This window comes from Mixophyes fleayi, chromosome 4 (genome assembly GCF_038048845.1).
Source record: "Mixophyes fleayi isolate aMixFle1 chromosome 4, aMixFle1.hap1, whole genome shotgun sequence".
In the NCBI taxonomy this organism is placed as follows: domain Eukaryota; kingdom Metazoa; phylum Chordata; class Amphibia; order Anura; family Limnodynastidae; genus Mixophyes; species Mixophyes fleayi.
In genome coordinates, this window is record NC_134405.1 from 183,415,192 (window position 1) to 183,487,280 (window position 72,089).

Sequence of the window (72,089 nt, forward strand, 5' to 3'; positions counted from 1 at the left end):
ATCCAACAGTGCCTGTGCAGTAGGGCAGTCCCAAAAAATATGCTGTGCTGTTTCCCTTCTGGTGAAACAGCACAGTGGACATAACGGCACAGGTTCCGGGAGTGCATGAATGTCCTGAGAGGCAGACCCCACTGGATAGCCATCCATGCAATGTCTTTGTGTCTATTAGTCAGCTTCTTAGAGGCCACATTCTCCCACACGTGTTTTGTTGTTATAGCAGAGATCCCTGGAATAGACTCTATAATGTCTTTAGCTCTGATGAGCTTGTGGACAGTTTTTGGCTTCCACAAGTCTGGTTTAAGTCCCTCCAGATGGTGCTCCCTCACAAATTGTCCAACATCCAGGTAAAACCAAAGTGTAGTCCAGTTATAAGGGAAGGAGCTGTTGCACTTGTCCCAACCAAGGGTCCTCCAAAGAGGCAGGAGGAAAAAGCGAGACATGGTCTTCCCAGCAAAGCAAATGTTCTTTTCAATAAGAGTTCTGTGGATGCAGTTGCAGACAAAGAAGGCGCGTAGCATGGTGGGGATATCCGGGATCCCTTTCCCACCTTTGAGGGTCTCCTTGTACATGATTGCCCGCTTCACTCTGTCAATGTATTAGCTGTAGAATTACCCCAGTTATCCAAGGAACGGGTGGAGCGATCAAATGAACCATAACTGATTTCATGATCCAAGGACAATTCCATCTTGCACCACTTTTCTTTTCTGCCACTGCTGTGTGCCAATGTGTCCTAGATGTGTGTTTGAGTCATTGTCGCTTAGCATACAGCCAAGTTGCTGCAGTATTGGTCCAAAAGTATATGAAAATAATAATGTTACCTGTGAGGTGGTCAAAACTGACTGCAAATTACTTGAAATTAGTGTTAGTGAGGTTAATAATAATGTAGGATCAAAAAAAATAGCAAAATTATGTGATTTTAGCATATTATAGCAATTTTTCTAAAAAAATCCAGATCCAAAAGCAAAACACGCAAGGGCGGTTTTGGCAAAACCAAAACCCGAAGGTAATCCAGATCCAAAACCAAAATACGGGGGTCAGTGAGCATCTCTAGTAGTAACTAGAAAGTGTGAGATAAATTTGGAGGAATTTTAGTCATTTTTAGACAGTCCAGATGGTCTTGTTTTGATCAACCCTTTCACACCCACACGTCCCAAGTCCAGATGAGGTTTGTTGTGGCATGTCCTAAAAGGACAAAAATGGAGCGATGGTAACAGTAGTACATTTTGCAACAAACTTTTAAGGCTAATAATGCAAAGAGGATTATCTTCCGCACCAGAGTCCATTAATCCATTTTATATAACATATAATATACACAGAATGGCCCAAATAATGAATATTATTATCATATAAAATATACAATGTATTATACAGTGTATATTTTGTATGATAATATTATTCATTGTTATATTTGGCTATACAAATTTTGCATCATACCATTTATATTACTCCTAATAAGAGCCTTATAAAGAGGATTACCTGAGATATACATATACATATATCTGTAGCTACTCATTTACACCACTAAGTTTTATTATTTTGCTTTTAATATATACAATTTTAATTCATACAAATAAAATGTTGTTTTAGTGTGTTTTTTCATTCATCTCATGTGTATGAGCATTATAAACCATTAAGAAAGAATTTTGGAATATACTAATCCTCATTACAATTACTACTGACTACAGATGAGGTGTGCCTTCCCTAGTTAATATTTCTTTCTCTCTACCTTTTTTCCCAGTAAACTTTTGAGGCTAACTAAGGGATTGTAGTTATTTAGGTATGTGATCTTTTGTGTAGAAGACAGAGTGGTGTATTTACTAAACTGCGGGTTTGAAAAAATGGAGATGCTGCCTATAGTAACCAATTAGATTCTAGCAGTCATTCTGTAGAATGCACTAAATAAATGAAAGCTAAAATCTGATTGGTTGCTATAGGCAACATCTCCACTTTTCCAAACCCACAGCTTAGTAAATCTAGCCCATAGGCATAGACTTCAATGTTCAAGATGGTAAAGTTTCAATTCCTAACATATGAGAATTGTGTGTAATTACCATGAAGAAAGGAGAGTAAATTGATAACAGTAATTTTTCTCAGCAAAATCTTATAGTGTACTGCATATGAAGAATGTTTTTTTTTCACGGTCTCATGCTATATATACCAGTATGTTCCCTCTCTGAAAAAGTGTTCTGTAATTTGCATGGTGAATCTATGCTAGTTTGAATACTCTCTAGGTATGTGCGTGATTTATAAATAAACATAATTGCTCATTCTCAATTTATAGTCGTCTTTGGGTGTGGAATTTCTCCACACCTTTCAGCAGGATAACTCTCTGTTCTCAAATGTATGTTTAGAAAAACTGTGTGTTATTCTTGGTCATAGAACTTGTAAGCAAGTCGGGATATTTTATTTTATACATATACTGCAATTTTTACATACTAATTATTGCACTGTGCTTCGATGCAGGTGTCTGAAATACCATTAATCTCTATGGTAATGAAGATTACATTAACTGGTAAGAACACATATTAACGGATTTGAGATGTATGCGCGGAGCATGTCCAAAACAATAGTTTCATCATATGAAGTTCCACTCTGGTCAGTGACTGTTAGAGTGGGATGGTTCTAAAATTGACTGAACCATTGTTTTAGGGGAAGGCAATGAAACCTCACAACATTGGACCAACATTGTCAATTGACAAAAAGTAATTAACTTCAGATTGTTCCAAATAAAATAGTGTATTTTGATTGTGGGATATAGTTTCAATTTAAAAGGATTTTCCTCTAAGCACCATCCCCTTCACAACTTACTCAACTGACAGCTGTAGCGATCTCTTAGCTAAAAGGCTTTGGGTCCCATCTTTTTGGAATTAATAATTGGCACAACTGGGGCAATTTTGCTCTACCTATAAAATCTTCCCAAAATGTTCTTTTTGGATGCTCAAAAAGAAAAAGCACATAAAAGAACATATCACACATATCCAGTTAAAGGGACAGTAACTTAAAAAAAAATTTTATGTTCTTTTTGGTTGTACTGTTATTGTAAACGCAATGTTTTTACAGGGTTTTTTTTTGTAAATTAACCTAACATATTTTTTTTAGGCAGGCAGTGCATTTCTAAGCTTAGAGCCAATATTCCCGTGCTATTCAGACTCTGATACATATTGACACCCCCTTCCCACTCCTCCATGCAGTCTCAGGGGTGCCACATTTTGAGCATAATTAATGACTTACAAGAAGCAGCCTACTCCATTGTTGATAACTAGTGCAGGCTGCTTGTTATAAACTGCTCCTGGCTCTAATGAACCATGGGGTTGTATGAAGGCTGTACTATAGGAGGAGAGGCGGAGAGAACGGCATAAGTCATTTAGTACATAATTGGCAACATTTTAAGATAGCTTCCACTTTGCTAAATGGTAGACGCACCTAAGCACGTCATCATCGTTTATTTGTAAGGTACCAACAAGTTCTGCAGTGCCAAACACTCAGTCTATGAATTTCAACATAAAGCAACTCATGTACCACTGGGACATACCTAGCACTTTCGAAGCCACCTCCCTCTAAATAAAACACCACTGCAATGCCACATTCACTAGTTTTAGGTGGCAGCAGGGTACACCCAGGGGCAAGACTAGTCATATTTTTAGGGAATGTAGTCTGTGTCATTTTAGCAGAGCCCTGTCCCCTCATTCACTCTAATTGGTGGATAGCTGCACCTGGCAGCTGAGAGGCAGAGGATGCTGCCTGCCCACTCTGAATGTGTTTAAGACGCTGTCAGGATTCTCTGCATATCACTCAGCCACCAGGCACATGTATGTAGTGTGCAACCGCAGGCGGGCTGCATCTGCTAGTATCCGCCACTGGACACACCTCCAAATAATCTTGAAATCGGGGGGAAAAAACATCTTGTCATGACAGTGCCAGTCCTCTAGAATCCAGACTCTTGGGTAGTATGACAATACTGATCATGAGATATTAAGTACAGTATTTTTTTGAATTTAAACACGTATTTAAAACAATTATTAACTTCTACAGCCTAGTAAATAAGAATGGCTATGCTTCCAGTATACAGAATAACATGATTAGTACTGTTCAGTTGGTCAGTATTGAAAATCATTGCCATTTTTAGGATCAAACCTTAAAATCCCACGACTGGTCCTGGAAAGTAGGGACCGTTGGCAACTATATAATTGAGGGGCCTATTTATGTACCCAAAAACCATACGAAAACTGCTTTCTCCACATGGCTATTTTTAAGTAAAATGTTAATTTACTAAAAGCCTAAAGCAGGAGATAACGGAGATATTGCCTGCATTAGGCAAATTACCGTATTAACCACAGTCCCCATAATAGTCAAAAGGGACTGCAGTCTGGGTAATTTTCTCAAGTTCTGAAAAGCTTAACTTTTCGTAACCTGCCCCACACAGCGATAGCCATAGAATCCTATGGGGAGAGCATTGCGGTCAGGGCGGGATTAAAGAGGGGGGAACGCGGTGCACGTGTCCAGGGCTACCCTCTCTCAGGGGGCCCCCCGGACCAGGTGTGGCACTTTTTGCTGCCCCCAAATGTCAGAATACAGGGGACAGCACAGGGTTCCGTGTTTAAGTGCTCTGTCAGCACTATAAGCACAAGTAAGCTTTTGTTTTGTTTCTTGAGTCTTCTGGGCTTCCGTAGTTGGGGGAGGGGGGGGTGTTTGTAAGAATGAGTACAGTATATAAATATAGTGTATGTGTGGGCAGTATATATATATTGTGTGTGTGTATGTGTGGACAGTATATATATTGTGTGTGTGGGCAGTATATATTGTGTGTGTGTATGTGTGGGCAGTATATATATTGTGTGTGTGTGCAGTATATATATTTTGTTTCTGTGTGTGGGCAGTATATATATATTGTGTGTGTGTGGGCAGTATATATATTGTGTGTGTGGGCAGTATATATATTTTGTGTGTGTGTGTGGGCAGTATATATATTGTGTGTGTGTGTGGGCAGTATATATATAGTGTGTGTGTACAGTATGCTAATATATATAAGGGAAGGGGGGTCTTAATATAGTGTGGGAGGTAGGCTATTTAATGGTGTAGTGCAGGTGGGGGCTAATTATTTAATAAGTGCTATTTTATTTGTGGGGTGATGGTGGGACAATTTAATTTATTGATGGGGCTATTTAATTTAACATTGGGTCCTATTAATTTAAGGTGAGGTGGTTTGGGGCTATTAATTGGATATGGGACTGATTTTGGGGAGGAGGGCTATTTATTAATTGTAATTATGAATTATTTAATGCCAGTGTAGGAAATGGTTATATTAAACGTAAATGCTATTTAATTTATTGCCAGGCTGTTTGGTGAGGAGGGAAATAAGTTTATTTATTAAATGTGTACAATTTTAATTTAATGTCGGGGCTGCTTGGAGAAAATAGTTCTATTATTAAATGTGAATAGTATTCATTTTATTTAATTTCAAATTTGGGGCTGGTTGCAGGGAGGGAGGCCTAATTATTAAAGGGGCAGGGCGCACGCAGGGGGGTTTCTGCTTCTCCAGAAACCCCTTCCCTCCACTAAAGAAATGCCCTTACATAGCGGCACTGTACTATATAGCAGCCGCGGCACTGTCAAAGAAGCGTCCGCGGCGGTGCTGTATTAGTACAGTGCTGCCGAAACAGAGCTGCTGCTGGGTAGGGGGGTGGGGTTTAGGGCACGCAACTTTATGTACCTGTTTTGTTTTCAAAATAGGGCCCCGACATCTCAGAATCTACACAAGCAGCAACTGAGCTTAAGACACCAGCAGCCACAGGTGGTGAAAAGTGACAAAAGCAGGTAGGAGAGAGCAGGACCATCTTCCAACTGTCCTCAATAAGGTGGGACAGTCCAGAATTTGGGTGACTGTCAGGATTTGGTCTGACTACAAGGACAGTTGGGAGGTATGTCCTACTTCACACTGTTATGCTGTGATGGCAGAGCTGCATGCATCTAACAGTAGTGCACACAGCATTGCCTGTTTATTTGTCTAAAATAAAGACCATATTACACAATAGGGGGCTCCCTGTCTTAAGTGCCCTGGGCCCCCCAGAACCTTAATCCAGCTCTGATTGCGGTAAAGGAATCTTTGGATCATTTATTGGGGTATATTTAAGAAAGCACGGTAGTGCACTATCGTGCACTTACCGTGTAAATTAGGCCAGGATCTGCTCTCCGCAAATTTATTAAAGGTGCATCGCAGCAGATATCATTGATATCTGCTGCTTTGCACTCCTGATCGTTTTTGCGAGCAGTCACCATTCAACAGAATGGTGACTGCTCCTGGCCGCAATCTAACAAGTCCCGAAAAAATATTTTTTTCGGGAACTTGTTGTGTTAATGTAGCTGAAGCTGGCGTACATCATAGGAATTACTTGTAAAAGTTGTGCTCTTCGGTATGTCCAGCTCTGCTCCAGAGAGCAGAGCTGGACAGCGCATGCGCAGGGAGTGATCTTGTGATCCCTCCCTGTCACAGCCTCAAGCTCTCCGGACGGCACATGCGCAGTAGCATGAAGAAGATAAAGTGCACCGAAGAGGAGGAGATCCGGAGCCAGCGCGACCGAAGAGGCAGTGGTGAGTATGTTTTTTTTTATCACAGAAACAGCAGTTTTTCGGAACTGCTGTATCTGTGATCCATTTTTAATAAATTTGAGAAATACATCAATCCTTATCCATACGATAAGGACTGATAAGTATTTCTCGTTTTGTCCGATAAATGATAAATGTGCCCCATTGTTCCTTACTGGTTTACCTTGTAAAGTCTACTTTTTGTATTTTGTGAAAATCTTGTGGCACCCTACAAATAAAATATAATAATAATCCTTCACCATAGCTTACCTGCTCTCCCCTCCAGTTACTATCTCAAAATGTCTCTGTGCGTACGTGACCTTAGGCCAAAGCCACTTTGCAATAGTGACCGGAGAGGAGACAGACAACGGGAGTTTTAAAGTAAGTGAAGTCATTGTCATTGCCGGGACAGCCTCCTATTGGACAAACTGTCCCAGGATGATTTTTTAATAAATGCTTACGAATAATCATGTTATCGTTGCGATGACAGATGAGCATTAATGGGGCAAAACCCCATCAATTTCTATACAGCACCTTAAATCCTTTAAGGCTAATAGTTAGATACAAACTACATTCACTGACAAATACAACAGAAATGCAAATATACAAACCTAACTATAGCTATATTCCTTTGTTTACGTTCAGGGCTGCATCCCTTGCTTTACCAACCAAAAGCAAAATTGTAGACAATGTTCCTCTGATTGTGTAATCGTTCTCAGTGCTTTATTTTCGTTTTGTTAATTTTTCTATCATATTGTACTTTTGCTATAAAATGGCGGAGAGTTTAGCTGTAAGAGAAAGATATTGCTGTGTGCTAATCTGTAGGAAGCAGATGCACAGCATCACTGTGAGAGGGGGCGGGTGGAGAGTTGTTTCTGTATCAATAAAGCTTGTAAAAAAATGGTCACTTTTTCCTGCTGCCGCTGAAAAGGATGATGGGTCTTGTAGTTTCCTTTCCAGTTAGCGGATGATCGTTAGCTGGATGGTAGTCAGAAATACACGGACCGAATCAGGAGGTCAGTATGTATAGTTACCCCTTTCCTGTAGCCCGATCTTGTTACATGCACAGCCATATGGAGGCTTCGAGTGCTCGTTATCCTTCCCAGAACGGCCCAGCTGTGCTTAGTATGTGTCTCGTTCTATCAGTTTGCAGCTAGATCTCCCTGACACATCGCATCTCAGCATATGCTGCTATAGTTTGATCATCCCCGCTTCACTCCTCTTACACCTGGTACGTTCAGTGGTTAATGTGACAATTCTGGGCAAAGTATGGGAAATCACGTTTGTTGTGCTCGTTGTGTTACCACATATGTTACATGGGAACCGTTTAGACGGTGTTGGCGTTTGATTTTTGGGTGGCTTGTGATGATGACCTCCCAGGACATTTACTCTACGTGGATATGGCTCTCCTTGCTGGGGCTGCAGGGGCTTGTGCGCTGTCATAGCTGCTCGGGTCACGGGGGGAGTACATAATTACTATCCATTTTAGTAACCATGAAGAAATAGGAGTGCTGGTACAGGGGAGAAAAGAAACCTAAACTGGTATAATTGTTAGGGGCTAATTAAAGCTACATGATGTGTATGACGAGTTTAATAATCTATTGAAAAAATGTGTCCTGTGTAGAAATATAACTTGCAGGTCTTAAGAGTAAAAGCGTTTACACCATAGTTCTAGGGTCAACGTTGTACAACGTTAAAATCCTGCGTAAGCGTAATATTGTGTTATAGCCTCGAATCATGTTTAAGGCACATACATTTACTGTTAATTTAAAATAACTGCACGTGTCTTGCTATGCAGTTCTCAGTATAGCTACACATGGGATAGTCTTAGTCTTGGAATGTTCAAACCTATTCCATTGTGCTGTTTGTAAACATGTATTATTTACAACTATATATAGGATACATCCAACATTTGTGAGCTATATTGGTGTGCAAATATTCCTCCAAAATACTACTGGAAAACCAATAAGTTTAAACCCACCGGTATGTGCTCATATGCACAGTTGCACAGTATAGTTCAGTTTCGATGGCACATGATATGTGTTCTCTCTGCATTTGTGAGACTAATGGCTCTATTTACTAATTCAGCTCAGTGTACTGCAATTTTATGCATTGCATCATAATGCTGTGATGCATAAAGAATATGGCATTGAATTGTTCCTTACGCAAATGCGATGCTTCTGACTTCTTATTGATCTTCTCATGCACAAGTAATCTATATATAAGGGCATGTGCAGTTCTCTTGTATCATTTCCTCTCTGGCTATATAAATGTTAGTTTATAGGGGACTCTCTCTGCATGATCGCTCCTTAATGCTATCTTGAGATGGAGCCCTTCTGCTCCACGGGAGGTTTCTGTCCTCCCTGAGCTCGCCTTAGGACACCTGCGTTACGGTATGACAGGTGTACCGCCCCAGTCAAAATCCCCACCTGTCACTGTCCTCGAAGCTTGTGAATTGGATAGCTTTACAGTCCACATATTAATATATGGGGTGTGTTCAGGAACTTTAAACAGGTTACGGCTCCTGCGTTGAACCCTTTGTAAATAATGTGATGAGCCTTATGAACAGAGAAAAAACATATCTCGCCTTTCTAAATAGACCCTTTTGGTCTTAGGGACCTATTTATCAAGATTAAACCATGCGGAATCGGCTGTTTCCACATGGTTTAGGTATTTTTAGGATTTGGGCTATTTAACAAAAGCCTAATGTAGAAGCTTAGCGTTTCAGAGCTTGACCCTGATAGCTAACACAATCTGATGATGGCTTTAGCATGTATACAGTCATGGACAAAAGTTTTGAGAATGACACAAATATTATTATTCACAAAGTCTGCTGCCTCAGTTTTTATGATGGCAATTTGCATATACTCCAGAATGTCATGAAGAGTGATCGGATGAATTGCAATTAATTTCAAAGTCCCTCTTTGCCATGACAATGAACTTTATCCCAAAAATACCATTTCCACTGCATTTCAAACCTGCCAAAAAAGAACCAGCTGACATCGGGTCAGTGGTTCTCTCGTTAACACAGGTGAGCGTGTTGACGAGGGCAAGACTGGAGATCACTCTGTCATGCTGATTGAGTTAGAACAACAGACTAGAAGCTTTAAAAGGAGGGTGGTGGTTGAAATAATTTTTCTTCCTCTGTTAATCATGGTTATCTGCGAGGAAACGTGCAGTCATCATTGCTTTGCACAAAAAGGGCTTCACAGGCAAGGATATTGCTGCTAGTAAGATTGCACCTAAATCAACCATTATTATTATTAGTATTTATTTATAGGGCGCCACTAGGTATCCGTAGCGCCGTACACGGACAGACAAACGCGGTACAGGGTGAGACAGCACGGAACAGTTAACAAAAAGCACAGTAACTCGGAAGCTCAAAGTACAGCTAGATGAAAGGTGAGAGGCCCCGGGGGTAGAGAGAGGGGTAGAAGGGCCTCACTGAAGAGACAAGGAGCCGGAGAGCAGAGTTAAGGTGGAGAACAGGAGGAGAGGAGGCCCTGCTCGAAGTAGCGTACAATCTAACCATTTATCTAACCATTTATCGCATCATCAAGAACTTCAAGGAGATAGGTTCAATAGTTGTGAAGAAGGCTTCAGGGCGCCCAAGAACGTCCAGCAAGCGCCAGGACCATCTCCTAAAGTTGATTCAACTGTGGGATTGGGCACCACCAGTGCAGAGCTTGCTCAGCAATGGTAGCAGGCAGGTGTGGTTGCATCTGCATGCACAGTGAGGCAAAGACTTTGTAGGATGGCCTGGTGTGAAGAAGACCAGCAAAGAAGCCCTTCTTTTAAGGAAAAACATCAGGAACAGACTGATATTCTGCAAAAGGTACAGGGATTGGACTGCTGAGGACTGGGGTAAAGCATTTTTCCCTGATGAGTCCCCACTCAGATTGTTTGGGGCATCTGGAAAAAGGCTTGTCCGGAGAAGGAAAGGTGAGCGCTACCATCAGTCCTGTGCCATGCCAACAGTAAAGCATCCTGAGACCATTCATGTGTGGGGTTGCTTCTTGGCCAAGGGAGTGGGGTCACTCACAATTTTGCCTAAGAACACAGCCAGAATAAAGAATGGTACCAAAACATCCTCCAAGAGCAACTTCTCCCAACCATCCAAGAACAGTTTGGTGATGAACAATGCCTTTTCCAGCCTGATGGAGCACCTTGCCATAAGGCAAAAGTGATAACTAAGTGGTTCAGGGATCAAAACATTGAACTTTTGGGTCCATAGCTAGGAAACTCCCCAGACCTTAATCCCATTGAGAACTTGCAGTCAATCCTCAAGAGGTGGGTGGACAAACAAAAACCCACAAATTCTGTTAAACTCCAAGCATTGATTAGGCAAGAATGTGGCCTAGAAGCTGATTGACAGCATGCCAGGGCGAATTGCAGAGGCCTTCAAAAAGAAGGATCAACATTGCAAACATTGACTCTTTGCATAAACTGAGTGTAATTGTCAATAAAAGCCTTTGACACTTATGAAATGCTTGTAATTTTACTTCAGTATGCCATAGCAACATCTGACAAAAAAGTATAAAAACACTGAAGCAGCAAACTTTGTGAAAACCAATACTTGTGTCATTCTCAACTTTTGTCCATGACTGTAGCTCCTAGGTTCACAAACTGTGCACAACGGCACTGTCACAGGGGTGCCGTGGACAGGAAGAAGAAGAAAAAAAACATTATATATTTAAAAAAAAAAAACTAACCAATCCAGCAGCGCTTGGGACCCAGCATCCTCTTCCCTCCTCGCTTCTCACTGAATGCGTCGGGCGTGAAGTCATCACGCCCGACATATTCAGTGAGAGGCGGCAGGAGAGATGATGCTGGCTCCCGGGCGCCGCAGGATTGGAAAGTTTTTTTTGTTTTGTGTTTTTTTTCTTCTTCCTGTCCACGGTGGGATGCAGGGGGGGCGCAGAGTGTGTGGATGCAGGGGGGGCGCAGTGTGTGTGGATGCAGGGGGGGCGCAGAGTGTGTTAGCTGTAAATTGTTCTTTGACAGAAATATAATTGAAAAAAAAAAATATATATAAAAATATTATTTTCCCTTGGATTTATGTGTATTATTTTTGCATACAACTAAATAAGTATTTTGGTCCTGACCTAAATACTTATTATGTTTTTTTGACTACTTCTAAAACGGGACTGCTCGGTAATTATTTTGGAGGGGTGCCTTGAAAAAATTGAGACTCTAAGGGTGCCCCGAACTGCAAAAGTTTGGGAACCACTGCTGTAGCTTATGGGGGGAGCATCGAAGGAGAGGTATCTTCTGATGTCTCCCTGGCAGGATTTATGTTCCTCCCCTCCCTTTTATCACTAATTGTTTTCTGAGCATGTGCCACCATCTTGGTACATAGACTGGGTCAACCTAGAAGTGAAATGATCATGATTGCGATCACTGCTATAGACTCTTTGTTGGGACAGGCTCCTATTGGATCTGCTGTCTGGGATTAATGTTTTTGATAAATTGCAAAGTTAAGTTGCTTCTTATCACTGCAATAAGAAGTGATACTTAACAGGGACAATACGTGAAGGATCATAAATAGACCCCATAACATTTGTCACACATTCCTTACAAACAAGGAATAAGTCTTGTTGGTAATAATACTCTTCAGCTTCCTAAATGGACGCAGCCTAGAAATTCCTGAAACACCACCGCAATTCCAAGATAATCAATACAAACTGATCTAATGAAATAATTGCTGGCGCTTCCACTTGTAATTCACAAAGTCCCAATATCTTGTAGGTAAATGAATCTTCCAATAGCTCAAGTCACTTCAAACACCCACTAGATTCACTTCCAAACTTGAAAACTCTCATTATCGGGTCCACGTGTTAGTATCCAGGTACATACATAGAGGAAGGAAAGCACCATAAACTACATGATTCTTCTGTAAAAAACAACCGTGTGTACCTTATGCAAACAAAATATACTAAATAAAGAAAGCAGTTTTTCACAGAAGCACGTAGTGCATAAGGAGTATGTTTTGTGCATGGTCAAACACTTATATTTAAAATTGATCTAGATAAACCAACCGCCATTCTGTTTCCATCGGGGGAAAATCCCTCCTGACCCAATTTCTCTCTGGATCCACTACTATCCTTCATTTTAGTTAATCGTCGTAACCCTGGATTCCCTTCTCCACTAAAAATTTGTCCAACCCTTTCTTAAACCTATCCATTTATGCTGCCATCACAACCTTCTCTGGCAGGGAATACCATATCTTAACTGCCCTTACTGTAAAGAACCCCTTCCTTTGCTGGTTGTGAAATTTCCTCTCCTCTAACCTTAGGGGATGACCACGTGTCCTGTGTACAGTCCTTGCGGTAAAAAGTTCCCATGAAAGTCCTCTGTATTGACCCTTCATGTATTTGTACATAGTAATCATATCCCTTCAGATGCCTCTTTTCTAAAGTAAACATGCCTAAACTGGCTAACTTTTCCTCCTAACTTAATGACTCCATAGCCTTTATCAATTTTGTAGCCTTTCTATGAAACCTTTTTAGTTCCAAATTGTCTTTTTATAGAGTGGTGTCCAGAACTGTACTCTGTATTCAAGATGAGGTCTTACCAATGATTTAGTGGCAAAATTACACTGTTTTCCCTTGCATCTATGCCCCTTTTTAAACATACCGATACTTTATTAGCCCTTGCAGCTGCTGCTTGACATTGACTATTGAAAAGTCTGCTGTCTACGAGCACTCCCACTTTCCATTATAGATTCCACTAAATGTATCCCATTTCATTAATAGATTGTGTGCTTGTTTTTGATCCCTAAGTGCATAACCTTACATTTTTTATTTTATTTTTTTAAATTAATCATTTTAGCCCCATTTGTATCTCATGCTAATCTCATTCAGTGGTTTGTAGCACTCCCATTGTCTTTTAGCCTTTACATAATTGTTTAATGCAAATAGTCCTCACCTTGTTTTGTTTGTTTTCAATAGGAATTCAATGACTGTGTGTTATTTGTATATTGGAAGTGTTTGGGACAGATGAGTGTCCATGACAACAGATCTCTTGTTCTTACAGCTTTGCTTAATAAAACTGATTTACCTATTGCGAAATAACTACTTCAATCTGAAAGAAAAAGCGTCCCAAGAGTGTATGCCATTGCTTTTGAATCTTGTATTTGTATTGCTATATAAATAGATGATGATGAACTGCTTTGTGGTTATTATATAGGGCTGAATTGTCTTATCTTGGTTGTTTTTATGTCTTAACTTCATTTTTGAAGTTCCCTTGGCTTTTGTCAATGCTAAATTTAATGGCTCTGTGACATGCAATTTCTTCTCACACTCAAATGCAAAATAGTCCCAGATTAGATAATGTACCTTCAGGCAGGCTTTGCAAGATTCCCTTCTGAAACAAACTTGTTAATTTCAAATGATAGAACGCTAACCCCGCCTGTCCTGTGAGAAAACAAGCTTGTAAGCGCTCTTCTCAAACAAAGACTGCCTGAAGGTGTTTCCTAATCTGGGATATTTTGCTTGTAGTTACTGAAGGCTGGAGATAACTTGGTTGCTACTACTTCTAAAGGCAGTACATATAGATATACGCTTTCTTCTCACACTGTCATTTCAATGTATTAAATGTACCTGTGCCCACCTCACTGCCATCACCTTAGGCACTTTGTTGTATATAGAGACCTATCTTTATTGGCCAACAGTACTGGACTGGGCCTACCAGGAATGTTTTGAGGGGCTGTTCTAGATCTTGTAGAGCAGTGTTTTCCAAAACCCAGTCCTCGGGGACCCCTAACAGTGCATGTTTTCCATGTCTCTTTGCTGGAGCACAGGTGTTCGCATTACTGACTGACACATTTTGAAAGATCCACAGGTGGTCTAATTATTTCACTTGTCACCTGGAAACCTGCACTGTTGGGGCTCAATGAGGGCTGGGTTTGGGAAACACTGCTGCAGTGGCGGATCCAGGGGGTGGGCGACCAGGGGCTTGCTACCGACAGCTGCACACTGTGCAGGTCCGTTCAGCAGTGACAGTATGCTGCCCGGCTGCTCTGATTGTGTTTTAAACACAATCAGAGCAGCGGGACAGCACACTTTCACTGCTGAACGGACCTGCACATACTGTGCAGCCGCTGGCAGCCTTAGAACACAGAAAGGGGGCGGGGCCTAAATCGCCCGCGGTAGGACAAATGTCTGGGTCCGCCCCTGCACAGCTGTAGAGTATAAATGTCTCCTTATTTATATACAATCTCTAAAACAAGTGTCTGGAGATAGCAGGAAAGATCAAGATTTTGAAAAAAAAACAACAATAATTGGGGGGGTATTATTTTAAACCAAAGCCCTCACCCCCCATTTTACCCTGGTTAAACATGCTGCCAAGATTATATATATATATATTTCCTTGTCAAAGGAACCTACAGCAGAGCAGTAATACATTAGTATTATGCAGAGAGGTTTCCAGAAAATACAGGTCTTTGAAATGATGAAAATATAAATGGATTAGCAGAGGTGGTCTGCATGGCACTACAGTATGTAACAGCATATAACATGGCACAACAGTATATCAAGGGTGTAAATACTTGCGGCATCACGAACATTTGCAGGCCCTACCTCTGGCCACAAAATTTTAACACGTTTCCCCAGTACGGTCTTTCCATATTTATATCTACGTTCTACTGTTTAAAATTGTTTACAGGTGTAATTTGGGTACACTTTCCTCCTGTAAATTATAAGTGTTGTAGAGTATGACAGAAGCCCCACTTACATCCACAGGTTACTGGAGTGGTGGTACCCTGGATGGATGTGGGTGTGATAAGTTCCACTTTCTTGATGACTAAATGTCTATAAAATTTGATAGAAAGTTGTCTTTTCAACAACCTGCACAAATCTAGTTGTCACATTAACAAGATTCCCTGCTAACCCGAATGAAATCCTATACTGAATGTTCGTATGAATTAATTACCTTGCATTATAAATTTGTTTTTGTTTTTTCCCCACAACAAATAGTGTGAGAAGTTACGATTTCCAGTTAACTTGGAATCTGCATCTCTACTGACCCAGATATTTATTTTCAGAGAATTTATACGGTAAGACATTTCTATGCATTTCCCTATTCAATCCTGGTTTTTATGTTTTTCCTGAAAAATCTATCTAGTAAACAAAAACTGTGCTGTCCTTTATTTATTTATTTTCATTATATTACGCTTTGGACCTGCTTTATCTATTTTAACTTCCTCCTTCCCTGTCTACTTGTGAATTCATAGCAATTTTTGTGCACGCTTTAATGTACAATTGGGTTGTTTAAAGTTCACATGTGCATATTATTCAGAATGTGTAGTGTTCTCCCCTATTTCCTGGGTGCTCCACCATGCTGTTTTTACTTGCCACCTAGCTCTGGGAGTCCCAAGGAGTTCTATTATAATAGGACAAACCATTGTTTATCATATTATAATGAGCACTGCAGCCAGCAGAGTGTTAGACCACTCACCACCATTCTGACCACTCCTCCAGGCAATCAGAGAGGGGTTCAAGAGTCGGGCATGAAAAAACTAATATAAAAAAACCTGACTTAATAATAAGGATAAGAATAATATCTTTTACACTGCCCTCCCCTGGCTACTTCTTAATGCCACCTGGCTTCCAAAATTTTCTGGGGCGAACACTGATGTGCTAATGCCACATATTTAGACGTTGACATGTTTTGTAATCCTCTGTATACTGAAAACACTGATTTCTTGTGAGTGTCGGTGTGGTTTTTATAGAGGAAACAATTGCTTGAGTGGGGTCATCTGAATATACTTACTGGACCTAAGTGTTGTTCATAGCGACACATGATCTTTCATGTGTAAAAGTGCTTGCAAACAGTGTTACGTACTGATTCCTTCTGCTATGTTAGGGGCCACTGTACACGTTTGCAAATCCATTAAAACCAACCCTGTGGTAACAGATATATGTAAGCAAATTAATGTTATGGGCCCAGAAACAGGATGAAAGCCTTTAGTATCCTGTCTTTATGCCATGTAAAAGAAAATCCAATACCGCATAGGCTTTGGGGTATGTTTATTTCATTTACATGAACCAGAAAAAACAATGGGGTGTGATTCATTTTACAGCTAGTTTGTGGTGTTTGTACTGTGTGCAGGATGGAAGTGTCTTGAGTAACGCCGTTATAAAGGTAGCAATAGTAAGTGTATCTTATTGGCAGAACCTTTTGGCGTCTGTAAGGTGTCAGCAGTGTTTGGTATGAATGTCAGTCCACACACCGTCAAACTTCACCAAGTTGTTGGTTTATTTGAACACTTGTAATAATAATAATAATGCAGGTACTCAGTAAAAGCAGCCGTCAGGTAGTACAACAGTCTTATGCAGGTAATGTGTACTGAGCAGTATTCTTCATATACATGTATGCAGGTTGTAAGACTTTTGGTATACTGTATATCCGTGGAGTAACGTTAGTGCTGTAACAGGTCTCTCTTCCACATGAACCTCAGATCACTTGTATGTACTTGTGCCCCCACGCAGCTACGGAAGGAGTCACACTTCGGTTGTGCATACATAGTAGTGCTACGTGGACGGCCACGTCATTGCCCCACTTCCTTTCCCACTAGATCACCAGGGATATAGGAGATGGAGCATAGCGCTCCTTACTAACGTATGTAACCACACACTAAAGCTATTCCTGAATATATGATGTGTATTCTGTATACAAATAAGCTGTCTATCCCAACCAACAGTAGTAAATCATTATGCTAGGTATGACAAACATTGACACTTGTCCAGTATCTGCTTGGTTCCTCATGATTTTTCCATATAAAGAATTTTTTGATTCATTTTCTAATACAATATCAGAATTTGTACTAAGTGAGTTCTCTTTACAGCGCTGTGAGATTAGTGGTGCTATATAAATAGATGATGATTGAAGAAATACAATTTTGTAAAATGTGTTTAGTGTAATGCTAAATATCAGCTGTTGTGGTGTGACATTAATGTATCAAACACACACAAATTCTTAAGGTAGACAAGAGTCAGTACTTGTTAATTATATGGATGCAACTGTAACTCTCCAGTGCCACTTCCACTGATTCCAATCTCCCAATGCCAGGTTCCATACAGTGAATACATTGTCACATCAGTCCTGCAGCAGGAGATTTGAAAGCAGCTTTTCCAATAATCACATCTCTTACGCATCACATTTAGCTTGTACAGACACCACTGTAAGTCTCAAGTTCATGAATAGATTGTATTTCAAAGCTGTTTTGCATCATATCTCCATGACACAGGTATGCTTCAGTGGGAGATTTGTCTGCGGAAGACAATTGAGGAGGACGAAACATTGGAATTTTTCATGGGTACAGATGAGATTAAGTGTTTGTAGGTTTTTCAGACCAAAGCTTCCCCATTCCTCCCAGGATTTGCCCTCTCTCCTTAGTTAGGGAGAAACAAGCATGTAAACTATAAGAGCTCTGTAGAAATTGATGTAGAACATGTGTACAATAGATCATCGTTATGCTTTTCTAGGTTAACCTACTTCCCTGGTACAGAGAAGATAAACATGCCCAACCAGTTCTTATGTAGAAGGAATTTTCCTAAGTGGTTGTGTTAAAAGAAACAAACTGTTAAAACTAACCCCTCATGCGTTGGTTGTTGTGTGTGTTTACAAAAACCCATTCAATCCTTTCAGGATCACCATAGCAGCATAGTCCATTGCATCTGATTTGCAAAAATAAAACTTATTCTATTGTGTATCCATAGTCATGTCCGTTCATGCTTGCATCCGTTTTTGCATGGGATTTTTTATTTTTTTTTCCCATCAGTGCTTGTTTCATTTCAGTGCGTCACCACACCTGACAAAATCTACTGACATCTATGGAAATGCATTGTGTACATGCCCACTAGTGGTTAACATGGTTTAACCAGTGTTGTGTTTTTGTTTTTGTTTGTTTCTTTGTTTTTTTCATTGAATTCTATGGCCCCTTCATTCCTGTAGCCCATTTATTTCAATGGATTTAATGGATTTGTGCACTACTAGTAGGTACTCCATTCAAATGAATAGGCCATAGACCTCAATTGAGGTGCACAGCACTTGCCATTTTCACCCACATTAATAGCGATTCAATTAATTTATGATTATCTCTCAATAAAACAGGGAGTCTCTAGGACTTCCCTTCACCATCAGTCATTAGTTTTACAGCCAGTGTGGGATGAAGCTTGTGATTGGCTGAACAGCTAAGAGTGGTCCCAGTCAAGTATGCCATTGGACTAAAAACTGTAAGAATTTGGATTATGACCAGGTAATAAAATGATGAACAATGATAGTGTGTGTGTGCCTGGGCTGTTTGCTGGTTTACGTTTATATATGTTTGCACTTCAGTCACCTAAGTTTAATGCAATACCAGCAGGCAGTGCTTTTTTTGTAAAAAAAAAAAAAAGGTGCCGGAACTCACGTCTTATTAATCTTTTATGAAAAAAAATAAAAAATTATATATACATACATACATACATACATTTACTCCCTTCCTTGCCCCTCACACACTTGACAATTGTAAAATAAAAATAATAACTCCTACCTCCTCCTGGTTGGCTGGCAAGGCTGCAGTCCAGATGACTGATGGAGTAAACGCAGGATATCTAGAGGGGAGGCCCCATATGTTAATTTAATAAAACAAACATAACAACTGGACATCACTCACCTTTTACACACTGACATGTCCCCTGCTGCGGCTGCCTACCAACTTTTCTCACATATGGCCGCTAGCTATTCTCACCCCTATTCTGCACCCTGTTTTTTTTGTGGCCCTCTCTTTCCACCTCCCTCCTTTTTCTGTAGCCCTCTTTCTGCTCCCCCTTTATTCTGTAGCCCTCTTTCTGCTCCCCCTCTATTCTGTAGCCCTCTTTCTGCTCCCCCTCTATTCTGTAGCCCTCTTTCTGCTCCCCTTCTTTATTCTGTAGCCCTCTTTCTGCTCCCCCTTTATTCTGTAGCCCTCTTTCTGCTCCCCCTTTATTCTGTAGCCCTCTTTCTGCTCCCCCTTTATTCTGTAGCCCTCTTTCTGCTTCCCCTTTATTCTGTAGCCTTCTTTCTGCTCCCCCTTTATTCTGTAGCCTTCTTTCTGCTCCCCCTTTATTCTGTAGCCCTCTTTCTGCTCCCCCTTTATTCTGTAGCCCTCTTTCTGCTCCCCCTTTATTCTGTAGCCCTCTTTCTGCTCCCTCTTTATTCTGTAGCTCTTTCTACTCCCCCTTTATTCTGTAGCCCTCTTTCTGCTCCCCCTCTATTCTGTAGCCCTCTTTCTGCTCCCCCTTTATTCTGTAGCCCTCTTTCTGCTCCCCCTTTATTCTGTAGCCCTCTTTCTGCTCCCCCTTTATTCTGTAGCCTTCTTTCTGCTCCCCCTTTATTCTGTAGCCTTCTTTCTGCTCCCCCTTTATTCTGTAGCCTTCTTTCTGCTCCCCCTTTATGCTGTAGCCTTCTTTCTGCTCCCCCTTTATTCTGTAGCCTTCTTTCTGCTCCCCCTTTATTCTGTAGCCCTCTTTCTGCTCCCCCTCTATTCTGTAGCCCTCTTTCTGCTCCCCCTCTATTCTGTAGCCCTCTTTCTGCTCCCCCTTTATTCTGTAGCCCTCTTTCTGCTCCCCCTTTATTCTGTAGCCTTCTTTCTGCTCCCCCTTTATTCTGTAGCCTTCTTTCTGCTCCCCCTTTATTCTGTAGCCTTCTTTCTGCTCCCCCTTTATTCTGTAGCCTTCTTTCTGCTCCCCCTTTATTCTGTAGCCTTCTTTCTGCTCCCCCTTTATTCTGTAGCCTTCTTTCTGCTCCCCCTTTATTCTGTAGCCTTCTTTCTGCTCCCCCTTTATTCTGTAGCCTTCTTTCTGCTCCCCCTTTATTCTGTAGCCCTCTTTCTGCTCCCCCTTTATTCTGTAGCCCTCTTTCTGCTCCCCCTTTATTCTGTAGCCCTCTTTCTGCTCCCCCTTTATTCTGTAGCCCTCTTTCTGCTCCCCCTTTATTCTGTAGCCCTCTTTCTGCTCCCCCTTTATTCTGTAGCCCTCTTTCTGCTCCCCCTTTATTCTGTAGCCCTCTTTCTGCTCCCCCTTTATTCTGTAGCCCTCTTTCTGCTCGCCCCTCTATTCTGTAGCCCTCTTTCTGCTCGCCCCTCTTTATTCTGTAGCCTTCTTTCTGCTCGCCCCTCTTTATTCTGTAGCCTTCTTTCTGCTCGCCCCTCTTTATTCTGTAGCCTTCTTTCTGCTCGCCCCTCTTTATTCTGTAGCCTTCTTTCTGCTCGCCCCTCTTTATTCTGTAGCCTTCTTTCTGCTCGCCCCTCTTTATTCTGTAGCCTTCTTTCTGCTCGCCCCTCTTTATTCTGTAGCCTTCTTTCTGCTCGCCCCTCTTTATTCTGTAGCCTTCTTTCTGCTCGCCCCTCTTTATTCTGTAGCCTTCTTTCTGCTCGCCCCTCTTTATTCTGTAGCCTTCTTTCTGCTCGCCCTTCTTTATTCTGTAGCCTTCTTTCTGCTCGCCCTTCTTTATTCTGTAGCCTTCTTTCTGCTCGCCCTTCTTTATTCTGTAGCCTTCTTTCTGCTCGCCCTTCTTTATTCTGTAGCCCTCTTTCTGCTCCCCCTTTATTCTGTAGCCCTCTTTCTGCTCCCCCTTTATTCTGTAGCCCTCTTTCTGCTCGCCCCTCTATTCTGTAGCCTTCTTTCTGCTCGCCCCTCTTTATTCTGTAGCCTTCTTTCTGCTCGCCCCTCTTTATTCTGTAGCCTTCTTTCTGCTCGCCCCTCTTTATTCTGTAGCCTTCTTTCTGCTCGCCCCTCTTTATTCTGTAGCCTTCTTTCTGCTCGCCCTTCTTTATTCTGTAGCCTTCTTTCTGCTCGCCCTTCTTTATTCTGTAGCCTTCTTTCTGCTCGCCCCTCTTTATTCTGTAGCCTTCTTTCTGCTCGCCCCTCTTTATTCTGTAGCCTTCTTTCTGCTCGCCCCTCTTTATTCTGTAGCCTTCTTTCTGCTCGCCCCTCTTTATTCTGTAGCCTTCTTTCTGCTCGCCCCTCTTTATTCTGTAGCCTTCTTTCTGCTCGCCCTTCTTTTTTCTGTAGCCTTCTTTCTGCTCGCCCTTCTTTATTCTGTAGCCTTCTTTCTGCTCGCCCTTCTTTATTCTGTAGCCTTCTTTCTGCTCGCCCTTCTTTATTCTGTAGCCTTCTTTCTGCTCGCCCTTCTTTATTCTGTAGCCCTCTTTCTGCTCCCCCTTTATTCTGTAGCCCTCTTTCTGCTCCCCCTTTATTCTGTAGCCCTCTTTCTGCTCGCCCCTCTATTCTGTAGCCCTCTTTCTGCTCGCCCCTCTTTATTCTGTAGCCTTCTTTCTGCTCGCCCTTCTTTATTCTGTAGCCTTCTTTCTGCTCGCCCTTCTTTATTCTGTAGCCTTCTTTCTGCTCGCCCTTCTTTATTCTGTAGCCTTCTTTCTGCTCGCCCTTCTTTATTCTGTAGCCTTCTTTCTGCTCGCCCTTCTTTATTCTGTAGCCTTCTTTCTGCTCGCCCTTCTTTATTCTGTAGCCTTCTTTCTGCTCGCCCTTCTTTATTCTGTAGCCTTCTTTCTGCTCGCCCTTCTTTATTCTGTAGCCTTCTTTCTGCTCGCCCTTCTTTATTCTGTAGCCTTCTTTCTGCTCGCCCTTCTTTATTCTGTAGCCTTCTTTCTGCTCGCCCTTCTTTATTCTGTAGCCTTCTTTCTGCTCGCCCTTCTTTATTCTGTAGCCTTCTTTCTGCTCGCCCTTCTTTATTCTGTAGCCTTCTTTCTGCTCGCCCTTCTTTATTCTGTAGCCTTCTTTCTGCTCGCCCTTCTTTATTCTGTAGCCTTCTTTCTGCTCGCCCTTCTTTATTCTGTAGCCTTCTTTCTGCTCGCCCTTCTTTATTCTGTAGCCTTCTTTCTGCTCGCCCTTCTTTATTCTGTAGCCTTCTTTCTGCTCGCCCTTCTTTATTCTGTAGCCTTCTTTCTGCTCGCCCTTCTTTATTCTGTAGCCTTCTTTCTGCTCGCCCTTCTTTATTCTGTAGCCTTCTTTCTGCTCGCCCTTCTTTATTCTGTAGCCTTCTTTCTGCTCGCCCTTCTTTATTCTGTAGCCTTCTTTCTGCTCGCCCTTCTTTATTCTGTAGCCTTCTTTCTGCTCGCCCTTCTTTATTCTGTAGCCTTCTTTCTGCTCGCCCTTCTTTATTCTGTAGCCTTCTTTCTGCTCGCCCTTCTTTATTCTGTAGCCTTCTTTCTGCTCGCCCTTCTTTATTCTGTAGCCTTCTTTCTGCTCGCCCTTCTTTATTCTGTAGCCTTCTTTCTGCTCGCCCTTCTTTATTCTGTAGCCTTCTTTCTGCTCGCCCTTCTTTATTCTGTAGCCTTCTTTCTGCTCGCCCTTCTTTATTCTGTAGCCTTCTTTCTGCTCGCCCTTCTTTATTCTGTAGCCTTCTTTCTGCTCGCCCTTCTTTATTCTGTAGCCTTCTTTCTGCTCGCCCTTCTTTATTCTGTAGCCTTCTTTCTGCTCGCCCTTCTTTATTCTGTAGCCTTCTTTCTGCTCGCCCCTTCTTTATTCTGTAGCCTTCTTTCTGCTCGCCCCTCTTTATTCTGTAGCCTTCTTTCTGCTCGCCCCTCTTTATTCTGTAGCCTTCTTTCTGCTCGCCCCTCTTTATTCTGTAGCCTTCTTTCTGCTCGCCCCTCTTTATTCTGTAGCCTTCTTTCTGCTCGCCCCTCTTTATTCTGTAGCCTTCTTTCTGCTCGCCCCTCTTTATTCTGTAGCCTTCTTTCTGCTCGCCCCTCTTTATTCTGTAGCCTTCTTTCTGCTCGCCCCTCTTTATTCTGTAGCCTTCTTTCTGCTCGCCCCTCTTTATTCTGTAGCCTTCTTTCTGCTCGCCCCTCTTTATTCTGTAGCCTTCTTTCTGCTCGCCCCTCTTTATTCTGTAGCCTTCTTTCTGCTCGCCCCTCTTTATTCTGTAGCCTTCTTTCTGCTCGCCCCTCTTTATTCTGTAGCCTTCTTTCTGCTCGCCCCTCTTTATTCTGTAGCCTTCTTTCTGCTCGCCCCTCTTTATTCTGTAGCCTTCTTTCTGCTCGCCCCTCTTTATTCTGTAGCCTTCTTTCTGCTCGCCCCTCTTTATTCTGTAGCCTTCTTTCTGCTCGCCCCTCTTTATTCTGTAGCCTTCTTTCTGCTCGCCCCTCTTTATTCTGTAGCCTTCTTTCTGCTCGCCCCTCTTTATTCTGTAGCCTTCTTTCTGCTCGCCCCTCTTTATTCTGTAGCCTTCTTTCTGCTCGCCCCTCTTTATTCTGTAGCCTTCTTTCTGCTCGCCCCTCTTTATTCTGTAGCCTTCTTTCTGCTCGCCCCTCTTTATTCTGTAGCCTTCTTTCTGCTCGCCCCTCTTTATTCTGTAGCCTTCTTTCTGCTCGCCCCTCTTTATTCTGTAGCCTTCTTTCTGCTCGCCCCTCTTTATTCTGTAGCCTTCTTTCTGCTCGCCCCTCTTTATTCTGTAGCCTTCTTTCTGCTCGCCCCTCTTTATTCTGTAGCCTTCTTTCTGCTCGCCCCTCTTTATTCTGTAGCCTTCTTTCTGCTCGCCCCTCTTTATTCTGTAGCCTTCTTTCTGCTCGCCCCTCTTTATTCTGTAGCCTTCTTTCTGCTCGCCCCTCTTTATTCTGTAGCCTTCTTTCTGCTCGCCCCTCTTTATTCTGTAGCCTTCTTTCTGCTCGCCCCTCTTTATTCTGTAGCCTTCTTTCTGCTCGCCCCTCTTTATTCTGTAGCCTTCTTTCTGCTCGCCCCTCTTTATTCTGTAGCCTTCTTTCTGCTCGCCCCTCTTTATTCTGTAGCCTTCTTTCTGCTCGCCCCTCTTTATTCTGTAGCCTTCTTTCTGCTCGCCCCTCTTTATTCTGTAGCCTTCTTTCTGCTCGCCCCTCTTTATTCTGTAGCCTTCTTTCTGCTCGCCCCTCTTTATTCTGTAGCCTTCTTTCTGCTCGCCCCTCTTTATTCTGTAGCCTTCTTTCTGCTCGCCCCTCTTTATTCTGTAGCCTTCTTTCTGCTCGCCCCTCTTTATTCTGTAGCCTTCTTTCTGCTCGCCCCTCTTTATTCTGTAGCCTTCTTTCTGCTCGCCCCTCTTTATTCTGTAGCCTTCTTTCTGCTCGCCCCTCTTTATTCTGTAGCCTTCTTTCTGCTCGCCCCTCTTTATTCTGTAGCCTTCTTTCTGCTCGCCCCTCTTTATTCTGTAGCCTTCTTTCTGCTCGCCCCTCTTTATTCTGTAGCCTTCTTTCTGCTCGCCCCTCTTTATTCTGTAGCCTTCTTTCTGCTCGCCCCTCTTTATTCTGTAGCCTTCTTTCTGCTCGCCCCTCTTTATTCTGTAGCCTTCTTTCTGCTCGCCCCTCTTTATTCTGTAGCCTTCTTTCTGCTCGCCCCTCTTTATTCTGTAGCCTTCTTTCTGCTCGCCCCTCTTTATTCTGTAGCCTTCTTTCTGCTCGCCCCTCTTTATTCTGTAGCCTTCTTTCTGCTCGCCCCTCTTTATTCTGTAGCCTTCTTTCTGCTCGCCCCTCTTTATTCTGTAGCCTTCTTTCTGCTCGCCCCTCTTTATTCTGTAGCCTTCTTTCTGCTCGCCCCTCTTTATTCTGTAGCCTTCTTTCTGCTCGCCCCTCTTTATTCTGTAGCCTTCTTTCTGCTCGCCCCTCTTTATTCTGTAGCCTTCTTTCTGCTCGCCCCTCTTTATTCTGTAGCCTTCTTTCTGCTCGCCCCTCTTTATTCTGTAGCCTTCTTTCTGCTCGCCCCTCTTTATTCTGTAGCCTTCTTTCTGCTCGCCCCTCTTTATTCTGTAGCCTTCTTTCTGCTCGCCCCTCTTTATTCTGTAGCCTTCTTTCTGCTCGCCCCTCTTTATTCTGTAGCCTTCTTTCTGCTCGCCCCTCTTTATTCTGTAGCCTTCTTTCTGCTCGCCCCTCTTTATTCTGTAGCCTTCTTTCTGCTCGCCCCTCTTTATTCTGTAGCCTTCTTTCTGCTCGCCCCTCTTTATTCTGTAGCCTTCTTTCTGCTCGCCCCTCTTTATTCTGTAGCCTTCTTTCTGCTCGCCCCTCTTTATTCTGTAGCCTTCTTTCTGCTCGCCCCTCTTTATTCTGTAGCCTTCTTTCTGCTCGCCCCTCTTTATTCTGTAGCCTTCTTTCTGCTCGCCCCTCTTTATTCTGTAGCCTTCTTTCTGCTCGCCCCTCTTTATTCTGTAGCCTTCTTTCTGCTCGCCCCTCTTTATTCTGTAGCCTTCTTTCTGCTCGCCCCTCTTTATTCTGTAGCCTTCTTTCTGCTCGCCCCTCTTTATTCTGTAGCCTTCTTTCTGCTCGCCCCTCTTTATTCTGTAGCCTTCTTTCTGCTCGCCCCTCTTTATTCTGTAGCCTTCTTTCTGCTCGCCCCTCTTTATTCTGTAGCCTTCTTTCTGCTCGCCCCTCTTTATTCTGTAGCCTTCTTTCTGCTCGCCCCTCTTTATTCTGTAGCCTTCTTTCTGCTCGCCCCTCTTTATTCTGTAGCCTTCTTTCTGCTCGCCCCTCTTTATTCTGTAGCCTTCTTTCTGCTCGCCCCTCTTTATTCTGTAGCCTTCTTTCTGCTCGCCCCTCTTTATTCTGTAGCCTTCTTTCTGCTCGCCCCTCTTTATTCTGTAGCCTTCTTTCTGCTCGCCCCTCTTTATTCTGTAGCCTTCTTTCTGCTCGCCCCTCTTTATTCTGTAGCCTTCTTTCTGCTCGCCCCTCTTTATTCTGTAGCCTTCTTTCTGCTCGCCCCTCTTTATTCTGTAGCCTTCTTTCTGCTCGCCCCTCTTTATTCTGTAGCCTTCTTTCTGCTCGCCCCTCTTTATTCTGTAGCCTTCTTTCTGCTCGCCCCTCTTTATTCTGTAGCCTTCTTTCTGCTCGCCCCTCTTTATTCTGTAGCCTTCTTTCTGCTCGCCCCTCTTTATTCTGTAGCCTTCTTTCTGCTCGCCCCTCTTTATTCTGTAGCCTTCTTTCTGCTCGCCCCTCTTTATTCTGTAGCCTTCTTTCTGCTCGCCCCTCTTTATTCTGTAGCCTTCTTTCTGCTCGCCCCTCTTTATTCTGTAGCCTTCTTTCTGCTCGCCCCTCTTTATTCTGTAGCCTTCTTTCTGCTCGCCCCTCTTTATTCTGTAGCCTTCTTTCTGCTCGCCCCTCTTTATTCTGTAGCCTTCTTTCTGCTCGCCCCTCTTTATTCTGTAGCCTTCTTTCTGCTCGCCCCTCTTTATTCTGTAGCCTTCTTTCTGCTCGCCCCTCTTTATTCTGTAGCCTTCTTTCTGCTCGCCCCTCTTTATTCTGTAGCCTTCTTTCTGCTCGCCCCTCTTTATTCTGTAGCCTTCTTTCTGCTCGCCCCTCTTTATTCTGTAGCCTTCTTTCTGCTCGCCCCTCTTTATTCTGTAGCCTTCTTTCTGCTCGCCCCTCTTTATTCTGTAGCCTTCTTTCTGCTCGCCCCTCTTTATTCTGTAGCCTTCTTTCTGCTCGCCCCTCTTTATTCTGTAGCCTTCTTTCTGCTCGCCCCTCTTTATTCTGTAGCCTTCTTTCTGCTCGCCCCTCTTTATTCTGTAGCCTTCTTTCTGCTCGCCCCTCTTTATTCTGTAGCCTTCTTTCTGCTCGCCCCTCTTTATTCTGTAGCCTTCTTTCTGCTCGCCCCTCTTTATTCTGTAGCCTTCTTTCTGCTCGCCCCTCTTTATTCTGTAGCCTTCTTTCTGCTCGCCCCTCTTTATTCTGTAGCCTTCTTTCTGCTCGCCCCTCTTTATTCTGTAGCCTTCTTTCTGCTCGCCCCTCTTTATTCTGTAGCCTTCTTTCTGCTCGCCCCTCTTTATTCTGTAGCCTTCTTTCTGCTCGCCCCTCTTTATTCTGTAGCCTTCTTTCTGCTCGCCCCTCTTTATTCTGTAGCCTTCTTTCTGCTCGCCCCTCTTTATTCTGTAGCCTTCTTTCTGCTCGCCCCTCTTTATTCTGTAGCCTTCTTTCTGCTCGCCCCTCTTTATTCTGTAGCCTTCTTTCTGCTCGCCCCTCTTTATTCTGTAGCCTTCTTTCTGCTCGCCCCTCTTTATTCTGTAGCCTTCTTTCTGCTCGCCCCTCTTTATTCTGTAGCCTTCTTTCTGCTCGCCCCTCTTTATTCTGTAGCCTTCTTTCTGCTCGCCCCTCTTTATTCTGTAGCCTTCTTTCTGCTCGCCCCTCTTTATTCTGTAGCCTTCTTTCTGCTCGCCCCTCTTTATTCTGTAGCCTTCTTTCTGCTCGCCCCTCTTTATTCTGTAGCCTTCTTTCTGCTCGCCCCTCTTTATTCTGTAGCCTTCTTTCTGCTCGCCCCTCTTTATTCTGTAGCCTTCTTTCTGCTCGCCCCTCTTTATTCTGTAGCCTTCTTTCTGCTCGCCCCTCTTTATTCTGTAGCCTTCTTTCTGCTCGCCCCTCTTTATTCTGTAGCCTTCTTTCTGCTCGCCCCTCTTTATTCTGTAGCCTTCTTTCTGCTCGCCCCTCTTTATTCTGTAGCCTTCTTTCTGCTCGCCCCTCTTTATTCTGTAGCCTTCTTTCTGCTCGCCCCTCTTTATTCTGTAGCCTTCTTTCTGCTCGCCCCTCTTTATTCTGTAGCCTTCTTTCTGCTCGCCCTTTGTTTTTCTGTAGCCCTCTTCTCCTTTCGCCCCTTCCCGCTTTCTGTAGTCAGTATTACTTACCTTCTTTGCATACTTCTTTTCACTCTTCTCAGTTCGATCGCTGCTCCTCCCGCTGCCCTGCTTCCGGCCGACGGAAGCAACACACACACACACGCACACACACACACACACGCGGTGCTGCTCTGTAGCAGCACCGCAGAGAAAAAAAAGTTTAAAAAAAGGCGCCGGGACGCCGTTCCCAGCGTTCAATGGGAAAAAAAGCACTGCCAGCAGGTAACAGGCTCTGGCTGTTATATGGATATAATGTAAGAAGTACATGTAACTATTAATATATCGCAACATAATTTTAAAATATTTTAAAATATTGCCACATTCAGGCACGCTTTCATTATACATTTGACATCAAGGAACATCTTTGTTTTTAACTAAATTACCATATCGCATTGCTAAAATGGAAAGAAATTAAATATATTTTTCAACCTGATTCACTGTTTTTATTACCAGTTAGGTGAAAAAACACATCTGGACTAGCCTGGCAATTAAGGCAGGTAAAAACTTGGAAAGTGCAAATAGCATTTTTAACATTCTCTGCACACCAAAAAATGTTACTAGGAGTAAATAATGGTATTCACCCCCTGCCGTATCTTTACTCTTGCATACTGTAAAGCAAAATAACTGAAATACAAAATAAACCTTGCAAAAAAATATATGCAATAACTACTATAGTTTCCTATTCAAATGAAGTGTTTTGTTCTTGTAATATTGCACAGGAATTTGAAAAGTCTCAAAATTGAATGGTTTTGTTTTACAAAGTACATAATGACATCTTGAATGGGTAATGGCATACTTGCGATTTTCGTGCTTTAGTACGTGTTTTTTTTTTTTGTTTTGCAGCTATAGTGCTTGTAGGACCTTTTCCAGACTTGTGGAACTATAGCCATAATAAGTTCATTATATGTGAAGGCTGTCTCTTTATATCCATAGGGAATATGAGCTGATCTTTAGGGAAAATGTAGTGGCTGAATATAAAGAAAGTATTCAGGTTCTAATCCACTCACTTAGTCCAGCAAGGTGCAGGTCTTATTGTCTATTGCTTGTAGCATGCATATTTAAAGTAGACTGGCAATGTCTTGTTAATGTACTGGTGAGTTAGTAAGCATTCCCTGAACACTAGTAGTTGCTGTGGATTCAGATTAAGAATATTGTAATCTATCTCGCATGGTATTTGTAATTACTTGAAACCAAACTAATTGAGGGTACATTCACTTGTGTTTGACCATTGTGACTTTTGTGCTATGTGGTATTTTCCTTGGAAAGCATACAGAACCTGCATTTAGATTCTTCAGACGTGCCTTTGTATTGATATTGTCTATGTGCATAAAATGATTGAATTATATTTTAATATTATGAAAATTGTGGCTTGCATGTTTTAGTCTGCATACCTGGGCTGAAGATGTTTGACGCTTTTAATCTTATCTGTGTTCATGTTCCTGTCTTTTTAATGAAACCATTTTAGCCACCCAAAGTCTCTCTGACACGTCTGGAATGCATTGAGAAAATTCTTGCCCATGCGCCCTATAGCTGAAATATCTCCAGCGTGCGTCTATTCCCAGTGGGAAGACATGGTGGATATACATAGAGGATGATTGCAATGTGTTCTTGCTGCATATCAACCAGTCTCATGCTGTGGTTTCAAACAATCCACAATATACCAGTCAGGAGTTCATTATGCACCTATTATTTCACACTTCTTTGACCTTTAATACTAATTATATGTCAAATAACTGCACACAGCTTTTACTGCATTTCCCTCCCTCAAATTAAGTTTTTGTAACCGATATTACTCTAGAATGCTCATTGGACCTGTAGAAATGTGTGTAGAAAAATGCTAGTTAAAGCTTTAAATTTCCACTATAAAGATCATTAAGAGGATGGAGCCATGGTATTAATTTGTGTCCAGATATTGTGGGTGAATTTATTAGTGCACTGTGCTTGTCTCTTAGATTAAGATATTCACACCGACTGGTGTCGGCTCACCAATCCAGGGCAAGACTCTGGTTCATAGTTCCTTCTAATAGTGTTTCTGGATATGTAAAACCTATGTAACAGGCTCAGGTGTATGTTATCCAACTAATTAGAATTTCAATCATAAATCTTGACTCGTATCACTGTATAAAAGTAGTGTCCTCAGAAGACATTAATTCTCTCTTCTAATTGTTAGTAACCCCTCCAGCCGGCACAACACAACCCGGAATCTACTCTGCCAATCAGGTGTTCACTGGAGCCCCTGATGGTGGGGACAGACTGGGCCGCAGACTGACAGAGGGTCGTGAAGTGTGTACCGGCTGGGGAGAACCCAGGCAAGCGGAGTGAGGTCCACGCAGAGGTCAAGGGCCGGCAGCAGACAACCGTATCGGTAAACAAGCTGAGGTCAGGGGTCACAGGCAGATAGCAGAAACGGTAAACAGGCCGGAGATCAGGGTCACAGGAAACACAAGCAAAGTCCAATCCAAAGCCAAGGGTCATACACGGGAAATCAGTAGCAGTATCAGGATACAGGAACAGGAACAAGCAGGTCAGCAGGCTGGAGCACAGAAGCTATAACCGGCAATGAGGTAGCAGACCTCATTGCCTTAAGTAGTAGTCCCAGCCAATCAGAGCCTGGCTCTGATAATCCTCAGCCCCCTTGCACCTAGATTAATTAGCCCACAGGTGTTGTAATGTGTTGAGCGCATGCGCCCGGCTTCTCACCCGCGGGACGCAGCGCTGAAGCGTCCATCCGTTGCAACGGCCGGGTCATGGGTGGAAGTGACGTCCCGGTCGCCATAGCGACAGCCGGGACGCAGGTAGGAGAGTCGCGGCGGCTGGGCACCGCCGCGGATTGTAACAGTACCTCCCCCCCCCCCCTTGAGGTCGAGGGACCCCGACATCCAGGTTTCTTTGGAAATTTTTTGAAGAAATCCTTCAACTGTTTAGGCGCACATAGTCGTCTTCGCGGGACCCAGGATCGTTCCTCTAATCCACGTTTTTTCCATTGTACTAAGAAGTGTACCTGCCCCTGCACTTTTTTGGAGTCAAGAACTTTCTGGACCACAAATTTTTGTGGTGTGTTCCTATTTCCCACAGAAAGCCCTGTCGGCTGGGATTGACTCGGGTATAGTACTGGTTTAAGTAATGAACAATGAAACGTGTTCGGAATCTTTAGTTAGCCAGAAATCTTCAACCTAAAAGCTACCGGATTAATGCTTGGTGATCATGAACGGACCAATAAATTTAGGCCCTAGTTTTTTACAAGGCTGTCTGAGCCTAACATTCCGAGTTGAAAGCCACAATTTCTGGCCCACTTTGAATGAGCAGGTGGTACGATGGCGGTCCGAATTTTTTTTAGCAGACAATGAGGATTTTCTCAAGGAGGACTAAACTTTCCTCCAAATTACTCTCGGATCAGCAGCTGTGGAACGAATCTCCGGGATACCAGCAGATTTGAGAGATTATAGTGAATTAGACCTGGGATGGAAACCGAAGTTACAGTAGAACGGGGAAGTTTGAGTAGATGAGTGAGATGAGTTATTGTAGGCAAACTCTGCCCAGGGCAGCAAAGAGGACCAGTTGTCATGGAACTCTGAAGTATAACATCGGAGGAACTGTTCCAGTGACTGGTTAACCCTTTCAGTCTGCCCATTTGACTGAGGGTGGTATGCAGATGACAGACTGATCCTGATTCCAAGGAGAGTACAGAAGGATTTCCAGAATTGGGCTATGAACTGAGAACCCCGATCGGACACTGTCAGTAGGAAGTCCATGGAGCCGGAAAATATGTTGAATGAATAAGACGGCCAAATCCCGAGCAGTAGGCAGTTTGGTTAGTGGAATGAAATGTGACATTTTGCTGAACCGGTCTACCACGACCCAAATGGTAGTGTGTCCTTCAGAAGGTGGTAGATCAACTATAAAGTCCATGGACAAGTGCGTTTATGGTTTTGCAGGAATGGCCAAAGGAACTAACTGACCTACTGGACGGGTCCTGGGGACTTTGTTTCTGGCACAAACCTCACATGACAAGACGTGACTCTTGACGTCAGCAGACAAAGATGGCCACCATACAGTACGGGAAAGGATTTCTATTGTCTTAGACTCCCGGATGTCCGGCAGTTTGACTATTGTGTGCTTCAGCAAGAACTGCCCTCCTCAGATGAACTGGGACAAACAAACCTCCTACTGGAGTATTATCAGGGGCTAATCTCTGAAACCTCTGTAAAGTACAGCTCAGGTCTTGGGTTAACCCAGCATGAATCATAGACAAGGGGATAATAGGTTCTGGATTAGTAACTGGAGCATGGTGTGCCAGAACGCTTCTGGACAGGGCGTCTGCCCGGACATTCTTAGATCCTGGACGATATGTAATTACAAAGTTAAAACGAGTAAGGAACAGCGACCAACGAGCCTGCCGAAGGTTCAGTCGTTTAGCCGACTGTATATACTGCAGATTTTTATGATCCGTTATAACGGAGTTCTGGTGAGTAGCGCCTTCCAACCAATGTAGCCATTCCTCGAAGGCCCATTTGAGTGCCAACAGCTCTCGGTTTCCCACATCATAGTTGGCCTCCGCTGAAGAGAACTGGTGAGAGAAATAGGCACATGGATGTAAGCGGTGAGTCTGGGAATCTTTTTGAGACAAGATGGCACCCGCACAGACGTCAGAGGCATCAACCTCAAGGATAAACGGTAACTTAGGATCCGGGTGTCTGAGGACCTGAGCAGACACGAAGGCGTTCTTCAGGGTTTCAAACGCAGTTATTGCCTGAGATGTCCAGTTAGCTGGGTCGCTTCCCTTGCGAGTCAAGGTGACAATAGGAGCCACAATATCCGCAAAACCGCCAATAAACCTCCTGTAGTAATTGGCGAATCCCAGGAATCTCTGGACTGCTTTGAGGTTATTCGGTTGTACCCAGTCTAGGATTGCTTGGGCCTTGGTTGGGTCCATAAAGAATCCTTCCGAGGAGATAATATAACCAAGAAAGGATACCTTCTGAACCTCAAACTCACATTTTTCGAGTTTAGCATAGAGGTGATGTTTTCTCAACTTTTGTAACATTTGTCTGACATGACCCTGGTGTACTGACGAGTCCGAATATATGAGGATGTCGTCCAAGTAAACCACAACGAAATGTCCCAGAAACTCACGTAGCACTTCATTAATTAGATCCTGAAATACTGCAGGGGCGTTACTCAGACCAAACGGCATGACCAAATATTCATAGTGGCCGGAGAGCGTATTGAATGCCGTCTTCCACTCATCACCTGCTCTAATACGTATGAGGTTATATGCACCCCGGAGATCAATTTTGGTGAAGACTGTTGCACCTCTTAGTTTATCGAACAATACAGAGATGAGGAAGTGGATAGGTGTTTTCAACTGTGATGAGGTTCAATCCTCTGTAGTCAATACAGGGTCTTAGCCCTCCGTCTTTTTTAGATACAAAAAACAACCAGCTCCTACTGGAGATTTGGACGGCCTGATGAAGCCCCTTTCTAAATTCTCCTTAATATACTCCTGCATGGACTTGGTCTCGGGAGCTGAGAGGGAATACAGGCGTCCCTTAGGCAACTTGGAACCAGGTATGAGCTCGATAGCGCAGTCGAAGTCACGTTGAGGTGGTAGGGTATCCGCCGCTCTCTTAGAAAACACGTCCCAGAAGTCGTGGTATTGTGAGGGAAGTTGCTCCGGAATAGACTGGATCACCCGCAGCGGTAGTGACAAACAGGACTGTTCACAATAAGAACTCCAGTGGACAATTTCTCCTTTTTATCCAGTCCACTACAGGGTTATGCCGGGAAAGCCATGGGTGACCCAGGATCAAGGGCACCGATGAGCAATCAATAAGGAGGAAGGTTATTGATTCTGAATGGAGGGCTCCGATATTCAACTGTAGTGGCGGGGTCTCCCAGGAAATCTTGCCACCGGGTAACGGAGCTCCATCTAAACCACAGACAGTAACAGCAGACTTGAGTCTTACCATTGGAATTTCAGCAGCGCGGGCGAACCCGATGTCAAGGAAGTTGCCCGCAGCTCCACTGTCAATGAAGGCTGCCAGGTCCATGGAACGGGTATTGAACGTGAGCTGCGCAGGGATCAATACGGCATTTTTCGGGGAGACAATTTGCAGACCTAGGTGAACTTTCCCCTTGTTCCCTAGGCATGCTCATTTCCCGGCTTATTTGGGCAGGAGCGGGAGAAATGGCCTCTTGTGCCACAATACAGACATAGGCCTTGTGATCGTCTCCTGTCTCTTTCCTCAGGGGAAAGACGATATGCTCCTAATTGCATCGGTTCCTCATCATCCGTGGAAACGGGAACAAAGGCGGTTGGAGGTGATGTCTCCTTTTCAGTTTTCCGCTCTTTATACCTCCTGTCAATTTTAATGGAGAGGTGCATCAGATCCTCCAGAGAGCTAGGAGATGGGTATTGCACCAAAGAATCTTTGATCTGCTCCGATAGGCCGAGACGGAACTGACTACGTAAGGCGGGGTCGTTCCATCCACTATCAGGTGACCATCTACGTAATTCAGCGCAGTATTCTTCTGCCGACCGACGGCCTTGTTTCAAGGCCCGTAGATGAGCTTCCGCGGAGGCAACTCGATCCGGGTCATCATATAGTAGATCTAATGCGTCAAAGAAAGCGTCTACGGACTGCATGGCAGGACTGGTCTGTGGCAAAGAAAAAGCCCAGGACTGGGGGTCACCTTGTAGGAGGTAAATGATGATCCCGACTCTTTGATGCTCTGACCCGGAGGAACGGGGTCTCAACCCGAAATAGAGCTTGCAGCTTTCCCTGAAATTCCGGAACAGAGATCTATTTCCAGAGAAGCGATCCGGCAAATTCATCTTGGGTTCACAGGAGGAACTTGGAGTGGGTTGAGAAGTTTTTGCGGCTTCTTCTTGAACAGACAGACGCTCAGCCAATCCCTGGATCATCTGATACAAGGACTCAACATGGGCTGCTAAGGCCTGTGCTGGAGACGGTGTGGATCCGCTTCCATCCATCGCAATCTCGTCTCAGTGTGTGGGCCGGTTATAATGTTAGGAACCCCTCCAGCCGGCACAACACAACCCGGAATCTACTCTGCCAATCAGGTGTTCACTGGAGCCCCTGATGGTGGGGACAGACTGGGCCGCAGACTGACAGAGGGTCGTGAAGTTTGTACCGGCTGGGGAGAACCCAGGCAAGCGGAGTGAGGTCCACGCAGAGGTCAAGGGCCGGCAGCAGACAACCGTATCGGTAAACAAGCTGAGGTCAGGGGTCACAGGCAGATAGCAGAAACGGTAAACAGGCCGGAGATCAGGGTCACAGGAAACACAAGCGAAGTCCAATCCAAAGCCAAGGGTCATACACGGGAAATCAGTAGCAGTATCGGGATACAGGAACAGGAACAAGCAGGTCAGCAGGCTGGAGCACAGAAGCTATAACCGGCAATGAGGTAGCAGACCTCATTGCCTTAAGTAGTAGGCCCAGCCAATCAGAGCCTGGCTCTGATAATCCTCAGCCCCCTTGCACCTAGATTAATTAGCCCACAGGTGTTGTAATGCGTTGAGCGCATGCGCCCGGCTTCTCACCCGCGGGACGCAGCGCTGAAGCGTCCATCCGTTGCAACGGCCGGGTCATGGGCGGAAGTGACGTCCCGGTCGCCATAGCGACAGCCGGGACGCAGGTAGAGTCGCGGCGGCTGGGCACCGCCGCGGCTTGTAACACTAATATAATACAGTACACTGTTTTATTACGCTCCTGTACATTTTCAATATATTGTGGTCAGGAACCATACATTTGGTGTTCCTGGAGTGACAATTGATGTGTCAAAGTGAACTGTGCATACATAGCTCAATGCAGAATCCTGTGCCCCTTCTGCATTTATATAAAAAAAAATAAATCCTGCAATGTCGCAGTAATGAGTTCATCAGGGATTTTGCACCATGTAAGGAAACCTAAGCTGCAGGGCAGGTCTGTTTCAGATGTGGTTAAAATGAAAGTTGTTGATAAACAAAGGGGTACACTGATATTCCAATGCACTGATATTCCAATGCAAGTAAGGGAGACGTGCTGCCCTGGTAAGAGGGAAAAGAAAGGAGTGATGCAATTGGTGTTCGTTACTCACCCAGTGCCAAGAAACTGCAGATGATTACATGTAACTTATTTTTACTGGCTTTTCTGTTATTAAAAAAAAAAAAAAGTCATACTAGAGCCAAGCACATTAAAACAAAAATGATTCTTAGACCGCAGACAGTGTTATTGTAATGCAGGCACTATCTGGGAGGTTCCCAGAACTTTTCCCTCCTTTTAATCTACAGAATTGTTGTGAATGGAGTGTGGAGGGGTTGCTGGGCAACAAGCAAACCTCACGCAAATCTGTTCATCTTTACTTGTGATCAAAGTGACAAATTCAACTATGTCTAACAGGAAGCCTGGACAGGGAAACGCAAGAATTTCTCTATTTGACTGTCTCACGGTAAAATACCAAAATTGTCCCTGGTCATGAAACTATAGAATACCTACAGTTAAACAATTTATTCTGCATCTTATAACACACGCCTCTTATACTTCGTCCACACGCCGCCCAACAATATCCCGGGTATATAAACCCAGGACATTGCCGGTGACAGAGCCTCCCATCTCAGCAAATTCCTTTGTTTGGGGGGGGGGGGGGGGGGGGGAGCTATTTTTTAACACTTGTCTGTGAGACCCAGGTTGAAAAACCAGGGTATCATCGTTCAGACTGGCATCTACCTGGGTCGGACCCAGGAATAACCCTGGAAAAGACCCGGGTCTAATTCCTGGGTCATCTGATTCGGGTAGATGCAGGAGAGCTGCTCATACTCTGCCTCAACCTGGCAATAACCCAGGTTTTTGAGGCAGTGTGAACGGGGTATTGGTTAACTGTAGGCAGAGAGAACATATTTCCCAATAAACCAAAGTTTTATTTTTTTTGCTCCAGATATCTGCTACAAGACCCCTGTCACAATGCTGTGGATGCAGAGTACACAGGTATCCATGGTAGTGTGGCAAGAAACCAACGTTAAAGGGTACTTGTCAACTGCACCAGACCTCCCACTTTTGGAATGTGGGTATAGTGTGTGAAGGGATGTGGTCACACTACAATGGGTGTGTGGCCATACCGTGGCAGAGTGAGGCACCTTAGCACTTCTAATGTGCTAGACTACCTATAATGCCCTTAAAACATCCACTGACCTCATTAAGGCTTCTGCTTTCAGTATATTGGCTCTGAATGAGATCAGTGTCACAAACTTCTGATTACAATAGCTAATTAAAATAATTCCTGAAAAAGGGGGGCATTAAACTACATTGCTATTAGGCTTTTATTCAGGCTTGTTCAGTAGAGAAATGACTCAGTAATAAGGTCTACAGTGCATTCCACTCTAGAACCTCTGTCATAAAATAGAGAAAGAAAGTATGTATATGTGGATTCTCAAGTGCCGGAATTTCTCTTTGCGCTATTGTTCTCTGACTGCAGAGTTTACACACACCAGGATATGAAAGGCTGACTCACGCTAATTGGAGATTACTCTAGATACACCTATCAAGTTTTTTCTGAGAATGAGCTATACAAACTGCTCTCAAACTACAGTTCTCTGTGTTTTACTTGGAGGTATTTATTGATGGCACAGTCACAATAATTTAAGTGAGAAGGTCCCACTTCAAAACAATCCTTGATGAGTCTGTAATGCTTTATTTGGGGTGTTGATCGGCTACATTGTTTTTTGTCTCTGGCTATATTATGAACAGGCTGTTGCTCTGTGATTATCTGAAACTCCCATCTTTACGAAGAACTTGTAATCAGAACTAGGAGGGTATATTCTCACTGCTTTTTAGATAGCTGTCCGGCGGCTTCACTATTTTTGGACGGACTATCACTGGAGCAGTACGAGCCAGGTAAGCTCTGTCTCTTGCATGTTCGTGGTTTGAGCTCATAAACTATTTTCTGTGTATTAAGTGACATGGTCTGTCAACTTATTTGTGTCCTGAGAAAGCTATTCATGCAATTCTAATGTTAATCTCCTAAAATTGCATGTCTACATATTTTTAAGTATTGACTGAGGTGGCTTTTTGTGTGTTTTTCATTATCTTATATATTCTTTATATGTATGAGCTCCTTAATTGGTTAAACATATTTTTTATTTTTCCCTGAGTTTTTAGTCAGTGCCTTCTGTATTTCTTTTAGGGCTCAGCGGTGCCCTTGTTTTCTTGGCTGCTACCTGTATTACATTTTTTAAACTATTGGGAGATACACTTTAGCAATGTGCAAGGTATAAGGGGATAGACACTGTTACTGGGGGTACGTGAGAGAAACTACCTGTGGGCTCCTTACTCTTAAAATTCACTGTTTTCAAAAGTCGCTTTGTTTTGTCTCAAGATTCCTTTGTAACTTGAGTTTCTCAATGGAAAGTGCACTCTATAGTATTATCGCAATGGGAGAATAGATTTGGGTCACAATGTGTACTGTAAACATTGTACAAGCTCTACATACTGTTGTAGTGATAACTACACATAATAGGATTGTCCTGCAGCAATAACTGGCTTTAGCTGTTCTACTCTCCCAGAATAATAGCTGCATTTATCGAGACATAGATGCCAAGTTTCCAGTCTCCCATAGTGTAACAGGTATAACTTGTTTTACGATAAAAGAACAAATGAATGGTGAATCTAACAAGTGCCTGGATAAGATAAATATGAAGCGCTTTTGCTGTGTGGTCATGGTGAAGAAACAGTCATACATAGACCTTTAATAGAGAAGATATGTTCAAAAGCAAGTAGTGTCAGCTCTCTGGAATCAATTATTAAATCACCATTCCATATGTTGAATAAATGTACATACTGTAGGAACAGTATGACTGACTCAATTATTAAGCATATTAAAGTTATTTAGTACCTTGTGTGTTTTTTCAATTATTTGTGTATTTTAAAGTAATGAGCTCACCAATTAGTGCTTTATAGAATGAGGTGAGTACAAAAATCTATATGTATTTTATTATAAGTTTTAATGAATATTTTTTGGGTGTTTTTGTTTAATTTCACCCACAATGAGTAAGGGAGTAATTCTATATATTCTATGCTTTTTTGATAAAGCAGATTTCAGACTTGACATTGCATTCTTCCATCAGTTAATAACTAGCTGGAGCTATTTATTAACCACTGGCCACATTATCATGAATGTGTAGTGTAGGTTTGTATTTGCATAGCAGGAGTGCATCATGATAAAAGCTTGTAAAGATGTTTGCGAAGAAGTAAATTAACTCCCTGAATCTAAAGACCTATATATTTTTTTTTATTTTTTTTTTCACTTCCTTTGACCATGACCTTATGAGTGATCTTATTAAAATGCTGTATTTCAAAACTTTTGTAAGGAGTGTAGGAGACACCTCTACAGTCTAGACAACAGCTGTACTTATAGCATCTATTCAGAAGGGTGGGACTGTATAGACACTAGACTTCTTCAATTGACATAATTAAAATGTTTTACTGCTCCTGTTGGATTCTTCTTTGGTCATTAGATAAGGTGGTGTGTTTGTTGTGACACTGGAGACACACAGCAGTTTCTCTTGTAATCTTTGGAACTTGTTTTTATTGGAAACTTTTTAAAAGTGAAGCCATGCTATTTGGCACAGCGGTTACATAAAGATAATTGCGTGGAAAGTGTTGATAAACCTTTTTCAGGGATGTTTTATCAGCCCTTTTAACATGAATGGATCGTAAGTTATAGCACAGTGGCTTAGTGGTTAGCAATTCTGCTTCACAGCACTGGGTCATGAGTTCAATTACCTTATCTGTGCGGAGTATGTATGTTCACCCCATGTTGAGTGGGTTTCCTCCCACACTATGAATCCTACTGGAAGGGTAAATGGCAGCTACCAAATTGACCTTAGTGGCTCCCCCTCTCACTCACCCTCTCTAACCAACCCCCCCCCCCCCCCAGTCAGGGACTAATGTGAATGAGTTCTTTGCCCAGCGCTATGGAATTAGTGGCGCTATATAAGTAGCTGATGGTGATAAGTAGAATTTCAAAATGTGGGTGGTGTTCCAAACTGAGTTTTGCCCAGTTATTTTCCAGATGTCTATTTCAATAGTTGTTTTATGTAATGGGACTCCAGATGACCTCAAAATGATATCTATGGATCACCGGTTATTGGTTGGGTTTAACATTATTATGGATATTCAATCACTGGAACTGCCACCTCTAAAGGCTATTTTACCAAGGACACTAACCTCGTGTTTTACACGTATGATCTGGTTTACATCTCTTACTATTTGGCCAATCCTGGCAATTAATGTTAAGGCCCCTGTATCTCTGACAGATTAACACATCATAAACCAGAGTCTTTTTGCACCAGTGCATTCCTACCATAGCTGTGCCTACACCCTGGTACATTAAATCTAACAAGGTGTGTGTCCTAGCTTTATACTCTGGTACAGAGATGTGTAGACTCCCCTCTATTACTATATGTTTAATATGTTGGGATTCATTTCTGTCAAGCCAATAAAGTGCAGGAAAAGGACTTAATAAATATTTCAATTTTGGTGTATCCTAACTTGATATTGGCAGAACTCTTTTGCAATGGTTAAAAAATGCATTTTAAACCTGGAACGAGGAAGTTGGCAAGGATTTATTCACTGTACACTCAAGCTCTGAAGAACAAACAATTCTGTTGCCTTTGCACTTAAATACAAGGAATGTTACTTGTATAATGTGATTTGTTTCTGTTCCTCCATTTAAATTGACCACACACCCCCTTTTTTCTTTTGCAGGCAGTTTGGCAGAACACTACAGCATCTGGTCTGAAACATGAGAATAGCAGGTTTGTGTGCAGTATTTTTAAAAATGTACAATTTGAATTACTCAAAAGATGAATGTTCTTAGTGATTGCTTTTTAGTCACAAACTGATTAGTCCAAAAACCTGCTAAACAGTTAGCACTGTGCACACGGTAGCATGTCCTATTTATAGCAGGATTGGAGATTTGAAAAGAAAACGTGCATAGGAATCCTCAGATTGTACAGTCTCTAACTTTTACCCTCCAAGATAGTTTGTAGAAAGCATATATTCCTTCCCACATCTTGGATTGGTACACGGGTGCCTTTCTCTTGCTCTAACCTATGTAGACAGATAAGGATACCTCTCTGCCAAATTCCAAGGCTGCGAAACATTCTCTGCACAAGTACTAACAGAATAATACGGTCATATTACTAAAAAGCAGTGGAAGTTGACATCAGACCTAAGCAGAGAATATTTGTCATTACTTGTGCTAACATTTCAAGATGGCTCTGAGCCATTTATTGGGTTCCCAGTAAAAATGGCAGCAGGTTAACTATAGGCCGATTTTAAATATCAAACCTGACAAGATTATTGGAGAAGGATTTGGTGTTTGGATCAGGTAGTTTTATAAACACTTTATTTATTAATGTTCTACCTATTGAGTTCTTTAATACACATATTTTATCAGGGGTTGATTCCCAATACTTGTTTCACTAGTTTTTCAGCTGTAATTCCTCCCTTATTAACCATTTCTGTGGTCTCCTCCTTTTTGTAACCATGGGCTTCCTCTCTAAATATTACAGTACTGTAAGCATAGTTCTTGTCCAGTGCAGCAAATATACTGAAGAAATATAACTTTAAAAAAAAAAAATACCTCACAACCCTGTATAGTGTCATATAAAACCTGTGTTCAGCGGTTCAGCTGAAACCATGGCTAAGCAGTCTGAAGAGACTTTATTTCATACAGTGACACATGAGCTTCCAGTTTGGAAATGTTTGTTTAGTACTATCCTGTCCATATTGTAGGCTGAGTAAAGTAAATAAAATAAAGCTTGTTACAGGTTTGCCAAGTTTCTTTTGACAAAGTTAAGTCAGGTATGGTTAAACTAACTTGATGTGCGCTGCAAAATGTTTAAACTAGCACAACACACAGAATTACTGCAAGATATGTAACCTTGGTGTATATGCTATAAGGAACAAAAACAGTAAATATTTAGCATACTTTATATGGTGAAAAGAGTAGCTACTGTGTACTTCAAACCTAACCGTCCATCGCATCAAGTCTAATGTCCACCATAAAAGACTCAACATCCTCTCCATATGCATTCAATATCCCTCCATCCATCTCTTTATGACCACAGTTAGTTGGATCCCCACAGTGTTTCTGCCGCAGAAAGGAATAGACTAAACCAGTGGTTCCCAAACTTTTGCAGTTCGCGGCACCCTTAGTCTCCAAATTTTTTCAAGGCACCCCTCCAAAATAATTATTGAGCAGTCCTGTTTTAGAAGTAGTTGGGTCAAAAAATTGTAATAAGTATTTAGGTCAGGACAGAAATACTTATTTAGTTGTATGCAAAAATGCCCCCTCTGCATCCAGACACTCTGCCCTCAGGCACTCTGTCCCCTCTGCATCCAGACTCGCTGTGTCCCCCTCTCTCGCTGTGTCCCCCTCTCTCGCTGTGTCCCCCTCTCTCGCTGTGTCCCCCTCTCTCGCTGTGTCCCCCTCTCTCGCTGTGTCCCCCTCTCTCGCTGTGTCCCCCTCTCTCGCTGTGTCCCCCTCTCTCGCTGTGTCCCCCTCTCTCGCTGTGTCCCCCTCTCTCGCTGTGTCCCCCTCTCTCGCTGTGTCCCCCTCTCTCGCTGTGTCCCCCTCTCTCGCTGTGTCCCCCTCTCTCGCTGTGTCCCCCTCTCTCGCTGTGTCCCCCTCTCTCGCTGTGTCCCCCTCTCTCGCTGTGTCCCCCTCTCTCGCTGTGTCCCCCTCTCTCGCTGTGTCCCCCTCTCTCGCTGTGTCCCCCTCTCTCGCTGTGTCCCCCTCTCTCGCTGTGTCCCCCTCTCTCGCTGTGTCCCCCTCTCTCGCTGTGTCCCCCTCTCTCGCTGTGTCCCCCTCTCTCGCTGTGTCCCCCTCTCTCGCTGTGTCCCCCTCTCTCGCTGTGTCCCCCTCTCTCGCTGTGTCCCCCTCTCTCGCTGTGTCCCCCTCTCTCGCTGTGTCCCCCTCTCTCGCTGTGTCCCCCTCTCTCGCTGTGTCCCCCTCTCTCGCTGTGTCCCCCTCTCTCGCTGTGTCCCCCTCTCTCGCTGTGTCCCCCTCTCTCGCTGTGTCCCCCTCTCCTGCCCCGCTGTGTCCCCCTCTCTCGCTGTGTCCCGCTGTGTCCCCCTCTCTCGCTGTGTCCCCCTCCACTGCCCCGCTGTGTCCCCCTCTCTCGCTGTGTCCCCCTCCACTGCCCCGCTGTGTCCCCCTCTCTCGCTGTGTCCCCCTCCACTGCCCCGCTGTGTCCCCCTCTCTCGCTGTGTCCCCCTCCACTGCCCCGCTGTGTCCCCCTCTCTCGCTGTGTCCCCCTCCACTGCCCCGCTGTGTGCCCCGCTGCCGCCATCCGCTGTCGCCAACCTCTATCCCGCGCCAGCCATAAAAACAACAAAACACAGAAACTTACCAATCCGCGGATTGGTAAGTTTCTGTGTTTTGTTGTTTTTAATGTCTGGCCCCCTGGGAGCCGCAGCGCACAGTTTGGGAACCGCCGGACTAAACCAAAAACAACTTCAGCACCACCTTTGGTTACACAGCACTAGTTCATCAGAAAGTACATCTGTAGTGCTGTGTAACTAGTGGCTGAACGGGCTATAGAAACTTTTTTGTATTGATCCCTCCAGCTGTACATGATATAATATAGCTGCCATGCTAATGATGTAAGTCCAGGCGACCATTCACATTACTGAACTGACATTTCCATTTGGACTATTGCAGGAAAGACAATTTCCATTTGATTTTTTTAAGTTTTAAATTACCTGTTTGTATTTAATTACATTTTAGATGGAAAATGTCAGTTTCACATTTATTAACTGGCAAGTCAAAAGTCTCTTTTGTGTATTCTACACTTTATGTTTTTGTATTGTGTACAAATAGTGATGCAACTTTAGCATTTATTACGAACACTGCCAAACCGCATCTCTGCTATTTCTACTCTATCATGGGGCATAAGTATACACACTTGTACATCAGGTGCAAATGCTACTCTTTGAACTAGACTCATCTTGAAATTAATCTGAATTAACATATACACACAAGTGATTTTTTTTTTTTTCTTCTTGTGTGTCTTTTTATACATAAGTTTTCTCGGCAAATGCTTCCTACTCTAAATGAGCCACCTAATTTATAAAAAATATACACAAGAGGTTCAAGACCTTTGCTTAATTTTTTTTTGCTAATGCAATAGAATCTTGAAAGGTGTTAATAATTGAGCCTCTGTTTGAAATGCCTACTACCAGGGAATGATAATTTGCAAGTTCGTATTGGCATTGTGAATTCAGTGGAAAGCATCTCTAGTGTTCTCAAGATATAACTTGCATATTTATAGGAGAATGTAAATGGCTCTTGACAGACAGAGCAATGTTTATTGAAGGACCAATTAGCATAAAATACAAAAGCTGCTCTGAAATCAATAATTCAGCAGCGCACTCTGCTGGCAGGAAGTGTGTAATTGTTTAAAAAAGCGTTATTCTCAAGAAGAGAATAGAGGTGGATTAGTGCACATTATATAATATCATTTATCAATTGCACAGGCTTAGGCATGTCTTAGAAACGTGCATCTATGTATACTGATAGGAGGACATGGAATCTATTTCATGATTTTTTCACAGATTTGGTCATTCGTACATCAATAGAATTAGTGGAATATGGAATATTTTGTGAGAAAAAAACTTAAAATTATATCTAGTACAATATTGTGGATATTTTCCATGACTTCAGGTTAGCATACTATCAAATTATTTTCCTTTCTGTTTTTATATTTGTTTTGCAAGTAAACTTGTATTAAACTAAAAAATGGTAATTTTAAGTAGTATATAAAATATCATGTGTTTCTTCATTAGTATGAAAGTCCATTGGTAGCATGCACTAAGGTAAAAAATAAATAAATAAAATAAACATTTGTTAAATAGCATTGCATTATTGTGATGAACAGTTTTGGTAGTAACAAGATTTTTCAAGCTATAAAGGGGCATAGTCTTTTGTCTGCGTTACTTCTAACAGTAACGCGGTTTGTGCACTATTATCGTTAATTCGGTAATGGTGCGCGTAATTTCCGTTATTACGGTACCTTTACCGCCGGCTTTCAGGGAGCTGCAAGCTCCGGTAATACTTTCAACCCGCGTTACTTTTGCGAGTAACGTGGCTAATTGAATATGTCCCTAAAAATGCTATGTAAAATGGTGGGTGTGTGTATACCATCTATCCATTATCAAATCTTTCAGATTACTAATGCCACCTTAATGCCTGTTGGCACCATATCCTACATACCACTCACTCTTAAATCTGTAACCGAAGATGTATGCTACTGAGCCAAATGATAATGAAGTAATGGACTTTCATAATTCTATCCACATCTGAGTTGAGCTCACCAACAAATGTTAATCTATCACATTCATTAGTAGATTCTATTTAAATCTATTTGCAAAATACACATGTATTGACTTGTAAATGTAGTTTGCTAGAAGTAACCAACTTGCTCTGACATGAACATTTTTTGATTTTGTATTGATTTTAGGTGCTATAAAATTAGCTGTAGCTGTTGCGGCATTTTTATTGACCTTTTACGTGATATCACAAGTATTTGACATAAAGATGGATTCTAATTTAGGAACCCTTTTGGGTGAGTAATATTTTTCACCTCTTCTGTATTCCATTAGGATTGTATGAGTATTTTGGGTGTCTGAAGCAGGGCTGGTCCTGACCCAGGTAACCTGTCTTGCTGTACTCTCTTCCCCCAAATGGGGTAGTATTTATTTTTTGGATTGCTTGTGACCATGTGAGCTGGCCTCTATCAAGCATTCCAGCTCAATTATCAATCTCCACCTCTACCTATCACTGGCAGACTTTTCAAGGTAATGTAGGAGGAAGCATGCAGTGATAGGCGAGTGATGCAAAAGAAAATTAGTTGCTATCTCATTATTCAGCGTATGATGAGTACACCAGTGAAATAGAAATACTGGATGGGACGGGAGTTATTTACACTCTTCATTCACCGATGCATGAAGAAGTGTGCAATGATCTTTGTATTCACAGACCTATATCTCTGCACTTCTTCATTACTCAATGTATGAAGAGTACGCTAGTTAGACAGTAGATAGAGGCTGTATACTATGACCCTTATAGCCACCCCCTACTGTCTACCTCTTAAGGAAATGCCCCATCTTAAAAAACATTTGAAGAAAGCAAAGGGTAAAATGTATGTTTGGATGTGACGCATGCGTTTGTAATACTTACTATATATCTGGGCTGGGGGGTTGTTTTTTTTTGGGGGGGTGAATCTTCTGATAGCTTCATAGACTTTATTATAGAACATTATAAAAGTGTCAAGATACTTGACAGCACTGCTATACACTACACGGACAAAAGTATTTTGCCACACCTGTTAATTATTGAATGGAGGTGTTTCAATCGGACTCGTTGCCAGAGGTGTATAAAATCAAGCACCTAGCCAAGCAGTCTCCATTTGCAGACATTTGTAATGCAAAATGGGTCGTTCTGAAGAGCTCAGTGACTTAAAGAGTTGTATGGGATGCCACCTTTGCAATAAGACAGTTTGTAAAATTTCATCCCTGCTGGATATTCCACGGTCAATTGTAAGTGATATTATTAGAACGTGGAAGCGTTTAGGAACAGCAGCAACTCGGCCATGAAGTGGAAGACCACCTAAAATCACAGAGCGGGGTCAATGACTGCTAAGTTGCATGGTGCGTAAAAGTCGCCAACTCTCTGCTGATTCCATAGGTGAAGAGTTCCGAACTTCCACTGGCATTAATGGGAGCACAAAAACTGTGTCGCAGGAGCTTAATGTGTTTCCATGGCTGAACAGCTGCATGCATACCTTATGTCACAAAGACCAATGCCAAGTGTCAGATGGAGTGGTGTAAAGCACACCGACACTGGACTGTGGAGTAGTGGAAACATGTTCTCTGGAGTGACAAATCACGCTTCTCTGTTTGGCAGTAAGATGTGCGAGTCTGGGTTTGGCGGATACTGGGAGAACGTTACCTGCCTGACTGCATTATGCCAACTTTGAAGTTTGGTGGAGGAGGGATAATGGTATGGGGCTGTTTTTCAGGGTTCATCTCCAGTGAAGGGCAATCTTAATGCTTTAGTATACAAAGTCATTTTGGACAATGCTATGCATCCAACTATGTGGCAACAGTTTGGGGAAGGCCCTTTTCTATTCCAACATGACTCTAGTCCAGTGCACAAAGCAAGGACTATTAAGACATGGTTTGAGTTCGGGGTAGTTGAACTTGACTGGCTCGCACAGACTTCTGAACTCAACCACATCAAACACCTTTGGGATGAATTGGAATGGAGATTACGAGTCAGGCCTTCTTGTCCAACATCAGTGCCTGACCTCCTAAATGCTCTACAGAACGAATGGGCACAACTTCCCACAGAAACACTCCAACATCTTGTGGAAAAATGTTGTCTGGCGCTCAGAAACAAACAAAATATAAAAATCACTGTCAGCATATACATAAAAGAGAATTTTGTGCACAATATAGCTATATTGGGGTTAAGCTCACCTGCCAGCATCAGTGGAAAGCCTTCCAAGAAGAGTGGAAGCTGTTATTACTGCAAAAGGGGAACCAACTCCGTATTAAAATATAGGTATTTGAATTCATTGTCATTACAGTCCCTGTAGGTGTAATGGTCAAGCATCCAAATACTTTTGTCCATATAGTGTATGTCATTATTTTAAGTTGTTTGCAAGCTGGAATCCTTATTTCTAAAGTACTGCTTGTATTTTTGTTTTGTCTCCTTCAGCTCGATCATCACTGGACAGCGTGGCACATCCAAGTAAGTATATGCAACTAGACATTTGTTTTCAGTCTAAAAGGACACCAGACCCAGCAGCTGACTTCTTTTTATAATCTCATGAGTGATGCACATTAACTTCTACTGTCTTTATGAGTAAACAAGGACTGTTCTAAGAACTTCCACAGTTGTTTATACATATAGTATAATACTTCTGTTTTGGATCCTGGAATAAGATTATATAGATCACAAGAATTTCTTCCAGCATAGACCACAAGAGCATAAGAAACGAATACTGTGCCATTGTCCATAAAATAAAAAAATGGGGCTATTCCTACAAAATAAGGGAAGTTGGAAATTTTGGACACATTTTTAATTAGCTCTCCAATTTTAAAAGCCTACAGTAGAACAAAGTTGATAGGGTTAATGCCAAGCTGCCCGTTTTTAGAAAATTGCCAGCACATTTGACACTGACCTGTAGAGTGTTAAATTATGACCTCTTTGACATTAAGTTACAGTGGTGCCAGAAAGTTTGTGAACACTTCTGGATTTCTACAAAAATGTGGAACTGAAATATATTGAAATCTTCATCAAAGTCATAAATATAGATAGTGAACCCAATAAACCAAATAACACACAAAAGGATATATTTTTATATTATTTATTGATCAAAATTATACAATCTTTTGGGGTTTTTTTGTCTGTAAAAGTATGTGAACTTAGACAGTAACTAGCATGATCCCCTTGAGCAGCAATGACTTCAGTCAAATGTTTACAATAATTGGCGATTGGTCCCGTATGTTGGCTTGGACAAATTTTGACCCATTCCTCCTTACAGAATGGCTTCAACTCATGGATGTTTGTGAACTTGCTTGTATGAACTTGCTTGTTTCAGTTCCTGCCACAACATTTTGATAGGGTTAAGGTCTGGGCCTATTCAAAACGTGAAATCTTTCAGTTTGTCATTAATTTTTATTTATCTATTTTAGACAAACTTTTTATATTTAGGGCTGCTATCTTGCATGTGAACTGAAGCTCTACAGAAGGTGAGGTAGCTTCTGCTGAGCATCAGTTCACGTACAGATACCCTGACATCATCATCGATGGTACGATGAGCTAAATTCTACAGAAGAGTAGGAAAGTCTTTCTGGTCCAGCACAACAAAACAGCCCAAACGATGATATTGCCACCGTCCTGTTTCACAGTTGAGGTTGTTATGTTTAGATGTAGTTTGTTGTCTTCTCCAAACATAACATTCCTCATTTAAGAAGGATCAAAGACTTTGAGTGGTCTTTAGCAATCTTTAAAGTGGCATCAGTGTTCATCTTTGATTGTAGTGGCTTCCTTCTTGCTATCCTCCCATCCACTCTATTCTTGTTCAGTGTTTGCCTGATGGTGGACTCATGAACACTGACATTAGCCAGTGCAAGATTAGCAGATCCTTAGTTGCCCTAGGGTAACATTGTGATGTCCTGGAAAATTATACGCCTTGCTCTTGGAGTGATTTTTGTTGGATGACCACTGACTGGAGTGTTGAATTTTCTTCTTGTGTACCCTATCTTTAGAAATTGTTTTGTAACCTTTTTCTGGGGTCTTCAGAAATCCTCTTTTATCGAGGCATGGTGTGCATTCAAAGTTCTGGTAAAAAACAGTATTTAGTAGTTAAGACTCTGGTTTGTTTTTTAAATGGGGCAAAGCCACCAAAACGCACACCTGATTGTCCTCCTATTTATTGACAGCAATCGCTGTAATTACCCCCTTAACTGAACTGATAAACCTAGAGGGTCACATACTTTTTCCAAAAGACATTTAATTGGATTATTTTGATCAATGACTAAAATAAGCTGCATGTACAAGAATTGATTTGTATATGGGGGATGAGGACATTATTCTTTCAGCACTTTGATTGTTTTATTGAATTTATAGCTACATGGTACTACTGACTAGGATTTAAAGAACAGAACATTTCGATCCTACGTAAACCCATCCTAATTGAAACCTTCTTGTATTAAAGTTATACTGAACCTATAGGAAAGTAAGGCAATAGGGAGACTCATGATAAAACTAGTTACATAATTCATTCAATCTTTCCTAAACACCTTTCATAATTGGTCTTACTTAAATTTTGTCATATGCATCAGTTATTGGCTAAGAAATTCATGTCCAAGATAGTAAGGTTCTTGAAAACACCAAGTTGTTATATAATTATTTTGTTCTATGAAAAGAAGGAAATGAAGCAGAAAAACCATTAACAAAGATTATATAAAATAAGACTATAGTGGTACAGTGGTTGTAGAATGGGTTAACACAATACGGTTTGCTGTGATCAGTGCCCTAAAGCCAACCCTTTTATACAGTATATTATATAAAATTCCATTATACTTGTGATTTTGGCAAATGTGATCTATACAAACTGTTTGCAGTTTTTTATTTGGGGTAGGGGGTAGAATTTGAATTTATAATCAATTTCCAGTCCTCTCACACAAGTTATTTTAGTTCCTGAGCCTCTTTATGTGTGTTGAAGATGAGTCTCAAAACACGTTAATTCCTGCTGCCCTTCCCTCCACTGATGTGAGGGCACATTATATGACAGACTATACATTGCGTGACTGGTTTTGGTCTCTGCATTAAGACCATTTTAGCAGGTCCCTAGTAACACCTGTGCCTCTTCCATGCTGTGGTGTTGGTTGATATGACAGTGACACAATGGGAGGAATTCAATTGGGGACTATTTGGCACGCGGACATCACAGCCGCATATGCCGGCAATTACAGTAGAAATCTCCGCTCGTTTTACCTCACATAACTATGGGCTGTGAGGAAAAATGAGCTAAGATTTTTGTCAAATATTCGCTGTGAAGTCTCAATGACGTTCCAGAGCTACTTTGCGGCTTATTAACCCCCCCTCCCCGTGACTCTGTACATGTGTTTTGGGTTTTTTTTTTGGGGGGGGGGGGGGGGGGAGGTGGGCTCCATATTTCCATACAATTATTTTTATATATATATTAGACAATTGCTTGTCTAATATTAGGATAAATGATCCTCACTGCAGAACATCCATACTTAATAAAGGCATTATGTGCTTTTGAAGGCCAGTTGTTTTTCTAGTCTCTTGATAGCCTGTTTGGCTTCACAGCAGAACTTTCCACATTTGTAGTTTCGTCTATCAGGCACATGCATGTGATAAGTGATACTAATAACATAACATTTCTGTTTATAGCTGTGATGGTATTGAAATGATGCAATACCAGATAAGCTGGGGTTGACTTGAGCAACACCCTGATAAAAAGCTGATGTAATCTTTTTCAAAACTTGTTCTAGATACTGTTTTCTTTGCTTTCTGCATGCAGCTACTAAGGCACCAAGGTACAGATGTGGGATTTCCAAGAGTTGTCCAGAGAAACACTTTGCCTTTAAGATTGCAAGTGGAGCAGCAAATGTGGTTGGACCCAAGATTTGTGTGGATGATAATGTGTAAGTGATTTTTGTCACTTTTTACTATATTTAACTTTTTTGAAGCAATATAGAATCATACCATGTTTGCTGCACTTTTTTCAAAATAAGAGTTACATCATTTGACCAAACATTGAAAAATAAAATATGTAATCCTTGTTTTTGTGTTGAATGTACTTTGAAATCTAGTAACTAGCCAACCTCTAGCACTCTTTTGCCCAAATTCAGATACTCTAAATCAAAGGCCTACAAGAGAAAAGTACTCTTGTTTGGACAACTACAGGAGAGAAGTACTTGAGGGGTTCTGTTACCCAAGTCTAGTGTACCAGGGACTATTGATGATTTGTGTACTAACTTCTATACTCTTTTCTAGTTTAATGAGTGGTGTGAAGAACAATGTTGGCCGTGGCATAAACACTGCTTTGGTGAATGGTAGGTTGTTTTGGTTTTTTTTGTTTCAAGTTAAATTTAGCCACTACAATAGATAGACTATTACCTACATAATAGTTTAAGTAAAGCCACTATTTATAAAAGAAATAAAAAATAATGTTAATGCCATTTGGTGAGAGAACATGCCATGTTTGGTTTTTGTTTTTAATAGTCGTCTCTGATGTTTTCTTTGTTACCTTGCTTTCCACCTCTGGTCCCTGCAACGCATAGCGCCTGTGGGGGGGACGGGGGACTAATCACTTGCTAGTTTACATATTTTTGCTGGTCCTGAACTTATCTGTTACAGCACTTCCTCACCATAACGTTCTAAAATAATATAAACAGCAGAATAGCCCACTTCTGAATTTCGCCAGGAATCCGTTTAGTAAACATGCTCTGCGCTATCTTATCCATTGCAGTCCATGACAGTTTTTGTTTGTGATAATACTCCTCTTCAGTCTTGGCTATAAACTAAACTAAAATACAACATGAACCATTGCAAATTCCTGAAAATACAGACATTCAGTTTAAATAACTTGTCCACTGCTACAGAATTAAAAAAATGTCCTTGCAACATCATAATTTTACAATTATTCTTTATCTCTTTTATAAAGGTTTAAACTCTGTAATTTTTTGTTTCTAGGGAAAACCGGAGAACTGATGGAAACAAAGTATTATGATCTGTGGGGCGGCGGTAAGGATGACTGCTTATTTTCTTATCCATATAGTGTTCATATGAACACTTGATAACGCAGTGCTAACTAGTCTAAAAATGAAAGAGCTTTGCTCAGATGCAAACTTTTGTTTACTTGGAGTGAATGATCTGTGTAGTCTTTGTTAGATATAAGCTCTCAAAGTTGAGAGTTGTGCCAGTATTCTATATTAAACTGTAGGTCTAACCCGACTACCAAAATGACAGTGGTACGATGTCCATGCACCACAAGGAGTGCTCTTTAAAGATAGCTTTCCAATCTCTGCATAAACCGCAAATGCCACCCAATTTAAGATACCTCTTCATGGTAACACATGATTAGCATAGGAAAGGTGCTCATAAACACTAATTTCGGTGGCCATTTAGTCTGCTTTTAGACCCAAATGGCCTCAAATCGTTGCAGGTATAGGCCCTAAGACCTCTGATGCCATTCCACATCTGATGGGAATGTATCGGATATTAATCAGGCTAAATATTAAATACAGGTGGATGATGACTGTATCTGACACTGTATGTAGTTCTCACTTCACCACTGAGATGGTGGTCTGTACATTACAGTCTGAGCGCCAAATGGTTGTACTCTTTACATTTGGCCACACACATGTACTCGCATGCGACAGCGGTCTGACCGAGCAGGATTGACTTGGGTATGGGAACCGTTAGAAAAACAAAGAACAAAATAAACTTCTCCATTTTATAATTTTATTTAAAGAAATATGGTAGCTTGCAGTGAGCCACCTAATCATCTTAACTAGAGTTGTACTGAATGTAAAGGAAATACAAGATACAATACTTTTCCCATTCAACAAATCATGAATGTTTTTTTTTTTTTGTTTTTGTGTGTGGTTTAAATTAGTAACACTTTTTAATATAAGAGTGTTTATCCCTCCCATTTAAAGCAGACACTTAGTTGAGACCTGTTTAAAATGTTCACTTTTTTCTGTTTCTCTAGATGTAGTCCCTTTTATTGAATTTCTGAAGGAAATTAAAGATGGTACAATAGTTTTAATGGCAACTTATGATGATGGTGCAACAAAGTAAGTAGATTATTTCATCTGCCTGAAACTTTTGCAAACTAATAATGCTTTCAAAAATAGAAGTGTTATTAGTTTATTCTTAACAATTAAAAAAATTCAAAGTGAATGAACAGAAGAAAAATTTATATCAAATTAATATTTAGTGTGACCACCCTTTGCCTTCAAAACAGCATCAATTGATAAAGGACTTGAAGAATGTAAGGACCAAAAAATAACCTTGACGGGGCACACTGGATTATAGGATCTCTTTTGTTGTCCGTCTGCCTTCATGTAAACTAAAGCAAAGGATCTACACCAGTGTATAATGCTTGAAGTGTGCTGTTTGTGATGAGCCCCAGGCTTGCTTTTCCAATCTGCTCAAATAAGTAGTTATTCATTTCATGTTTGTATGTATTCGTGTTGGTAAAAGGGGTTTACAAAACAACAAGAAAGCATAGTGTCTCTTACTGGTGAAAGGATTAATAATTGCAAGACAAGAGAGAATACTATTGGTGTATATGAAAATGTTAAACTATTCTGAAATTCGTCAAAATGCATTGTTTAGAACGTTTTGAATGTGAAGTGTATTTTGTGCTGTCTAGGCTAAAGTTTTAATATGTCACTATCCGCGCCACCAAGAGGCATCTCTGGCACTGCTAAGACCTCTTTTTGTCCTGTCCTCTACAATACCCCCTGTCTAGGGAATTGTGATCACATAGACTCCACCCCACATAGCCTTAGAGAAGTGTGGCCATGTGGACTAATAGGAAGCTCTTGGTCCATGCAGTCCCTTCTTGGTTATTTTTGCTGAATCCAACACAGCTGGTGGGATGTTGAGGGGTGGACATGCACTATCCATCTCCACCATCAATGCTGCTCTCATCCACTCTTTAGCATCTCTGGTTACTGTGTATCATTTTGAGATTCTCTATGGTTGAATAGATCTTCCCAAACAATCTGAAAGGAATGTTGTACATTGTATTGGTTAAATCTAGGTGACAAATTATTTGGTTTGTTTTGTGTTTTGTTTTTCTTCATTTCATTGAATTTTCATGCAAGTGTAAATAAATTGCGTTAATATTTGTGTTTTGACACATTGCAGACTCAATGATGAAGCACGAAAACTTATTTCTGAACTTGGAAGTACAATAATCAATTCTTTGAGCTTTAGAGACAACTGGGTATTTGCTGGTGGAAAAGGCATAAAGACAAAAAGTCCATTTGAGCAGGTTAGAATTCTAAATATGACTCCTATTATTTTTTTTTTTATTTTTTTTTTTATTTACTTGAACGCTTTATAAAAACTTGGGCATCACCTGCAGGTTAATTAAATTTTCACAAGGTGGAAAACATATATAGATATGGTCACAGAACTATTGGAGGACTTCTAATGGCCATAAAATGTATATTGGGGAATTCGCTGTTTAAAAAATAAATATTAAAATGTTACCATCTGTCATGTGAAATGTACTTGAAAACTTGGTAAATTGACCTCTCTATTTGTGAGGAACAGTCTGGGCAAGTCCTGGAGGAGGGAATGGAAAGAGGTAATCAGTTTGGGAGTGAGGCACTGGCCATTGGCAGAGCGAAGTGAGCGGGATGGAGTGAGGGTAGAAATGAGGTTGGAGATTGGCTGAGTGCTTTGCAGGTGAGGGTCAAGAGTTTAATTTTTATTTTTTTTAGGCCACTGGCAGCCAGTGTAGTGAATGGCAGATGGGGACAGCTGAAAGTGGCGGGAGAGAAAAAATAAGACCGACTGCAATATTGAGGAGACTGAACGGGATAAGGCAAGAGTTGGCTAGGCCAGAGAGGAGGAGGAGGTTATAGTTATCAAAGCAAGAGATTATAAGGGGGTGAAAGTGAGTTTTGGAAGCTTCTATTGTAAGAAAGGGTTGGATCCATGGGTATGTCCTGATGACAGGATATGGAGAAGGAGTCAAGGATGCCTCTAGGCAGTGGAAAAGGCTGGGACTTCAAAGATGAGGCCAAGACACAGCAGGAGACGTGAGAGCTGAGAGAAGGGTAGAGGTCATGGGAGGAAAGATAGATTTGGGTATTATCGGCAATTCATGTGGTACTGGAAGCCAACGGAGTTCGAGATCACCCAGGGAGGGGGTGCAGAGGGAGAAGAACAGGGAACCTATCATTAGGCTACTTTGACTGGTAAGGGAAGAGCGAGGGGGAAGGGGATTGAGTTTGGTGTGAAAATTTGTCTAATCTTTAGCTCTGGATTTCTACTGGACTATTCATGAGACACAGAAGTGCAATTACATTTTCTTTTACTTTTTATTGATTTATGTTGCTTTATCCAGTTTAACTATGCACGCACATAGTTAGTAAGTCAAATCCATATAGCAGATCTTATTGTACCGTACAATGACTGGCTATTTTAGTGTCCATGTGATCAGTGTGCACATAAAGTATCAAATAATGTCTGCTTTACTGTATACTGTATGCTGTAGTTCTAACTGCCGGCTTTTTCTATCTAGCACATAAAGAACAATAAAGATACAAACAAATATGAGGGCTGGCCGGAGGTGGTGGAAATGGAAGGCTGCATTCCTCAGAAACAGATCGACTGATTGAACAGTTTCTACAACTTTTCCAAAATAAACTTGAAAACAATGCATCTTGGAAAGCCAACAACATATAATCAAATATACTGAAAGCTTTCATCCATCATTGTTGATGTGAGCATGAGTCTACATGAGATTTATTTATTGCTAACACAAATAGGTATTTTTGTAAAGAGGTTTACAATGAAAACAATCAAAAAAAATATTTCAGGACCTGCTTTTCATCTGAGCTTTGGTGCATTTCTGATAACAGCAGCTGGAATGAGACGCAAATAACTGCACATTTGTGATGACATTAATGTTCATTTTCCTTTAGGGGAGGAAGCTTCTTATATTAGAATTTATTCCACCAAAGATTTTTCGAAAAAGGAATTCTTTCTTGCTCTACATCCTATGAAGAAAGAAATATTGAATCCTAGGCTAAAGAATACATTTTGCATCATAGTTGCCTAGTTATGTTTTGGTGTATTTTATTTTCCCCTTTTTGTAATAGAATTTTAACAAACCTTTCTTTTGTTTTTTGATTTTTGTTTCTTTTTTTTTTTTTTTTTTTTTTTTTTTTTTATGGAATATATGACTGGTCTGCTATTAGAATTTCTGTTTTTTTGGGGGGACATGGGGGGGGTTTACCAGCTTTTCAGTAGACTACGGTCAATATGAATATCTACGGTGCAAAGCACTGATACTGAAGCTTTACTTTTGGTTTAATGCAAGTAGCACAACTAGGAATAAATGTGTGTATACAGTATTTTATGGCTATTTAATCTTTACACACCATAACATCACAATATTCTGACACGTAGGGACATTCAATTGGCAGTGTTAGTAACGAGGCTTGCGCACTGTTATCGTTATTACAGTACCTTTAACGGCAGCTTTCTGCTCACAGCTCAGGGAGCTGTGAGCTGAAATCTGGGTTAGAATTACCGTACTAACAGTAATAATTTTAACGCTGCGTTACTTTTGCGAGTAACGTGGCTAATTGAATATGCCTCATATAGTAAGGTTTCAGTAAATGTAATTTATACAATGTTTGTTACAGTAAACCACAATATTTATGTTAAACAATCTTCAAGCTTTGTCTTACAATCCAAGCAATTACATTCCATATTGGGCACCCTTATATTTTTTTTCACCATTTACTTTTCACGAATAAAGGAACCACCACAGCTGGAATTATTGGGTACTGTTAATGACTTCCTGTAAAATAAATAAAAAATAAATAAAAAAATATATATAATTATAAAATTTGGATTGTAAGATAGCAATGTATAGATGAAAAAAAGAAATTGAACAAATTATGGGGAAAATAGCAAATACTGTGGGGCAAGCACACTGCTGACCTAAGCTGTACTTACATGTAGCATGATACAAGGGTTTTTACTGTTATATTGAAAGGGAAATGTAAAAAAAAGCAATACTGGCGACATCTTGCGTGCCATATCCACTTAATAGACTCCTTTCTACCAGCTTCTGTCTAAATAGATTTTAAACTATGTTAGAAGCCATTTTAACAAAAATAAATCTAGAGAAAAACTTTTGGTACTGGTTTACTTGCGTTTTTGAATGCTGTCTATTCCACTTTTAATGCATTTGTTTTTACAATAAGTTTAGCTTGTGATGTTTGGACTGCACAGCAGAGGGCAGTAGAGGTTTAAATATTTTGCTTAATTTTCTAAAACCTATGTTTTGTGGCTGATGCTGATCACATCAACTATTCAAAGGGACTTGTATTACTGAACATTTACACAGGGCTCTTGCAGCACATCAACAGAATATGGTTGGGTTGTTTGGCCTGTTTTGACCTATTTTCTAATTATCGCTTTGTGTGAGGCTAAAGTAACCAGCTAACCCAGTGGTTCCCAAACTTTTGCAGTTCGCGGCACCCTTAGAGTCTCCAAATTTTTTCAAGGCATCCCTCCAAAATAATTTATCAGCAGTCCTATTTTAGAAGTAGTTGGGTCAAAAAAATTGTAATAAGTATTTAGGTCACAACAAAAATACTTTAGTTGTATGCAAAAATGCCCCTCTGCATCCAGGCACTCTGCCCCCTCTGCATCCAGGCACTCTGCCCCCTCTGCATCCAGGCACTCTGCCCCCTCTGCATCCAGGCACTCTGCCCCCCCTCCTCTGCATCCAGGCACTCTGCCCCCCCTCCTCTGCATCCAGGCACTCTGCCCCCCCTCCTCTGCATCCAGGCACTCTGCCCCCCCTCCTCTGCATCCAGGCACTCTGCCCCCCCTCCTCTGCATCCAGGCACTCTGCCCCCCTCCTCTGCATCCAGGCACGCTGCCCCCCCTCCTCTGCATCCAGGCACGCTGCCCCCCCTCCTCTGCATCCAGGCACGCTGCCCCCCCTCCTCTGCATCCAGGCACGCTGTGTCCCCCCCCCCCCCTCCTCTGCATCCAGGCACGCTGTGTCCCCCCCCCCCTCCTCTGCATCCAGGCACGCTGTGTCCCCCCCCCCCCCTCCTCTGCATCCAGGCACGCTGTCCCCCCCTCCTCTGCCCTCTGTCACGCTGTCCCCCGCAGCCCCCTTCACGCTGTCACAATCCTTTTCACTCTGCCCCGCGCCAGCCATAAAAAAAAAAGAACACAGAAACTTACCATTTCGCCGGGCGCCGGGACCCAGCAGACTCCGCTCTCCCGCAGCTGTCACTGAATATCGACGTCAGTGACAGCTGCTGTGGGAGAGAGGAGGCTGCTGGGTCCCTGCGCCTGGCGGATTGGTAAGTATGTGTTCTCTTTTTTTTTTTTTTTTTTTTTTTTTTATGGCTGGCCCACGGCACCCCAGTGACAGCGCCGCGGCACCCCTGGGAACGGTTGGCTCGGCGGCTACCTGATCGAACTCCAATCCTATTTTCATTGAGCATGCTGTAAGTTCCAGCATTTGAATTGACAAAATCTGCATGTTGGTGGTCATCCACTGACCAAACTGTTTTGGACCCCAAATCAAATTGTTCTACCTAATGACTGGATCTATGGAGTTTAGACCACCTTGCGGTAAATGTATCAACGCACTTTTCTGGCAAATCGCTGATACTCAGCGATATTGCCAGACAGACTTAAAATGGCAACTTGACTACAGTCAAAATCTGCCTTTAATTAAATTGCCATTTTAAATCGAGCTAGCAATTATCGTCAAATCTTGGTGATTTGCCAGAATAGCATGTTGATACATTTATAGATGGCACTATATAAAGGTTGATGGTTATTTTGTAAATGCACAATATGTGGGGAAAAAAGAGAGCCTCAATTAATCAGAAAAAGGTTTGTGTTTCTTTAAAAATAATGCGTAACAGGTCATTGTAGAAAAGTTTTTTTAAAATTAAAAAAAATGCTTTTTTTTTTTTTTGGAGAAGAAAAACAAAAAACCCACTGCACAAATCATGAATATTGCCAAACTAGTTACCATAGAAAGTCCTTGCAAGTATGGGATGAAAAAAAAATAGACTAAATGTAAAAGTTTAATTGTTTTACAATCGCATTACTGTGTGGAAACAAAATTGCAAAATTGTAACTACATAATATTCAAAAAAATCTTTGGAAGTCATATTTGACTTTCCTTCAACATTGCAGCACATACCAAGATGTTAATCCTCCTTTCCATATGAGTCAGGACAGGAAAGTCCTCTTTCCTTCGGTTGTCATTATTTTTTTTAATTTTATTTCTGTCATTTACAAGAGTCAAGCAGTTTGTTTAATTCAGAGGGATTTATTCTGCGGAATATGACATCTGCTTCCAAGAGGAGATGGATCTCTAATCCTTGAGACACTGGCATTGTAAGGCTAGATACAAACTGGATAATTTTCCGACCGATGTGTTATCTACAACGATTGTACCTACGACTGAATGTCCAATCGGTCAGGTGATTCATGCATACACACTGACACCTTCAGATGTGTGCTCTTCATCTTGTCCTCTAGTTGTTTACAGAATGACAGCACAATAGTCACTCATTCATTCCTGTAACACTGATTAAATCTGCTTTGTTATAGCTATCCACACTTCATAACACATTTATTTAGCTTCTGTGAAGCAAAATATTCAGTCTTGGAACGAATTATTCCATCTACAGTACTCTCTCCATTTATTCACCGAGACATGTTCATTGCCGGCATCAGCTGAAAAGTGCATGACTCTGTAAACTCTACAGTGTATGAGTGCATACACATTGCATGATCGGAACGAGATTATTAAATAGTATGACCAAATGAAATGATAATCGGCTACTACTGTTGTTCATCGTGTAAATATACACACTAATGCGATATCTGAATGCATTACTGTAGCTAAAGGTCATATATTGGCTGAGAAACTTCCAGTGTGTACCTAGCCTTAAGGATTAGAGTTCCATCTCCTGGCAGCAGATGTAACGTTGCGCAGTATTAACATAGTGCAAAGCAAAGTGAGAGATAGGTGGGGTCCAGCCTCTTGTGGAGATGAACTTACCTGTAGAGAAGGATCCACTGCTGGGCTGCAGTGCATGTCACTGTCTATATTGTTTAATAAGCAGCATGGGAACATTTGAATGACACATGCTACATGGCCCAATGCATCCTGGAAGGATTTAAAACTGGCAAGTTTGAAAATCATTCATACGAGTATTCGGAAGGCACAGATCTTTATACTTCTGCTAATGATCACATAAACTGCAAAAACTGAGTTTTGTTTATCTTGTGCATGTCCCATATAAATGTGTGAGGCAGGATGATGGATTTTTCAGAAGAGTGGATCTTATTAATCACAGCCAAATTTGTCTTGCAATTGTAATTTTTTTTTTTTATTATTATTATTTTTTTTTTTTTAATTGTAAAGAGAGGTTGGTTTGAAATCCTGCATTATCCACCGGGGAAGGTTTTTCAGAAATCTCCAGAGCACCATAAAATTAACAATGGAATCGTACAGGTCCAATCTAAATGAGTATTACTGAAGTAAAGACAGATCTCTTCATATTCTAATCAAACCATCAGCAATTTCTAAAGTTTCTGACCAACACTCAGTTCACATGTCTTCTTTTTTGGCCTGGTAATATCCTTGAAGACATTTACAAAAGGCCTGATGGCTGTGATTGTAAAGCTAAGTAAATAACCTTGTTATAGCCTCTCATCTGAAAGCAAACTTGATTTCAGCAAGATCTAGACAAGAGAGCCAACCGTCCAAGAGCTTAAATATTTAGACATATGCTTAGATACATAACAAGGGTGAAGGTTTCTGTCACCAAAAGCTACTTCAAGATGTTCCTTAGTCACTGCAGAAATGAGTTCTACGGATAATGGCTCTACCCACAGAAATGGCAAGTCTCCAGATGACCTATCTTCAAATCTGGTTTCTTGCAAATGGGAGGGGATATGGAAGATGGGTAGTTAAAATAAGGGAAGACCTACAGTGGTGGGCAAGGGGCAACCCATTATCTGTGGGAACATGTTTTGCAGACCACAGATGCCAGCAAAATATTGTGGGACACTCTGCAGTCACACAGCCAACTTATCCTCAAATGGTTAAGAATGTGGGCTGTAGTTAGTAATTGTCATTTTCATTAAAAGTTGTTACATCAGAATTCATTCTAACAAATAAATCGTAGTAGCATATATCATCAAGGAATGAAGTACATGATGAGGGAGGTACTCCCTGTATTACAATGGGCAGAGAATACCCTTGTGGATCTATCGGAAATATCACATAGCTAGCCTGAGCAATAGTATGATGGATTTTCTCAACCATTCTATTACACCCAGGAGAATGGGCTCTGAATAACCAAATGTTCAATGTGGTTTTATTCACAAAATGGACAGTAAAGCAGAAGCGTTAGAAGCTGTGATGATTATGTAGTATAATGACTGATTGTTATTTTCTGTTGAATTCATGTATGACAATGTATATTGTATGTAATCTTGTAATGTAATCTCAATGTGTGCTTTGCTAGATGACATGAGTTTGAACTTATACAAGTGTCATTAATCTGTTGAAATAGCCAGACCAGAACTATAAGTACAGCCTTTCACGGCGATCCAGCGCCATTTCACAGGCATACCGATGACAACCTCTTTGAAAAACTAAGGGATGTCATTGCTATATGGCTTATCCCGTTTGGACTCTCCTAAGGATATGTCATTTATAATTACGGCTCCAATATTGTGAGAGCATTACAGCTGGGTGAAATTCATCACATTCCCTGTTTTGTTCACACAATCTACTTGGTGGTACAGAGCTTTTTGAAAAATGACAGGGACGTGCAGGAGATGCTGTCTGTGACCTGAAAATTTTCGGGACATTTTCAGCATTCTACAACAACATGTAGCAAATTGCAGCAGCTGCAAGAACAATTTATTTTGCCCTGCCACCAACTGAAGTAAGAGGTGGTAACAAGGTGGAATTCCATACTTTATATGCTTGTGAGGATGGAGGAACAACGAAAAGCCATCCATACTTACTCAACAAGCTATGACATTGGAAAAGCAGGGGGAATGTTTTTTAGTGCAGCACAGTGAATAATACTTTCCGTGTTGTGCAATTTGCTGAAACGATTCAAAGTAGTCACCTGTGAACTGAGTTCAGACACTGATAGCTTGAGCAAAGTGATTCCCATAATTAGACTTTTGGAATAGCACCTTGAAAAATTGAAGGAGGAGATGAAACAAAGAATTTACGCTAAGTATGTTGGACTTGTAGAGGAACTTTAATCGCTTCGCCAGGATCGAAGTGTTATCAACTTCTGGAAATCCTATTACTAAATTTTGGCAACTATGCTTGATCCTAGGTTTAAGAGCTATGTCTTTTCTTTATTTCCCACTGTCCCCAGATCACAAGAGATGCAATGAGCTCATGGTGAGCAAGCTGACAGCTGAAGTGGTACCTGACATGACGGCGTTCCCTCCTTCAGTTTGTCAGGCTACTGCTTCTAGGAAAAAACTAAGCTTTTCTAAGAGACTCAAGGATGATGCAAATGATTCAGCAGAGCATTTTGATTTTGGTCTGGTCTAAAAGTTTTGCCCAAAAATCATGTTGGCTCTATCGTAAAATGAACTACAAATTCCATGAGGAAGGCCTTTACTGGCATTTAGATCATAGTACAGAGACTTCTGTAATGGTGGATTCCAGCCAGGATTAAATAATATTGAGTGATAATGATGTACACAATGATGAGGGTGAGGATGAGGTTAAAGATTATGACATCTTGTCACTGTAGAGTTCATTGACAGCACTGTTACCTTAGCTGCCTTAAGCACATTGTTACCTTGTTTTGTGGGGGGCCTGAACAAACCAAGCACTTCAGCCACAAAAGTGGCACTCCTTGTCTCTGAAGTGCTTGGTTTGTTAAAGTGTGCAGAAGGGAAAATAGGATTAAACCAAATGGGAGTCAGGGGGGAAAGGGCCAATGTAAGTTTTAGTTTAAAGGAGTAAGAATCCCAAACCTTGATGTCAAATTTAGTAGTTGGGAGTAATTTGGAAGGGGGGGGGCAGTGTATAGGGGGTAGACCCCATAGCAGGGTGGAGTCAGGGAGGGCTATATATGCCACCTCTAGGTCACGCCACGAGGTGGAACCCGAGGGGCATATGATGCAACAATTTGGGAGAAATGGGAAGCCAGATAATATAGCTTGATATCGGGTAGTCCCTTGCCGCCACCAGAGATGGGCTTTTTCAGAACATTGAACGAGACCTTTGGGGGCCTGTGATTCCATATTAACCGAGTCAGAGCTTTCTGGATAGTAGATAGATGGGTGACGGGGACAGCAACTGGTAGGGTTTGGAAGAGATATAGCCATTTGGGTATGATATTCATTTTGACTGCTATGATCCTGCCCAGCCATGAGATAAGAAGGAAGCCAGATCAGATTGTGTTTTAGAAAATAGGGGTGGGAAGTTTTCCTGGTAAAGGAGGTCAAATCGAGATGTAAGATAGACTCCCAAGTATTTTATTTTCCTGATCTGCCATTTAAATTTGAAAGAGGACCGTGACACTTCAACCTCCCGGGTGGGAGGGGGACATGGACCAGCATGACCTCTGATTTTGTGTAATTTATTTTATAGTTAGATATCACACTGTAGGTCTGGAGAACCTTATAGACGTTGGGGAGGGAAATGGCCGACTGAGAAAGCGAGAGCAGGACATCATCCGCAAAAAGTGAAACTTTAGAGTTAATGTCCCCCATCTGCATGCCCCAAATGTTGAGGTTAGATCAGATTTGAGAGGCCAGTGGCTCAATCACTAAAGCGAAAATGAGGGGAGAGGTGCATGTCCTTTTTAAGATCCATTATAAGGGTGGGTGGGAGGATCCCAAGGACAATTCCATCTTGCACCACTTTTCCTTTCACCTACCGTTGTATGCCAATGTTGCCTACTCCAGTTGTAATATCCATTCCTGGGTCTATATAAGTTTGGCAGTTCTTCAGAGATAAGAGGAGGTATCCACAGAGGAGAAGGAGATTAAAGATGCAGCACGAGCAGACATGGTTTACTAATGTAGAGTTCATTGACAGCATTGTTGGGCTTAAGGCAGCTAAGCTATTGGTAGCTTGTTTTGTGAGGGCCCAAACAAACCAAGCACTTCAGCCACAAAAATTGCACTCCTTGTCGCTGGAGTGCTTGCTTTGTTAAAATGTACATGCCCTTTTCAATATCTTGCATAAGGGTGGCTGGGAGGGCCCAAGGACAATTCCACCTTGCACCACTTTTCTTTTCTGCCACTGCTGTGTGGCAATGTTTCCTAGATGTGCTATGAACTGCCGTGTGTTTGTGTCTTTGCTCTGTCACTTAGCATCCAAACAGGTCGCTGCAGCCTTTGCCTGAAAGTGGATTCAAATAATATAGTGACCTGTGAGGTGGTAAAAATTTACTGGAAATGACTGGAAATTAGTGTTATTGAGGTTAATAATAATGTAAGAACAAAAAAGCGCAAAAATATGATATTTTAGCTATTTTTCTAAAAAATACAGATCCAAAACCAAAACACGCGAGGGCGGTTTTGCCAAAACCAGAACCAGAACTAAAACACAAACTTAATCCAGATCCAAAACCAAAACACGGGGGTCAGTGAACATCTCTACTTCGAAAGCCCTGTGACATTTGGGAGATTAATCTGTCGTTATTGACAGCTACACTACAAAGGTGGGGGGTGATAGCTATGTGGCAAAAAGGTTTAAAATCTTCTGACTTAGACTCACTCATGAAAATGCACTCATTATTGTCTATCAAGACTGAAATGTCCTATTTTCCTCAATTGTGTTCCCTCACACACCAGGTCTTAATTATTTTATTTTCTGAAACTCATTTCTGTAACATATTGTATGTCTTGTTATTTTATTTTTTGTAAATAAGCCTTGGAAACATTTTTCAGATTAAATAAATTTAATCTAGTGTATTCTCCGTGATTCTTTGTGAACTTACGAAGGCCAGGAAGGCTCATGCTACATGTGTATGTGATTTAAGTGTGAAACATTAACAAGTGGTTTTGGTGAACATAAGGACACCATAACAAATCCTTTGTGGTGGCAGAAAAGTTGCATTCATTGCTAAGTGACTAAGGTGAGGCCAGTCACGGCGGGCTGTTCAGATTGCTGTATCTGGCGCAGGCTGGGTATTCGTTCGTTACAAAAGCTATCTCAATTAGATGGTTGTTCAACCTGAACTATGTTTTCCCTACCTTTTTGGACACACTCATGGTTGCAATAGAACTACCGTGTTACATCCTGGTATGTCCAAACCTAATATATCAAAGTCAAATATAACATCAGATTCCTGAGAACTGGTGTCCTGGCTGCTGAATGGAGATTCCTGAAACATTGTGAGTTTTAGAGGGCGATTTCCATTTTATTAAAGGCTAAAAAGAGCACATCAAAGGTGTATTATGCTAATTGGGACACTTTTTATACCACTTTCATACTGCCGTCCCTGCAATATCCCGGGTTTTTGAAGCCGGGTTTTTGCAGGGTCTCGGAGCGTCCCAGCTCAGAAACACCATTCATACTGCACCTCGGACCCCCTCGGACCCGGGAATTTCCCGGGTTGACCCCATTCATACTGCACAAGTCTGTGCCCTGGCAATTTGTGGGAGTCATCACCAGAGCAGTTTTCATTGGCTGAAAAACGGTGATGTCATTGAAAGGTGACTGGTTTGTTGACGCATAAAGATGATGCTAAAGTGGGTGGTGATTGTTTACCACATTACTTTTCATCATGGCCGACGACTCACTTTTGTGTAGCCCAGAGTTCATGTTTACTAGTATTTTTTTGATGTTTTATGCAGCAAATGAGAGTTTGCTGCAGCTGCTGACACTGGGCACTCTTGCACAGTCCCAGTTCAGGAGGAGGAAGGCGAAGTTTATGGCACAACAAAAGAAAACTCGGTGTCTGTATATGTGCAGGAGGAGAGCGTTTCTCAGGGCCAGCATTGCCTTAATTTTGAGATTCAGTGCTGCCAGTAACCGAACCATGCGTGCCAGAGAGCGTAGCCGCGGAGAAGCTTTCTGGTCTACTGTGGAAGCGTTTGAGGAACAGCAGTGGATGCAACACTTCAGAATGTCACGTGGGACATTTAACTATCTGCTGGACCTTATTACCCCAGCACTTTCCAGGAAGGCCACTAACTTTGGGAAACCTATTCCACCATGTAGGCGCCTTTCTATTGTGTTGTGGTGGTATGCTACCCCTGGAGAATACCGGACAATCTCCTGCTTGTTTGGAGTGGGGATATCCACGGTGTGCACTCTAGTGCATGAAGTCACCACGGCATTGCTGGAAGCCCTGTATCATCGCTTCATCTCCTTATCGCAAGGTCAGCGCCTGGATGATACAATTGCAGGATTCCTGAAGCGTGGGTTTCCACAGTGTGCTGGAGCCATAGACGGGACACACATCCCCATCATTGCCCCCACAGACAACCATGCTGATTACTACAACCGCAAAGGCTGGCATTCCATCATTCTGCAGGCTGTGGCTGACCACAACTATTGGTAAGCATTTTTTATGTTTTTTTTTGTATGTGACTGTGCCATGTGTAATGCGTATTGTAAAACATCTTTATATATGGGGTTTTTTTATGTTAGTTTCACAGATGTTTTCATCGGGTGGCCTGGACGTTCCCATGACGCCAGAGTTCTAGCAAATTCGGACCTTTACCAAATTGCTGAGGAAAGACAAGATGGCTGGCTGTTCCCTAGAGAGGTAAATATCGGTGTAATGTTGTATGATGTATTTGTAATTGAAGCTTATATACTATTGTTTGCTATCAATATTGTATGTATTTACTGCCCCTTTTTATAAACAGATGTAACACTTGGAAAATGCATTTTCACCATATAGTACCAAGTGTACTGCGTTATTTGACCAATATTTTAAACATGGTGACGTGAAACTGCATGTTTTTATTTACAGAAATCTACGTTTGTTGATGGTGTGGAGATACCGGTACACATCATTGGGGATGCTGCTTACCCTTTGAGGCGCTGGCTGATGAAGGGGTTCACTCAGCAACATCACCTGTCTCAGGAACAGATCCGGTTTACACATACCCTCAGCTCGGCTCGGATGGTGGTGGAAAATGCTTTTGGGCGCTTGAAAGGACGTTGGCGCTGTCTATTGAAGCGCAATGACATTGATACCAAGCTTGTGCCCCACGTGGTTGCTGCTTGATGTATTTTACATAACATTTGTGAAATTCAAAAAGAGCAATTTCTACCTGAGTGGAATGTGCAGGAATCTGAAATGCCAGTGCTGTCAGTGGACTCCAGTACTTTTGAAGGAGAGCGCACCAATACCTCTGCTGAACTTATTAGGACCACCCTCACTGCCAATTTGACCTCACTTGTTTGAATGTACCACACAAATGTATAATTAAAAAATATATGTTTATTTCACATATTGTATTTTTTTTGTACATATTTCCTCATATGTCTCTTCAAAACAAAATATAAAATGACACAATATAAAAGTGCTTACTTGCATGTAAAAAAAAAAAAAATATATACATAAGTAGTAAACCCAAGACACAAATGTGCCCAAACAGTAAGTGCAAATTTGCTTTTCAGGTTATATATATATATATATATGAGAAGCTAACGGTGTGATTCCAGATCACGCGTAACATACATGATAACAATTAACAGTGAAACATTTGACCATAAAACATGATTATTACAATTGCCTATATTGTGGCATTTCTGGTGGTGGAGTGGTTTGGAGTGGATAACCTGGTGGGTATTCTATGTTGGGATTACCCATAGGTTGAGCATGTTGTGTATTGTGTACCGGGTTTGGAGGGTTATTGTTGCCTAACATGGGTTGCCCCCGCTGGTACATAGGATAATGTCCGTCATAATAGTAAGGACTTGGAGGAGGTGCCTGCACCCGAGAGAGGAGTCTGTCCATGAATCCCATAATACACTCACGATTTTCGCGTAACACGCGTTCCTGCATGTTCATGATTTGCATGAGGAAAGAGTCCTGCAGTTCCCGCTCATTGTCCATGAAACGCTGCAGTTGTGTTTTCTCGTGTTCCCTCATGGTGCTGTCCATCTCCCGCAGTTGATCCATCATGACAGTTGTCATTGTTTTAGTTGCTTGGTCCATTTTGTTGAGCCTTTTGTGTTTTTTTGGAACGTTGTAAACTGTATGTAGAAAAAACACAGTAAAAAATACATTAGAATATATAATGTAGCAGAACAAAAAAGCAGTGTTGTAAGCTGATATGTGCTTGAGGCTTCCTCCCTCTTGCTCAGTAGTTTTGCACTGCAACATATGCGTGTTAATGTTTTAATACTTTGGAGTGTATTATATTTGTCTTTTGGGCTTTTTGTTGATATAGTTCTCTTTTTAAAGTTATGTAGAAACATTAGTGTTTGGTTTGCATTTATGTTGATATACTTCTATTTTTTTGACAGTTATGTTCAAACATTTTTTTTTTTTTTTTTTTTTTAGTTATGTAGATATATTTATTGGTATTTGGCTTGCATTTCGGTTGATATAGTTCTCTGTTTTTGGGACTTTTGTTTATACAGTTCTTTTTTTTTTCCAATTATGTAGATATATATGTATGTAGATATGGTTGGTTATTATGTGAGATTATTAAAGATACTTACTGTTGGAGCGTAAACTGGGACCTGGTGTAGACTTTGACACCGGCACTGGTTCTGGCTGCGTTTTTGCGAAGTCTCTGTAACGACTTGCGCAGCAGGGAATGGCTGTGAATCGTTCAATTCCTCCCAAGACATGTTGGTGTCATCTGTTGTGGCAGAGCACTCCAGTTCTGGGGTGTCTTCAATAGAATCTTCTATTATTATGGTTGCGGTCTCGCTTGTCTGTGTGCTCTCTGGTGGTGTTGGTATAGCCGCATCCACATTGCTAGAAGATGACAGTGCAATTGGATTTGTCAGAGGAGAATGTCCAAAGACCATATTGCACTGGTCATAAAAGGGCCAGTCCATTCTTTCAGCGCCACTTTTGCGCCTGTTGTGGTCATGGACTTTACTGTACTGCTTCTTAAGGGTCTTCAATTTGTTCAGGACTTGTTGCTGTGTCCTCTTTATGCCATGTTGAGTGAGTATTTTGGCGATGTTGTAGTACACTGTGGCATCCTTCACAGTCCCAGTCACTTGCCTTCTAATTTCTTCCTCCCCTCTGACATTCAGCAGCTCACGCACCTCTTCCTCCATCCAGTGTGTCATTATTGCTGTATAAACACTGTTTTTGCAAACTAATAAAAGCAATTTTCTCAGTACAAAAACGCTTCTGCTTCAGCTTTAGCTTGAGACCACCATCCACCATCTCTCCTAGAAAGCTTCTACAATGTTCCACGGGCTTCCAAAAATGACATCATCCTCCAGAGACAGGCAGACAGCCATTCAGCATGTTTTCTGTGCAATCCAGGTTGCAAAACCCGGGTTGCACCATTCATAGTGCAGGCGACCCGGGTCCGACCCGGGAATTACCCCTCGATAAATCCCGGATTGAAGACTTGGGTTTTTAGACCCGGGATTTTGGACTTGTACCATTCATACTGCACCAAGACCCGGGTCGTTTCAGCTCAACCCAGGAAAAACCTGGGATTTTGGTGCAGTATGAAAGGGGTATAAGTAAATGGGGTGTTCTTAGAAATATGACCTCAAATAATCTTGTCATCAGTCCTACATTGGTGTTCTTTCAAGATAGATTAGATGAAGGTCTAATGATTAACTCACTCAAAGCACGTTCTGCCCTCTTAACCTTTCTCTTAACATTTTCCGGTACAAACCCTGATTTTCTTCCCAAGTTTGTTTAAGAATTTCATTAAATCAGGAGATTGGTTTTTGTTTTGTTTCTCCACGTGTACATAGGAAAAGAATTGTCACTGTTTTGACTTAGAACAATCCATATTTATGTGTTTAGAACTAAAGGGCATAAGAAGGTAAAATAATTATATGAACTGGGGGCAATAGGAAAATGTAAGCTACAACAAAGGTCACTATTGCTAAATGGTCAAATCTTTCATTAAGATGAAGTTCCAGTGGCTATTAATGCACATTCAACTAGAGCAATTTGATCATCCTAAGCAGGGAAATAATTTGCTTCTACTAATGAATTGTGATATGCAGTAGGATAATTGTGCATGTATATCATGTGTATATATATATATATATATATAAAGTTAACCCGTGCATGATACTCATGCATTCTAGTCAAATCAAGCTACTTAAGGTCTTAAAAAGGTTCTTGTCATGCATTTGGGCCTAGCCCAGGCCTCCTCAGGGGAAGAGCGTTACTTCCCGACGCAAGCGCCCTTTTTAATGTGTGTTCATGAGGTAAAATTACCTCACGAAAATGAGTTTGACCCCTCAACTCGTAAATTTAGCCTTTACTACCCCTCCCATAGGCGGAAGGGGGGATGATGGAAGTTAACTGACTTGACTATTCTAATTTTTTTGTCAAATAATGTCAGTATACCAAATTTCAGGTAAATTGGATGAGCCCTTTCTGAGAAAATAGTTTTTTCCACACACACACACACACACACACACACTAACGCACGCCTCTACACATGTGTGTTCATGAGGTAAAATTACCTCACGAAAATGAGTTTGAGCCCTACCAAATTTCAGCCCTTTTTGAATTTTTTTTCCCACACACACTAAGAATTTAGTAGGTCAGTGTATAACTCCGCCCAGCAGGTGGCGCTGCAACTTGTTTTTTTTTTTCACACACAGACGCCACTAAGCATTGATATATATATATATATATATATATATATATATATATATATATATATATATTTGTGTTTCCTTGGCATCCTTCATAGCAGCATACTGTCTCATCCCTAAATTTTTGTATTCATGATTTGTTGTTTTAAGATACTTTAATAGCTTGGGAAGAGACAAAAGACACCTGAAGGAAAGGCTGGCCCTTGTATATCCTCCCGGTGTGCCTTCTTTCCTATCCTGACTCATGTGGAATGGAGGCTTAACCCCTTTGTATCTGCTGCCATAGGGCAATCCAAAGAAAAACCGACGGTAATCATTCCATTCCTCCGACTCATTGGATTGAACAGACTAAAACAGCCACATACTGTTTTATTACTTACAGAAATCTGCATACAAATGGAACAATATCTTCCATCAGCTTTTCTGTCCACAAGTTCTTGGAAGTGTATTTTCAGATTCAGATTTTCATGTATTTAGATTCAGGGAGGAAGCAGAACTTGCAATTAATACATAACATCTGCAGATTGAGAACCTCCAGCAAAAGGTGTTGGTTAGATACCCTGATAGACAGTATATCTAACCAACAATTTGATTTAGAATAGGATTTATATTTGCAAAATAATAGACCCTTAGGGCTAGATTTAGTAAAAAAAAGTGGAGATTTAGTAGAAAAAGTGGAGATGTTGCCTATAGCAACCAATCACATTCTAGCTATCAATTTGTAGAATGCAATTAATAAAAGCTAGAATATGATTGGTTGCTATAGGCA

The 72,089-nt window shown here is 41.7% G+C and overlaps 1 protein-coding gene across 3 annotated transcripts; it reads left to right on the top strand.

Moving 5' to 3' along the window:
* Positions 1-7,490: 7,490 nt before the first annotated feature.
* On the top strand, positions 7,491-57,687 carry FAM3C (FAM3 metabolism regulating signaling molecule C). 3 transcript variants are annotated; one of them, XM_075208954.1, is made up of 11 exons: positions 7,491-7,598; positions 15,558-15,637; positions 40,950-40,999; positions 45,710-45,814; positions 47,971-48,003; positions 51,311-51,434; positions 51,787-51,845; positions 52,486-52,536; positions 53,507-53,591; positions 54,673-54,799; positions 56,060-57,687. In XM_075208954.1, the coding sequence occupies exons 3-11, from the start codon at positions 40,987-40,989 to the stop codon at positions 56,150-56,152; spliced, it is 690 nt and encodes a 229-aa protein (XP_075065055.1). In that variant the 5' UTR covers positions 7,491-7,598; positions 15,558-15,637; positions 40,950-40,986; the 3' UTR covers positions 56,153-57,687. The 3 variants fall into 3 exon arrangements, with proteins under 3 accessions (XP_075065055.1, XP_075065056.1, XP_075065057.1); XM_075208955.1 differs by lacking the exon at positions 7,491-7,598 and adding an exon at positions 7,661-7,813; XM_075208956.1 differs by lacking the exons at positions 7,491-7,598; positions 15,558-15,637 and adding an exon at positions 37,773-38,078.
* Positions 57,688-72,089: the final 14,402 nt, after the last annotated feature.

What these genes read in the sequence shown, in the direction of transcription:
- FAM3C (XM_075208954.1), top strand. An exon ending in GGACAGCGTGGCACATCCAA is followed by an intron (nt 48,004 to 51,310) that starts GTAAGTATATGC and finishes TTCTGCATGCAG; the next exon opens with CTACTAAGGCACCAAGGTAC. An exon ending in AAACACTGCTTTGGTGAATG is followed by an intron (nt 51,846 to 52,485) that starts GTAGGTTGTTTT and finishes TTTTGTTTCTAG; the next exon opens with GGAAAACCGGAGAACTGATG.